Raw genomic sequence first — 71,450 nt, forward strand, 5'->3', positions numbered from 1 at the left:
CCCTTTGTCCAAGCCCAAGAAGGTCAAGGGATATCCAGGAAGGTGGGTACAAGGGCGCACAGAGGGATGGAGAGCCATCAGGTCCTGTTTGTTGGGCAGAAGATGAAGCATTAGTTTAATGTACAAGCAACCGAGCTTCTTTGTTCGAGCTTCCATGTCTCCTGTAGATTTTCCCCTGGATTTGTCACCAAAGAGCACCCACTTCCTGGAGGTAGAGCCACCTCAGTGCACCAGGTCCCTGATAGCCTGCTTGACCTGCTGGTTTCACAGGGTGTAAATGAAAGAGTTCAGCATGGGGGCCACGAAAGTGTTCAGCACGGCCACCCCCTTGGTCAGGTCTGCCTGTCCTTGGCGTCTGCCCAGGTTTGATGTACATAAAGATGCAGCTCCCATATGTGATGAAGACCATGACCATGTGGGAGGAGCAGGTGAAAAAGGCTTTTTTCTTCTGTTGAGAGGAGGGCAGTCTCAGGATGACATAAGCAATGGTCGTGTAGGACATGACCATTAATGCCAAGGTGACCAGTACTGTCCTCATGGCTACAGAAAAGGTCTTCAGCTCCAGGGGCCCAGTGTCTGAGCAGGAGAGCAGGAGCAGAGGGGAGACATCATAGAAGAAATGGTTAATGGCTACGGAACCACAGAAGTCCAGTTGGAGAGTAGGGGTGATCGGTGGAAAGATGATCAGGAACACGGCCAGCCAGGATCAGAAGACCAGCAGAGTACAGACTCTCTGGTTCATTACGGTTGTATAGTGCAGCAGCCGGCAGATGGCGACGTAGCGGTCATAGGACATGTTGGCCAGGAGGAAAATTAGGTCGCCCCTAGCAGGAAGAAGAGGAACTGTGTTATACAGCAGTTGTAGGAAATGGCCCTGTCCCCGGTGGCGATAGTGGGCCAGGAATCTGGGAATGCAGGCAGACGTGAAGCACATCTCCAGCAAGGAGAAGCTCTGCAGGAAGAAATACATGGGTTTGTGGAGACAGGAGTCCAGCAGGGTAAGGGTGATTATGGTCAGAATGCCGGTGACACTCATCACATAGGTGACAGACATGTAGAGGAGAATCACCACTTGTAAATGTGGGTTGTCTAGGGGGGCTAGGGGGATGAACTCAGTGTGGTTTCTCATGACTGATCTGTGATTTCTGTTGGGATAACAGCAGAGCATTGTCAGTCCAACTGATTGGAGGGGGATGGAGGATAGTGTCTCTTCTCACTCCAGTCTAGTTGGGCAGGGGAGACTCCGGATATGCCTAGAGTCCTCCATTCTGGGCAGGGTGTGTGAGACCACGGGCATGACAGCGTCAGGACCCAATCCTTGAGATGACTTCATGAGTTAATGGCTGACACTTTCCCGCAGGACCATGGAAGTGTGGTGGCCCCAGCCACGATCCTTAGGCCTCATTACCGAGAAACTGCATGACTGTTAGAGTACAGATTACATTTACTGACCACTCATTGGGAGCAGGCACTGCTCTAGTCACTCCAGAAAGTATGCAGCAAGCAAGTGACAAACTCCCTGCCCACATGGAGTTTCCATTTTCACAGGAAGACAAAAATAAACATATTTACAAATAACATGGTCAAAATGAGAAATTGAATGGTGTATATATATATATATATAATTGTCGAGAATGAGTGCAGAGTGCCTCCTGGAGCATGGGTGTGTAAATGCCTTGTGTACATGAGGCGGTGGGGCGGGGTGGAAGAGTGCCTTTGTCTGAGCCCATGAACGTCAATATTTCACCTGAATACATGCTCCTAGACCATCATCTGTCAACACCTGTATAATTGAGATTGTCAGGAGCCTTGAGGAAGAGTGTTTGGGACCATGAGCATAGGACCCAGTGAGTGTTAAGGAGCTCATGGCCCAGTCATTTCCTGGAGATACTGCCAGAAAAGGGAGAAGATCCTCAAGAGACAAGTTTGGGATTAGGTGCCTGGGTGAATAATAAATCTGTTTTTGTCCACTCATTACTCTCTACTAAATACTGTACTAAATGCTGGTTAGATACAAAGTAACCAGGTCTCATTTGGGGCTCACAATATTAGTAAGATGGAGACCAGGAATTGAACACCTATTTTGCAGATTAGGGAACTGAAAAACGGAGAAGTTAATTGATTAGTCCAAAATCACAAAGCAGGTGATTGTAGGAGCAGCGATTAGATTGCAAATCCTCTGACTACCAAGGCATGCCTTTTCCATTAGGCAACACAGCTTCTGAAGATTAGAGGATCTGGATACATGGTGCAGATGGGGAGCTCAGAGACTAACCAGCCATCAGGGAGCCTTCTTGGATCAAAAGGACCCTGCTTGGATCAGTAAGGATTACAAAGAGCATACTAGAGATTGAGTTCTGGTGTGTGTGAGTGTTATATTTGTCTCTCCCAGAGGTCTTTAAGGATGAAACCTCAGTTTTCCCTACTCTGTCTCCCTTTTAAGTAGCTTATTTAGCTGGATCTTTACCTTTTAAGCACTTGCTATTCACCCCAGCTTCAGTACTACAGCACTTACATTATATCTGTAATTCACACATAGATTCATATTTATGTCTTTCTCTCCCTCTATACTTCTAAGCTTGTTGTGCTCAGGGAACGGGTCTATCAACTTTATTGGATTCTCTTGTGTGTTTCGTAAAGTGGTCTGCGCACAATAAGCCCTAAATAACTATAGATGATTGATTGACTGGGAAGGGGGCTCCACTACAGGATCAAAGACTCTGGGAGCCCGAGACTGGAGTGAAGATGCCTGCGGTCGTCCATGGATTAAGTCTCTGAAATCCACAGTGGAAAGGAAATGGACCAAAGTGACCCTGAGAGGTCCTCACTTCCCGAGTACTCGGCCTTGATTCCTGGAGTCACCCCCAAATGCCCGTCGTAGTCTAGACCCTGGACAGAGACGCTGAGATAATGCCATGACTGTGTGGAATTTCCCACCTTTTAACCTGTTCCAGGCTTTCACGCACCTCCCCAAACGATGTTGTCTTCCTCACCTTCCCAACACCATTGAACACCCTACCCCATCAAATCTCCAACCAGGCCAAAGTTTTGGCATCCTCTGGAAAAGGGGAGGGAAGAAAGGCATCAGGAGTTTTCTCTGTTCATAGCAGGAGAGTCAGTCTGGATTCTTTAGACTTCTCATAACAACTGCAGGAGCAAGAGTGAGGGTTTTGTTTTCTTTGGTTCCCGAAGGGCACACAGGGACTAATTGCGAGAACAATAAAAGTCTCCCTAGGGGTAAATCGGGAGGCACTAATAAATGGAAAATGCTTTGGTGACTCTGGCTGCTAATGTTTAGTACCCGGATTGAGGATGTGTTCGGGCTCTGGTCATCTGCCATGTGGAGAAGGAAATCGAGCCTCGTTGTTGCCTCTGCAATGTGGACCCCGCAGCAAGGAGGAGGGATCCAAGCTGACACTGCTGTGGACCTCTCACCTCCCCTCCCCTCCACCCCCGCTCTCCCTACTCGCCTGTGGCACCCCCAGAGGGCTTGACTTGATGTGCTTCAGAATGCCTCCCTGGTCTTCGCCTTGCTCAGTGTCTTCAGGTGGCCTCCACCCGGTCCCCATGACCTCATCCCAGGTCCAGGCTCTACTATTGGAGCTGCTCCAGCTGCCCAGTACCGCGGTCCCCTTCACACACACTATCCCTTACTCCTAGGCGCTATGGCGTGTCTCCCAGATCCAGCCCCTGTCTTCTGGAGTCACTGCCATTACAGGATAACTCTAAACCCCATGCCATCGCAATTTAGGATTGACCATAGCGGCCCGTGTTTCCTTAATGCCTTGCAATTTCGGGCCCTAACATGGCGAATCGGGCCACAAGGTGGAGTTCAATCGCCACAGACCTCTTGCCCACATCCTGCCTCTGGCCTGGAATGCCCTCCCTCTTTGTATCTGACAATCGCCCACTTCTCTCCCCACAACACCTTCAAAGCCTTAGTGAAGGCACATCTCCTCCAAGAGGCCTTTTCTATCTGAACCCTCATTTCCTCTTCTCCTTCTCGTTTCTGCTTCATTCTTGCACTTATATTTGCACCCTTTTGTACTCCTCCTCAGCCCCACAGAACTTATGTACATATATGTAATTTACCGATTTATATGAATGTCTGTCTTCCCTTCTAGACTGTAAGCTCGTTGTGGGCAGTGACCATATCTGTCTACTCTCCAATCACCTAGTACAGTGCTCTGAACACAGTAAGTGCTCAATAGATACGGTTGATCGATTGACTGATTGATTAACCGTTGGAAAAGAGACTAAGATGGTGAACAGGTACCAGTGGAGATCGAGGAGAGTTCTTGCTCAACTACCAGTGAGAAGCCAGAGAAAGGCCTACCTTTTAGGGGACTAAAGACGGTTTGTGATGGGGGAACCATCCTCTGGAGGGCCTAAGGGAACTGAGTAGGTCAGATTGGGGTTGGTTTATGAAAATGAAAGTATGTATTAAAACCTCATCCGAGTACCTGTACAGGCGGCCATGTGCTGAGACCTCCTGGGAAGGTGTGGGATTACATGTCCCTGACTAGGAGCTATATTCAGCCTGCCGGGAATTTAGGATGACCAGAGACCTGCTGGAGAGATGCCACGGGAGTTTCCAGTGTCTTGTCCATCGAATGCAGCTCCCCTAGCAACATGAAAACATGTACATCTTCCGTAGTAACATGAGAAGCAGTGTGGCTTAGTGGAAAGAGCAGAGGATGTGGGTTCTAATCCTGCCTCCACCATTCTTCTGCTGTGTGACCTTGAGCAAGCCAATTAACTTCTCTGTGCTCAGTAACCTCCTCTGTAAAATGGGGATTAAGACTGTGAGCCCCACGTGGGACAACCTGCTTATCTTGTATCTACCCCAGTGCTTAGAACAGTGCTTGGCACCTAGTAAGTGCTTAACAAATACTATTATTATTATTATTATTATGTTCTTCCCACTCAAAGACTGACCCTTGGCTCCAGGTCTGGCCAAGTCCCCATGGCCGACCTGACCTGTCCCTTCCTGTGGGTATCTAGGGTCACGGGCTGACCTAAATCCTAGGTACTATACTAAGTGCTTGGGCAAGGACAACTGATGAAACTCACATGGTTTCTGCCATCCAGTAATTTCCAGTGAAATGGAGGATATAGAGATGATTTCCAAAGAGCAGGAGCCAGAGTAAAAACAGGGATCAGCAAGGGAGCAGAACAGATAGGACAGATTAGAATGTCTGCCCAAATCAGATTAAATCAGTGCAATTACAGTATAACAGAGACATATGTAAATATGCTGAGGTTAGATGTGCGAGTGAGAGGTTGGGAGTGAGAGAGGAGAGTGAGAGGATCAGAGTAAAAGGTGGTGAGCCTTTGGCTTCCCCTCCCCATAATGACCACTGATGTCACTCTTCCAGCTGCAGGCCCTCACTTAGCTGGGAACAGAGGAGAATTGCAAAAAGCACATTGCACCTAGGGATTTCAATTGACTTCAGCCCAGCCTCGCTGAGCAAACCTCAGAATGTCTCCGAGTGAAAAGACTTGACTCTTTCCTGAGTGGATGAGGGGAAAGGGTCGAGGAAACAGATGGACCTGGCCAGGGGAGGGATTTCCAGAAGCCGGGGTGCAGGGGTGCACAGAAGAATGGAAAACAGTTAGCTCCTCTTTGTTGGGCAGCAGATAAAGTATTAGGCTAATGTACGGAGAAGCAGCGTGGCTTAGTGGAAAGGGCACGGAGTTGGGAGTCAGAGGACATGGGTTCTAATTCAGAATCCAGCACGTGTCTGCTGTGGGACCCTGTGGGACCCTGGGCAAGCTATTTAACTTCTCTGTGCCTCAGTTACCTCATCTGTAAAATGGGGATTAAGACTGAGAGCCCCACGTAGGAAAATCTGCTTAACTTGTATCTATCCCAGCGCTTAGAACAGTGCTTGGCACACAGTAAGAGCTTAACAAAAACCATAGTTTTTTTTTTTTTAATTTTACAGGCACCGAGTCTCTGTGGTCGAGCCTCTGTGTCTCCTGCACATTTTCCTGCTGCATTTTGTTGCCAAGGGGTCCTCACCTCCTGGAGGAAAATCCAACCCAGTGCACCACGCCCAGGAAGGCCTGCTTGACCTGCTGGGTCTGCAGGGTGCAGATAAAAGAGTTCAGCATGGGAGCTGAATGTGTAGAGCACTGTTACACCCTTGGTCAGTTCCAGCCTTTCCTTAGCAGATGGCTTGATATACATAAAGATGCAGCTGCCATTTGTGATGGTGACCACAACTATATGGGAGGAGCAGGTAGAAAAGGCCTTTCTCCTCTGCTGTGTGGAGGGCAGTCTCAGGATGGCACGGACAATGGCCATGTAGGACGCGGTCATTAATGCCAGGGTGAGCAGGAGAGCCCCCACGGCCAAGACAAGAGCCATCAGCTCCAGGAACCAAGTGTCCAAGCATGAGAGCAGGAGCAGAGGGGAGATGTTGGTATTTAATGTTGGTATCTGTTAAGCGCTTACTATGTGCCAAGCACTGTTCTAAGCGTTGGGGTAGACACAGGGGAATCAGGTTGTCCCACGTGGGGCTCACAATCTTAGTCCCCATTTTACAGATGAGGTAACTGAGGCACCGAGAAGTTAAGTGACTTGCCCAAAGTCACACAGCTGACAAGTGGCCGAGTGGAGATGTCACAGAAGAAGTGGTCAGTGGCTACGGAGTCACAGAAGTCCAGTTGGAGACCAAGGATGACCAGAGGAAAGATGACTAGGAAGGTCCAGCAAAGGACCAGCAGAATACATACTCTCTGGCTCATGACAGTTGTGTATTGCAGCGGCGGGAAGATGGCGACATAGTGGTCATAGGACATGGCTGCCAGGAGAAAGAATTTGGTCGCTCCCAGCAGGATGAAGACGAATAGCTGGTTACACAACAGCTGTAAGAAATGGTCCTGTCCCCTGTGGTGATGGTGGCCAGGAATCTGGGAATGCAGGTGGACGTGAAGCAGGTCTCCAGGAAGGAGAAGCAGTGCAGGAAGACTTACATGGAGTTGCAGAAGTAGGAGTCCATTAGGGTGGGTGTGACGATGGTCAGGTTGCTGGTGACGCTCAGTACATAAGTGACAGACTTGTAGAGAAGAATCACCGCCCATAAATCTGGGTCGTCTGTGAGCCCTAGGAGGATGAAGTCAGTTACTGGCGAGTAGTTCCTCATGGTTGACCGGTGACTCCTGTTGGATAACGCCAGGAGGACCATCAGTCTGACCTAATGGTGGGCTGTTTCTCCTTTCCCTCAAGACTAAGTAGGTAGGGACAGCTCCAGATATACCCAGTGTCCTCCACTCCAGGGCGGGTGCATGAGATCTTGGGCATGGCCGGGTCAGGACCCATTCCTTGAGATGACTTCATGGGTTGATGGCTGACACTTCCCCGCAGGACAACAGAAGAATGGTGGTTCCAACAGCGATTTTTAGGCTTTAGCACCCGAAACCTGCATGAAGGTCGGAATAGAGATAATATTTGGAATGAAGATTATATTTACTGAGCACCCACGGAATCAGGGCGCTGCTCTAAACTCTCATGAAAGTACACACAAGCATGTGACAAATATCCTACCCACATGGAGCTTTCATTGTCATGGGCATGCAAACGTAGTGTGGTCAAAATAAGAAATTGAATAGCATGTATACGTGACTAATAATGTTAATGTTGGTATTTGTTGAGCGCTTACTATGTGCCAAGCACTGTTCTAAGCGCTGGGGTAGACACAGGGGAATCAGGTTGTCCCACGTGGGGCTCACAGTCTGCAACCCCATTTTACAGATGAGGTAACTGAGGCACTGAGAAGTTAAGTGACTTGCCCAAAGTCACACAGCTGACAAGTGACCGAGCCGGGATTCGAACCCATGACCTCTGACTCCAAAACCCATGCTCTTTCCACTGAGCCACGCTGTGACTGTCAAGGATGGGTGCAGATTGCCCCCTGGAGAATGGATGTGTAAATGCCTCGTGTATATGTGACTGAGGGGGAAAAGTGCCTTTCGAACGATCCTTGAATTTCAAGGTTTCATCGCAGTATATGCATTCAGTTTATCAACTGCCAGTGCGTGGGGAACTGAGTTCATCAGGAGCCTTGAGGAAGAAAGGGAGTTTGGGACCGTAAACATAGGACCCAGTGAGTGTTAAGGAGTTCATAGCCCAGCCATTCCCTGGACATGCTGCCAGAAAAAGAGGACCCTCAGGAGACAAGTCCGGAATGTCTGTCCTGACATTCCAATTATGGTTTTTGTCAATCCATCAGTAGTATATACTGAGCTCTTATTGTGTGCAGGGCTCTGTACTAAGCCCTTGGTAGAGTACAACACAACAGTATAACAGACACATTCCCTGTCCACAATGAGCTTACAGTCTAGAAGTAGAAACAGACATTAATATAAATAAATAAATAAATAAATAAATAAATAAATAAATAAATAAATAAATTATGGATATGTACATAGGTGTTGTGGGGCTGGGGCTGGGACTAGGGGGGTGGGGGGTGGGGGGAAGGGAAGGGGGGTTGTGGTGCTGAATATAGGGAACCAGTCAGGGCGATGCAAAAAAGAATGGGAAGAGAGGAAGTCAAGCCCTAGTGATGTGCCAAGCACTTTATCTTGATGATGTTGTCTTGCTTTGTTTTGTTCTGTTTTTCTTTTCTGTCTGTCTCTCCGGTTTAGACTGTGAGCCCGTCACTGGGCAGGGATTGTCTCTATCTGTTGCCGAATTGTGCATTCCAAGTACTTAGTACAGTGCTCTGCACATAGTAAGTGCTCAGTAAATACTATTGAATGAATGAATGAACTTTATAAAGTGCTGGGGATAGATAGAAGATAATTAGGTCCCAAATGGGACCCATAATCTAAGTAGGAGGGAGAACAAGTATTGAATCCTCAGTTTCCAAATGAGGGAATTTACACCGAGAATTTAAGTGACTGGACCAAGGTTACAAAGCAGGTGAGTGGGGAAGCCGGGATTAGAAGCCAGGTATTCTGAATGCCCGGCCATCCTTTTTCGGTAGGTAACATTGCTTCTGAAGATTAAAGGATCTGGACACTGGAAGCTGGTGGGATGCTCAGAGACTAACCAGCCACGAGGTAGCCTCCCTGGATCAAAGGGAATCCTACTTTGTCAGTAAGGATAACAAAGGGCAGACTTGGGAGAAGGTTCTGGTGTGTGTGTGTACGTGTGTGTGTGTGTGTGTGTGTGTGTATGTGTGCATGTGCATTTGTTTCTCCCGGAGGTCTTTCCCTATTAAGCCCTCTTTTCCCAAGCTCCCTCTCCCTCCTGCATGACTTATACACCTGAATCTTTACCTTTTAAGCAATTGCTATTCACCCCAGCTTCAGTACTAGTTACATACATATCTGTCATTTACGTATGGATTTATATTTATGTCTGTTTCTCCCTTTATATTACAAGGTTCTTGTGGTTAGGGAACATGTCTACTAACTCTTTTGTACTCTCCCAACTGTTAGTAAAGTGCTCTGCACACAGTTAGCCCTCAATAAATACCACTGATAGATTGATTAATTGATTTTCTGATAATTACCAGTTCTAAACGGAGACTTCAGGACAGGGTCTCAGGCTCCAGGAATCCAGGATTGGAGGGAAAGTGGACGCATCCACGGATTGAGGCTTTGAAATGCACAACGGGAAAGGAAAGGACCAAAGTGACCCTGAGAAATCCTCACTTCCTAAGGACTTTGCCCTGATTCTGGGGGTCACCCCAAACACCTGTCGTGGCCTAGGATCAGGGTAGTGGTGCTGAGATAGCGACAGGCCTGAAGAAATTTCCTACCTGTTCCATTGCTCTGTGCTGATTGGCACCTGCTCAGACCCTATTCCCTTCCTCGCCCTCCCATCACCATTGGACACATGACTCCCACCATTCTCAAAGAGGTCAAGGTTTCTGCGACCTCTAGGAAGCAGGAGGAAAGGAAGGCAACCAGTTTTCTCTGTTCCCAGCAGTGGAGACAATCTGGCCCCCTGGTTCAGGAGAGGGGCTTCTCTAGCTACTTACTGCAAGAGCAAGAGTGGGGTTTTGTACTCTTCGGTTCCCGATGGGCCCATGGGTAAAGTCTCTCCCAGGGTAAATCAGGAGACACAAATGGATTGAGGTTGCATTGTTGGCTTTGGCTGTGAAACTTTAATACCCGGATTGGGGCTATAGATTTGGGGTGGGGCACAGCCACAGTCATTCCAAATCATCAATCCCTGTCCGGGTGATCAAGCGGAGAGCAAGTGAGGTGGATCTCTTTTCTGCAAAAAATGGTTAGGCCCAAGGTGGTTGAGTCTCTTTTGGGGATGGAACCTACTCTCAATTAATCCATTAATCGTATATCTTGAGCCAATAGCTGGGAAGCATCGTGGTCTAGTAGAAAAAACTTGGAAGTCAGAGAACCTGGGTTCTAATCCTGGATCTGCCACTTGCCTGCTACCTGACCATAACTTCTCTGAGCATCAGTTCTCCTGTTCTCCCTCCTACTTAGAGTGTGAACCCCATGCAGGACAAGGATTGGGTCCAACATGATTATTTTGTATCCACCCCAGCACTTAGAACAGTGTTGGCCACATAGTAAATGCTTAACAAATTTCATAAAAATGGGGATTAATATGGATGCCTCCCTCCTACTTAGACTGTTCTCCATGTCCATCCTGATTATTTTGAATCTGTCCCAGTGCTGAAACAGTGTCCTATTATGGTACATAATAGGAATGCACCATAAAATTATAGGCATGATCCCTGCCTTCAAAAAGCTTACCATCCATTGGGCGATTTCCTGCTTTGATCCCCAAGGGTCCTGCCTCTCCTCCTATGCTAACGGAACTCAGGGCAGGCTCATGAAAATGAAAGGATGCTTTGAAACTCCGCCCGTGTAAGCGGCCCGCTCTTGGTACCTGGACGGTCTGCCATGTGCTGGGGCTGCTTGGGAAGGTGTGGGATAAGGTCCCTGACTAAGGGGCTAAAGGTTGAATCTGTGTTAATAATAGTAATGATGGTGTTCTCTACATAACACCCCTCTGGGACAGATAGCATCCTTCAGTTCCTCTCTCCTTCCCTCCCCCGTCCCTTCCCATACGGATCCTCCATTGCCTACCACCTGGAATGAAGCTCTTCCTTCCCAGGCTCTAGGTCTATTTTCCCTCCTCAGCTCTCCCTTCCTTAACCTCTATGCTCTTCCCGATTACTTGAGGAGGAAACAGAAAGAAGTTAAGGCTTCTCTGTCCATCAAGTAGAAAGGAAGTGGGATCCCCTTTCTGTCTTCCCTGTGGAGGAGGGGACCCAGGAAACACCTTTGGCTATGATGACATCTGGGGGGAGGGGGTTCTGCTCCAAAATGGGGACACTCTAGCCAAGGCATATCTAGCTCTGAGTCTCCCACTTCCCAGAGAAGCTGCTGCTCGACAGTCTCTGGATTGAATTTCTGGCACTCAGATCCTCTGCTCCTCCCCTTCCTTCTGCACGGGGAGCCACAGGTCTCCTTTCAGTCAGGTCCAGGCAGGGACAGGGCACCCACCCGAGAGATTCAGACACACCCCTCTCCTCCTAACGGGGGTTCCCAAGAGCAACGCCTCCAGGTCCATTCCTTCCCAGAATACCCGTTCACTGGTTGTGGGCTGGAGGTGGTAGCTGGCACTTTTATTCAGTTTTCCGAGAGCTCTGGATGACCAGAGCTTTGTTGGAGAATCGCCACAGAGGTTACCAGTGTCCTGTCTCCTGGCTGCAGCTTGTGTGGTCACATATATTCCTCACGGAAACACAGACTGACCTTCGGCCCCAGGTCTGGCTGAGTACCTGTGGCAGCCCAGCTGTCCCTTCTTGTGGTAGTCTGGGTGACGGGCTGACCAAGTAGTCAATCAAAAGTAGTCAATCAATAAAACTAGGCCCGTCCGTCTAGGACCTCCAGGAGTGAGCTGGGATCCACCTCTCTACTTGGTATCATTTTTCCAGAACAATGGCAAGGATGGCAGACCAGCTTCCCTCTGCTGGGCATTTGGTAATGTTTCCCTGAGTCCCACACTTCTTGTGGTCTATCCGAAAGCTCAACCTCCTTTTAGGACCTCTGCTCTTGTATGGAAATACTCCCCTCCTCCAATACTAATAATGTCGGTATTTGTTAAGCGCTTACTATGTGCAGAGCACTGTTCTAAGCGCTGGGGTAGACAGGGGAATCACGTTGTCCCACTTGGGGCTCACAGTCTTCATCCTCATTTTACAGATGAGGGAACTGAGGCACAGAGAAGTGAAGTGACTTGCCCACAGTCACACAGCTGAGAAGTGGCAGAGCTGGGATTCGAACCCATGACCCCTGACTCCAAAGCCCGTGCTCTTTCCACTGAGCCACGCTGCTTCTCAATACTAAATGGGATGCTAAGCTTATCATTTATTCAGTCAATCAATCAAGTCAATCAGTCACTCCATTAGTCAATCAATGGTGTTATTGAACAGCTAAGGAATGCAAAGCAATCTGATAGCATTTTGAAAAATGTTTTTAATGGTATTTGCTAAGCATTTATTAGGTGATAGGCACTATTCTAAGTGCTTGAGTATATTCAGGCTAATCAGCCCCACACAGGGCTGACAGTCTTAATCCCCAATTTACAGATGAGGTAACTGAGGCACAGAGAAATTAAGTGATTTGCCCAACGTTACACTGTCTACAGGTGTCCAAACTGGGATTAAAGCCGAAGTCCTCTGACTCCCAGACCCTGTACTTTCCACTAGGCCATGCTTACTGAGTGTTAATCCATCCATCAATCAAATGGAATCTATAGACAGCCTTCTAAATCTTAGACACTGTATAGAGTGCTTGGGAGAAGACAAGTGGGGAAGGACAAATGGTTTCTGCCATCTTTATGTTTCGAATGGAATGGGGGAGACAGAGAGGGATTTTTCCAAAGAGCAGGAGCCACTGTAAGAACAAGGATCAGATAAGGAACAGAACAAATGGGACAGATTGAAATGTCAGCACGAACCATATGAAATCAACAAAATTACACTTTAACTTATTCATATATGTAAATGCTGAGGATAGATGTTAGAAGGTGGGAAAGAGAGGGGGAGCGTGGGAGGGTGGAGGTGAGGGGGGGAGTGGGAGTGGGAAGTGGGAGCTAGAGGATGGGATTGAACCTTTGGTTTGCCCTCCCCCTGAAGACCAGTGACCTCACTGCTACAGGAGCAAGGACTAATAAAAATAGTAATAATTATGGTACTTGTTAAGTGTTTCTTATGTGCCAAACACTGCTCTAAACGCTGCTGGGGTAGGTAAAAGTTAATCAGGTTGGACACAGTAATTAACCTCAGACACGGAGGGATATTTGCAAAAAAACACTTTGCACTTGGGGTTGGTTATTGGTTTTGACACCGACCCGTTGAGTCAACCTCAGAATGATCTTATTATGCAGAGGAAAATGCAAAACTCTCCTCTGAGTGGACCAGGGAGGAGGGCTGAGGTAGCAGGAGGACCTGGCCAGGGGAGGGATTTCCAAGAGGGTGGGTGTGGGGGTGCATAGAGGGATGGAGAGAGAATTGCCAGGTCCTGTTTCTCGGGCAGTAGATGAAGCATTAGGCTAATGTGGAGGTGCCACGTCTCTGTGGTTGACCTTTTGCGACTCCTGCAGATTTTCCTGTGGCATTTTATCACAGATGAGCCCTCACTTCCTGGAGGAAAACCCAATCCGGCGCACCAGGACCCTGAAGGCCTGCTTGACCTGCTCATTCCGCAGGGTGTAAATGAAGGGGTTCAGCATGGGGGCAACAGAAGTGTTGAGGACCCCCCAACCCCTTGCTCAGTTCTACCCTGTCCTTGGCGGACAGTTTGATGTACATAAAAATGCAACTGCCATATGTGATGGAGAACACGACCCTGTGGGAGGAACAGATGGAAAAGACCTTTCTCCTTTGCTGAGCGTAGGGCAGTCTCAGGATGGCGCAGATGATGGCTGTGTAGGATGCAGTCATTAGCACCAAGGACAAGGGGAAAGTCATAAGCTCCAGGAAGCGTGTGTCTGTGCACAAGAGCTCCATCACTGAGGAAGAATCACAGATGAAGTGTTTGAGGATGTTGGGGTCGCAGCAGTCTAGCCAGAAGTCCATCACAACCGGTGGGAACAGGTTCAGATAAGTGGAGAGAAAAGAGCTGAGGACAAGTAGGGTGCAGACGCCCCGGGTCATGACTGTCGAGTGGTGCAGAGGCCTGCAGATGGCGACGTAGCAGTCGTAGGACGTGGGGGCCAGAAGGAAGAACTCCATCACCCCCAAGAATATGAAGAACAGCTGGAAGAAGAAGCAGTTGGAAAAGGAAATGGTTCTGTCTCCGGTGACGATGGTGACTGGGAATCTGAGAATGCAAGCGGGTGTGAAGGCGAACTCCAGAAAGGAGAAGCTGCAGAGGAAGAAGTACATGGGAGTGCGGACGTGGGAGTCCAGCAAGGTCAGAGTGACAAAGGTCAGATTCCCGGTGACGCTTAATATGCAGGTGAAGAAGAGGAGGAAGAAGAGCAGAGCCTGCAGGTGGGGGTCACTGGTGAGCCCCACGAGGATGAACTCTGTCACTCCCTTGCTGTTTCCCATGGTTGGTTGGTGGTGTCAGCCGAACCTGCAGGAGCAACAGGAGAGATGGGGTAGCTGAGGGCAGATGCAGAAGCAGCCTAAGACAGGGACAAGAGCCCATGGACCAACCAATGAGCAAATCCCCCTCCGCTGGACAGTCAGTGGTTCAGGCTCTGGTTGCCAAACAACCCAACCTTGCATACTGGAGTGAGAAGAAGTTTGGTAGGACAATGTCCCTAGTTCCACTCCCTCTGATCCACTGGAGTATTCCTTAACTCCCATTCTCTCCTAGACCCCCTCCAATCTGGCTTCCGTCCCCTCCACTCTACCGAGACTGCTCTCTCTAAGGTCACCCATGACCTCCTTCTTGCCAAATCCAATGGCTCCTACTCCATTCTGATCCTCCTTGACCTCTCTGCTGCCTTTGACACTGTTGACCATCCCCTCCTCCTCCATACCTTATCTCACCTTGGCTTCACGGACTCTGTCCTCTCCTGGTTCTCCTCTTACCTCTCTGGCCGATCATTCTCGGTCTCCTACGCTGGAGCCTCCTCCCCCTCCCATCCTTTAACTGTTGGAGTTCCTCAAGGGTCAGTTCTTGGCCCTCTTCTGTTCTCCATTTACACTCACTCTCTCGGTGAACTCATCCGCTCTCACGGCTTTGACTACCATCTCTACGCAGATGACACGCAGATCTACATCTCCGCCCCTGTCCTCTCCCCCTCCCTTCAGGCTCGCATCTCCTCCTGCCTCCGGGACGTCTCCACCTGGATGTCGGCCCACCACCTAAAACTCAACATGAGCAAGACTGAGCTCCTCATCTTCCCTCCCAAACCCGGTCCGCTCCCAGACTTCTCTATCACCGTGGATGGTACGACCATCCTTCCCGTCCCGCAGGCCCGCAATCTCGGTGTCATCCTTGACTCGTCCCTCTCGTTCACCCCACACATCCTATCCGTTACCAAGACCTGCCGGTTTCACCTCTACAATATCGCCAAGATCCGCCCTTTCCTCTCCACCCAAACGGCTACCTTACTATTACGGGCTCTCGTTATATTCCGGCTAGACTACTGTGTCAGCCTTCTCTCTGACCTCCCTTCCTCCTCTCTCGCCCCGCTCCGGTCTATTCTTCACTCCGCTGCCCGGCTCATCTTCCTGCAGAAACGATCTGGGCATGTCACTCCCCTTCTTAAACAACTCCAGTGGTTGCCTATCGACCTCCGCTCCAAACAAAAACTCCTCACTCTAGGCTTCGAGGCTCTCCATCACCTTGCCCCTTCCTACCTCTCCTCCCTTCTCTCTTTCTACCGCCCACCCCGCACGCTCCGCTCCTCTGCCGCCCACCTCCTCACCGTCCCTCGGTCTCGCCTATCCCGCCGTCGACCCCTGGGTCACGTCCTCCCGCGGTCCTGGAACGCCCTCCCTCCTCACCTCCGCCAAACTGATTCTCTTTCCCTCTTCAAAACCTTACTTAAAAATCACCTCCTCCAAGAGGCGTTCCCAGACTGAGCTCCTCTTCCCCCTCTACTCCCTCTGCCATCCCCCCTTTACCTCTCCGCAGTTAAAGCCTCATTTTCCCCTTTTCCCTCTGCTCCTCCACCTCTCCCTTCCCATCCCCACAGCACTGTACTCGTCCGCTCAACTGTATATATTTTCGTTACCCTATTTATTTTGTTAATGAATTGTACATCGCCTTGATTCTATTTAGTTGCCATTGTTTTTACGAGATGTTCTTCCCCTTGACGCTGTTTAGTGCCATTGTTCTTGTCTGTCCGTCTCCCCCGATTAGACTGTAAGCCCGTCAAACGGCAGGGACTGTCTCTATCTGTTGCCGACTTGTTCATCCCAAGCGCTTAGTACAGTGCTCTGCACATAGTAAGCGCTCAATAAATACTATTGAATGAATGAATGAATGAATGAATGAATGAATGGAGTCTCCCGGGCACCCGTTTGACCTCTCTATCTTCTAGTTCAGCCCTCCACCTCTGGCCCTTTCCCTGCCCATGGTACGAATCAGCCCACCATCCCCTGAAAGCTCCTGGTTCCTATGGAAGCCTGGTCCTCTCCGGCTCCCACCTCTCGGTTTAATGTCTCTCTCTACAGTCTGCTTCTGCCAGGATCCGGTAGTCACTGTCAATGACCCTGATTCATGCAGCCTGAGGGGGTGTGCCTCTGGGAAACAGGGCCAGAGATGTAGTCCATTACCTGCCATTGTCTCCTTCCTCCACCTTCCTCCTCCTCTTTCTCCTCCTTCTCTTCCTCTCTTTCTCCTTTTCCTCCCCTCATTACGCTTTTACCTCCTCTTCCCCTTTCTTCCACCTTCTCCTCATGCTGTTCCTCATCTTCTTTCCTTCTCGTTTTCTTCCCTCTTGCCATCTTCCTCTCATCATGCTTCATCCTCCTCTTCCTCCCTTCTTCTCCATTCATTCATTCAGTAGCATTTATTGAGCGCTTACTATGTGCATAGCACTGTACTAAGTGCTTGGAATGTACACATCGGTAACAGATAGAGACAGTCCCTGCCCTTTGACGGGTTTACAGTCTAATCAGGCGAGACAGACAGTCAAGAACAATAGCAAAAAATAGAATCAAGGGGATGAACATCTCATTAAAACAATAGCAAATAAATAGAATCAAGGTGATGTACATCTCATTAACAAAATAAATCGGGTAATGAAAATGGATACAGTTGAGCGGCGAGTAGAGTGCTGAGGGGAGGGGAAGGGAGAGTGGGAAGAGCAGAGGGAAAGGGGGGAAAAGAGGGCTTAGCTGAAGAGAGGTGAAAGGGGTTAGAGGGGGAGCAGAGGGAGCAGAGGGAAAAGGGTAGCTCAGTCTGGGAAGGCCTCTTGGAGGAGGTGAGCTTTAAGTAGGGTTTTGAAGAGGGGAAGAGAATTAGTTTGGCGGAGGTGAGGAGGGAGGGCATTCCAGGACCGCAGGAGGACGTGGCCCAGGGGTCGACAGCGAGATAGGCGAGAATGGGGGATGGTGAGGAGATGGGCGGCAGAGGAATGGAGGGTGCAGGTTGGGCAGTGGAAAGAGAGAAGGGAGGAGAGGTAGAGGGGGCAAGGTGATGGAGAGTCTTGAAGCCTAGAGTGAGAAGTTTTTGTTTCATGCGGAGGTTGATAGGCAACCACTGGAGATTTTTAAGAAGGGGAGTGACATGCCCAAATCGTTTCTGCAGGAAGATGAGCCGGGCAGTGGAATAAAGAATAGACTGGAGCGGGAAGAGACAGGAGGAAGGGCTATCAGAGAGAAGGCTGACACAATAATCCAGCCGGGATATTATGAGAGCCTGTACCAGTAAGATGGCCATTTGGGTGGAGAGGAAAGGACGGATCTTGGCGATATTACAAAGGTGGGACTGGCAGGTTTTGGTGACGGATTGGATGTGTGGGTGAACGAGAGAGACGAGTCAAAGATGACACCGAAGTTGCAGGTCTGAGAGACGGGAAGGATGGCTGTACCATCCACAGTGATAGGGAAGTCAGGAAGAGGACAGGGCTTGGGAGGGAAGATGAGGAGCTCAATTTTGGCCATGCTGAGATTTAGGTGGTTGGCAGACATCCAGGTAGAGACGTCTTGGAGGCAGGAGGAGATATGAGCCTGAAGGGAGGGGGAGAGGACCGGGGCAGAGATGTAGATCTCTGTGTCATCTGCATAGAGATGATAGTTGAAGCCGTGAGAGCGATTGAGTTCACCGAGGGAGTGAGTGTATATGGAAAAGAGAAGAGGGCCAAGAACTGACCCCTGAGGAACCCCAACGGTTAGAGGATTCATTCACTCATTCAAAAGTATTTATTGAGAGCTTACTATGTGCAGAGCACTGTACTAAGAGCTTGGAATGTACAAGTCGGCAACAGATAGAGACAGTCCCTGCCCTTTGACCGGCTTACAGTCTAATTGGGGGAGACAGGCAGACAAGAACAATGGCAATAAATAGAGTCAAGGAGAAGAACATCTCATAAAAACAATGGCAAATAAATAGAATCAGGGTGGTGTACATCTCATTAAACGAAATAAATAGGGTGATGAAGATATATACATTTGAGCGGACGAGTACAGTGCTGAGGGGGTGGGATGGGAGAGGGGGAGGAGGAGAGGGAAAGGGGGCAGAAGAGGGTTTAGCTGGGGAGAGGTGAAGGGGGGGTAGACGGAGCAGAGGGAAAAAGCGGGGAGTTCAGTCTGGGAAGGCCTCTTGGAGGAGGTGAGCTTTAAGTAGGGATTTGAAGAGGGGAAGAGAATTAGATTGTCGGAGGTGAGGAGGGAGGGCATTCCAGGACCGCAGGAGAACTTGGCCCAGGGGTCGACGGCGGGATAGGCGAGACCGAGGGACGGTGAGGAGGTGGGCGGCAGAGGAGCAGAGCGTGCGAGGTGGGCAGTAGAAAGAGAAGTGAGGAGAGGTATGAAGGGGCAAGGTGATGGAGAGCCTTGAAGCCTAGAGTGAGGAGGTTTTTGTTTTGAGCAGAGGTTGATAGGCAACCACTGGAGGTTTTTAAGAAGGGGAGTGACATACCCAGAACGTTTCTGCAGGAAGATGAGCCGGGCAGTGGAGTGAAGAATAGACTGGAGCGGGGCGAGAGAGGAGGAAGGGAGATCAGAGAGAAGGCTGACATCTAGCCGGGATATTACGAGAGCCTGTAGCAGTAAGGTAGCCGTTTGGGTGTAGAGGAAAGGGCAGATCTTGGCGTTATTATAAAGGTGAGACCGCCAGGTCTTGGTAACGGATCGGATGTGTGGGGTGAATGAGAGAGACGAGTCAAAGATGACACCGAGGTTGCAGGCCCGAGAGACGGGAAGGATGGTCGTACCATCCACGGTGATAGGGAAGTCTGGGAGAGGACCGGGCTTGGGAGGGTAGATGAGGAGCTCAGTTTTGCTCATGTTGAGTTTTAGGTGGCAGGCAGACATCCAGGTGGAGACGTCCTGGAGGCAGGAGGAGATGCGAGTCTGAAGGGAGGGGAAGAGGACGGGGCGGAGATGTAGATCTGCGTGTCATCTGCGGAGAGATGGTAGTCGAAGCCGTGAGAGAGAATGAGTTCACCAAGGGAGTGAGTGTAAATGGAGAACAGAAGAGGGCCAAGAACTGACCCTTGAGGAACTCCATCAGTTAAAGGATGGGAGAGGAAAGAGGCGCCTGCGAAGGAGACCGAGAATGACCGGCCAGAGAGATAAGAAGAGAACTGGGAGAGGACGGAGTCCGTGAAGCCAAGGTGAGATAAGGTGTGGAGGAGAAGGGGATGGTCGACAGTGTCAAAGGCAGCAGAGAGGTCAAGGAGGATTAGAATGGAGTAGGAGCCATTGGGTTTGGCAAAAAGGAGGTCATGGGTGACCTTTGAGAGAGCAGTCTCGGTAGAGTGGAGGGGACGGAAGCCAGATTGGAGGGGGTCCAGGAGAGAATGGGAGTTAAGGAATTCTAAACAGCGAGTGCAGGCGACTCGTTCTAGGAGCTTGGAAAGGAAGGGTAGTAGGGAGATAGGGGGATAACTGGAAGGGGAAGTGGGGTCGAGAGAGGGTGTTTTTAGGGTGGGGGAGACATGGGCATGTTTGAAGGCAGAGGGGAAGAAGCCACTGGAGAGTGAGCAGTTCAAGATAGAAGTTAAAGAGGGGAGAAGGGCAGGGGCGATGGTTTTTATAAGGTGAGCGGGAATGGGGTCCGAGGCACAGGTGGAGGGGGTGGCACTTACGAGGAGGGAGGAGATATCCCCTGAGGATACTGCAGGGAATGATGGGAAAGTAGGGGAGAGGGTTGGGTAGGAGAGGAAAAAGGGGGAGGGGTGACTTTGGGGAGCTCAGACCTGATTGCGTTAATTTTCGTGATGAAATAGGTGGCCAGATCATTGAGGGTGAGGGATGGGGGAGGGGGAGGAACAGGGGGACTAAGGAGAAAATTAAAGGTCCGGAACAATTGGCGGGGGTGACGGGCATGGGTGTCAATGAGGGAAGAAGAGAGGTTTTGCTTGGCGGAGGAGAGGGCAGAGTTAAGGCAGGAAAGGATAAAGTTGAAATGGATAAGGTTGGCTTGGTGCTTCGACCTTCGCCAGCAGCGCTCCGCAGCTCGAGCATAGGAGCGTAGGAGGCAGACAGAGGCAGTGACCCAGGGCTGTGGGTTAATGGAGTGAGAGCGGCGGAGGGAAAGGGGGCGAGAGATTTGAGATGAGTAGAGAGGGTGGAGTTGAGAGCGGTGACCTGGTCATCGAGAGTGGGAAGAGAGGACATGGGGGCAAGATGGGGAGAGATGCTTTTGGAGAGATGGATGGGATCAAGAGAGCAGAGGTCTCTGTGGGGGAGTAGTACAGATTCGCAGGGGGAGAGAGTGTGAGAGAGGAGGCAGGTGAGAAGGTTATGGTCAGAGAGAGGGATTTCAGAGTTGATGAGGGAGGAGATAATGCAGTGGTAGGAGATGACGAGACCGAGGGTGTGACCGACGCGGTGAGTGGGTGAGGTACGGTGGAGCAGGAGGTTGGCAGAGTCGAGGAGTGATAGCAGGCGGGAGGCAGAGGAGTCACCAGGTACATCCATGTGGATGTTGAAGTCTCTGGGGATCAGAGTGGGCAGAGAAAAGGAGAGAAGGAAGGTGCGAAAGGGGTCTAAGTGGTTGAAGAAGTCAGTGGTGGGACGGTAGATGACGACTACAAGTATCTGGAGGGGGTGGTAGAGGCGAATGATATGGGCTTCAAAGGAGGGGAAGGAGAGGGAAAGGGGAGGAGGGATAGTGTGGAAGCGGCATTGGGGTGAGAGGAGGAAGCCGACGCCTCCTCCCTTTCCGGTGAGTCTGGGGGAGTTGGAGGAGAGACCTCCGCTGGAGAGAGCAGGGGTGGAGACCGTGTCTTCAGGAGTGAGCCAGGTCTCCATAAGGGCGAGGAAGAGGAGAGCGGGAAAGGAAAAGGTCAAGCATGAAAGGTAGTTTACCTGCAATGGAGTGGCGGTTCCAGAGGCCACACTTGAAAGTAACTGTGGGTGCAAGGGGTGGGGGAGGGGAGGAAAGCGGGGAGAGGGAAGGGTTTGGAAGGGAATGAGGTGGTGGGGCCTTGGATGGGGAGAGGGGGAGAAGGGGTGGCGGTGGGACAGGAGGACAGGGATGGGGCGTGGGTGGGGATGAGGGAATGGGGGAGGGTGGGAGGAGGGGGTTTGGTGGAGAGGAGCGTAGGGGGAGGGGGTAGAGGGGTGGCGCTGGTAAAGTGAGATTCTAGGGCGGGGGAGGGGAGGAGGGGAAGAGGCAGAGGAGAGAGTGGGTAAGAGCTGGGCGAGAGAGGGGAAGGGGAAGGAGAGGATTGGGAGTGGCAGATCGGGGGGGTGGGGGAGTGGAAGGACATGGTGAGGCCAAAGAGGTAGGTGGCAGCACTGAGAACAATTAACGATAACATGCAAAAGCGTTAATATGGTAACATGTTACAATATGATCCTTATCCCATCCTTATTTTCCTCCTGGTCATATCCCTCTTCTCCACTTCTCTGGTGTTCTTTCCTATTGGGCGAGGTTATACACCGTTCATCAATTATCCTAGGTAATTTATGAATCAATTACAGCATTAACAAAGAACACACTATGTGCTAAGCACTGTTTGAAGTGCTTAGCACAATTTCTGTCCCTTAGGGTGCTCACAGTCAATCATATCCTCATTTTATAGAGGAGGAGCTGAATCTCAGAATGATGAAGTGTTTGCCCAGGGTTAGCCAGAGGGAGTTTTGGGACTATAAACCAGATTTCCAGCCTCCCAGTACCATGTTCTTTTCATTAGTTCACTCTGCCTCCTTCCAAAAAGTGATGAGAGGCCCATCAAAGGCAAGAACTGATGACTGACTTGACTGGACACTTACTAAATTCCAGAACAACAACAATAACAACAACAGCCACTGAATAAAAATAATAATGAAGATAAAAATAATAATGATGATTAATGTCCAGTGTCATCTTAACTAAAGGATAAAACTCATGTGAGGGTCCCAGAGCAGAGGAGGCCACACAAGTCAGCCCCCATGAGCTCTACATATGCTTTCGGTGGGGTGGATGGTGAAAGGAGAAGGAGCAGGGGGGAGAGCAGGGACAGACTTACTTTCTCGATGATCAGGTCTCTGAAGATGACCCTCAGGAAATGAACTCGGAAGGCCATGCTCGGTCTCCCTCGAAACCTGTGTATTGGTGCTTCATCGAAGGAGGAGAGGATCCGGACCAAGGAACTCTGCCCAACCTCTTCACACCCTGGTCTCCCCACCTCCTGCCAGCCTCCTCCCTGTGGCTCCTCGACAAGCAGACCCTCTCTCAGAGTGCCCGACCCAGGCCAGTCAAAGGTCAGCTCCTCTCCCTTTGTCCCCACAGCACTTCCGAGACCAGATCAGATTCAGAACCCAGGAGACCTTCCCATGCTCCAGACCTTTGGGGAGAGGGAAAAGCTCTCAGGGAGCACAGAGAGATGCTCCTCTCCCTCCTCCAGTACCAGAGTAAGGCGTGGCAGTGGGGTCTAGCACTGCACTAAACACTGGGAAAATTACCTTAGGGAGAAATAGACATGGTCTCTGGAAACTTCCCCATCTACGCATAATTGGGCAGAAGGCTGCCTACAGAAATATAAGGGTAATGACAAATAAGGCAAGAGCAATAGGAGTCGGTGGCCAGAGGAGAGGCTCCAGGCTCCTCGTGGCCCGGATTCCAACAGCTACAGCCACGGACCTGGTTCTCTGAGCGGGGAGATTGGTAACTTTGAAGACCAGCGTGGAAGGAGGCAGACTGGTTTTATCCGCTGCGTTTGCAACGAGCTCCATGGACCATTGCCAGGAGTTTCAGCCCGGCCACGGGGAGTAGCGCACAGAAGCAGTAATGACTCTACATCATTATTCATGGTGGTAGCCAGTGGAGACGGGGGCCTGTGGAGAACGGGGCCGGGGGGATCTCGGAGGGCAGTGCTGGGCGTTCAACGCCTAGCGATGAAGTGGGGAATGCAGGGACCCAGCCCATGGCTGAGTTTTTCCCTACCCCCATCCTTAGCCTTAGCTACCCCATCCTTAGCCTTAGGGAGGGGAGAGGCTCATTCACCTACCCGGTGCTGTCCCACAGGTCCTTTTGGCTGGGTTTTGTCTTTAGCCATTTACACCTCAAGCTAATATCATCACTGGCCCCACCCAGGAACTGCCCTCAGGAATTCACAGCCACCAGTTCTTTCCCAAACCTTTCCCAGTAGAGAAACACACAAATTTAATCCATCAGTAGCATTTACTGTGTGCAGACCTCCATCTCAAGCCCTGAGAAAAAAACTGGTAGAGGTAGAAGGCATGGAACCTGCCCCCAAGGAGCTTGCATTCTAATGGGTAAACAGACAGAAAATGAATTACAGATAAAATAGGAAGATAGAATTATGGGCAAACTAGGGCTTAAATAGAAGAGCACATATTGTACAAGTACCAGGTATGAGCACTTCCTGTGTGCAGAGAACTGTACTATTTCTTGCCCAATTAATCAATCAACCTGTCAATGGTATTTACTGAATGGTTAATGAGAGGTACTAAATTCTTGAGAGAGTACAATAGAATCAATAGACACATTCCCTGCTCTCAAGTGTCTTAAACAAGGAAGGAAGGTTTGAGAAGGAAAAATAGCATGACCTAGTGGGAAAAGCACGGGCCAAGGAGACAGAGGACCTGGGTTATAATTTCATCTCTTCCACTTGCCTGCCTTGTGACCTTGGGCAAGTAAACTAATTTCTCTTTGCATCAGTTTCTTCAACTGTAAAATGGGCATTCATTTCTCCCTCCAGTTTAGGCTGACAACAGTCATGATGATGATGATAATTTACCACTAGAGAGGTCAGATTAAATAATTGAATTTCCAGTTGAATAAAGATGAATACACAAGTACAGAAGATGGGTTTAATTAAGGTCATATGTGCTAAAGTTAGCTCATGGGTTAAGATACTGGGAGATTAATTGGGAGAAGTTAAATTGATAGGAACAGAAGTTCTATGTGTAGTAGGGAGTGCTTAAGTACTAAGGAGGTAGTTGAAGAGGAAACCTGGGTAAAAGAAAAATTAAGTAGGGAAGAACTCCTGGAGAAAGAGGGATTTCAGAAGGGCTTTTAAGAAAGAGAACCGTGGTCTGGCATATGTGAAATGCGAGGGAGTTCAAGATAGGAGAAAAGACGTAGAGCAAGGGTTCGGCAATGATACACCATTGGGGTGTAGCGGGATGCCAGACGGCATAAGCAGGAGAGAGAAAATGCTGAAAGACAGCCTTGAAACTCATGGTCAGGAGTATCTGCTTGATGTGGACAGGAATGGGCAACCGTCAGAAGGATTTGACTAGTGACGGGACGTGGAAGTCCCTTCTTTCTCACACCAGACAAACCCCAGATTTCCCCACGTTGACAGCCCTCCTAAAATCTCACCTCCTCCAACAAGCTTTCTCCAATTAATTCCTCACTCCCCAGAGCCATATCATTCCTTCAGCCGACTCTAGAGCATATGGAAGTACTTATTCCCTCCTTAGTACTCATTTATATATGTTCGATTAATTCAGTTGTTTTTGACCTCTCTAGTTGTAAATATTTTTACTTTGGGTAAGCTCTTTGTAGGCAGAAAATATGTCATTTCACTATTCTGTGCTTCCTAAGCACTTATTACAGTGCTTGGCACCAGGTGAGCACTCTATAAATGCTAGTATTATTACTATTCTTATGACTACTACTATTATTAATCAGTCAATCGTATTTGTTAAGTACTTACTGTGCACAGAGCACTGTACTGAGCTCTTGGGAAAGTACAATAAAACAGAGTTGGTAGACACATTCCCTGCCCACAATGAGCTTACAGTCTAGAGGGGGAGACAGACATTAATATAAAGGAATAAATTATGGATATGTTCATGAGTGCTGCAGGGCTGAAGAAAGGGTGAATAAAAAATGCAAATCCAAGTGTGAGAGCGATGCAGGTTTAGAACCCACGTTCTCTGAATTGCAGGCCTGTGTTCTTTCCACTAAGCCATGCTGCTTCTCAGAAATATAAGGCAATGTTTCCCCTTGACAGAATGATTTCTCTTAAGGTCATAAAGAATGAATGATTAGGTGTGAATCAGTGGTATTTATTGAGCAGGTAGAAATGATTTAGGCTCTATTTTAGGCACTGTAGGGAATATACAGTGATTGAGTCATTGAGGACTGCTTCCCTCTCCCCCATGAGAGTGGTGGTGGGCAGGGAATATGCCCTGTACTTCTGTTGTATTTTCCCACATGCCTAGTACAATGCACCACATTTAGGAAGCAATCAATAAATATCATCACTGTTATTTCTGCATAGCTCTCCTTTGTCAACTCCCACTTACACTGCCCTCCCTCCCTCTTTAAGAAACACCAAACCTGGAACACCAGGTTCCTTAGGGCCTGCTTAACCTGCTCATTCCTCAAAGTGTAGATGAAGGGGTTCAGCATGGGAGCCACGGAGGTGTTGAGCACTGCCACCCCTTTGTTGAAGGAGATCCCTGTCTTGGGGGATGGGTTGACGTAATAATAATAATAATGTTGATATTTGTTAAGCTATTACTATGTGCAAAGCACTGTTCTAAGCGCTGGGGGGATGCAAGGTGATCAGGTTGTCCCTCATAGGGCTCACAGTCTTCATCCCCATTTTACAGATGAGGTAACTGAGGCCCAGAGAAGTTAAGTGACTTGCCCAAAGTCACACAGCTGACAAGTGGCAGAGCCAAGATTAGAACCCATGACCTCTGACTCCCAAGCCCGTGCTCTTTCCACTGAGCCACGCTAGACACAGCTGCCGTAGGAGATGGAGACCATGACCACGATGGAGGAGCAGGTGTAAAAGGTCTTTCACCTCTACTTGGAGGAAGAAGTTCTTAGGATGGTGCGGGTGATGGATGTGAAGGACACGGTCACTAGAGCCAGGGTGAACAGGAGAGTCCCGAAGGCCAAGAGGAAAGCCATTAGCTCCAAGAATCAGGTGTCTGAACAGGAAAGCATGGGAGAAGAGTCACAGATGAAGTGGTTGATGATATTGGAGGGGCATAAATTATGACGGAGGAGAACGATGACTGACGGAAAGACGACTAGGATCCCAGCCAGCCAGGAGCAGAGGACCAGCAGGGGGCAGAAGGCCCCACTCATGACTGTCGTGTAGTGCAGTTGCCGGCAGATGGCAATGTAGCGGTCGTAGGACATGGCGGCCAGGAGAAAGGACTCCATCACCACCAGGGAGATGAAGAAGAACAGCTGAGTGAAGCAGTGGAAAAGGAATTGGTTCTGTCTCCGATGATGATCGTGACCAGGAATCTGGAAATGCAGGCGGACGTGAAGGCTATCTCCAGCAAGGAGAAACTGCGCAGAAAGAAGTACATGGGGGTGAGGAGGCGGGAGTCCAGCAAGGTGAGAGTGGATGATGGTCAGATTCCCGGTGACGCTTAATGCGTAGGTGAGGAAGAGAATGAAGAAGAGCAGAGCATGCAGCTGCGGTCATCGTGAGCCCCACGAGGATGAACTGTGTCACCACCGTACCATTTCCCTTGGTTGCTTGTTCTCCTTGACTAGACCTGTTGATGCAGCAGAAGGGAGAGAGGAAGTGAGGGGTGGCTCAGAAGCAGCCTGTGTCCCAGATGGAGAGGCCAGGAGCAGTGAACCCCTGCTCTCTCCCTTCCTTCATTTAGTCGTTCATTTATTCAGTCGTATTTATTGAGGACTTATTGTGTGCAGAGTACTGCACTAAGCGCTTGGGACAGTACAATATAACAAAAGCAGACACATTCCCTGCCCTTAACGAGGCTACTGTCATTTGTCAACACTAGCTGCAATGCACAAGTACTGTGTCTCTCCCGTTCTAAACTGTGAGCTCATTGTTTGGTAGGGATTGTCTCTATTTGTTGCCAAATTGTACTTTCCAAGCGCTTAGTACAGTGCTCTGTACACAGCAAGAGCTCAATAAATATGACTGAATGAATGAAGTGTCCAAACAAGAGGAGGAGGCAGTGTCTTTGAACTATCGACTCCATCAGCCTCTTTTCTGATCTTAGTGTCCTTGGTTTCAATCTCGCCTTTACCAACACTTTTCTCTGAATTAATCCCTCTCCTCTATAATCTCCCCCACTACACTGTTAACTCCGTGAAGACAGGGATTTTTTATGGTATTTCATAAACACTTACCATGAGTCAGGCACTGTGATAAGTGCCGGGTAGATTCAAGCCAATCAGGTTGGACACAGCCCATGTCCCAATGAAGCTCATAGTCTTAACCCCCATTTTACAGATGATGTACCTGTGGCACAGAAAAGTTAAATGACTTGCCCAAGGTCACACAACAAAGACGTGGCCTAGCTGGGTAGGACCCAGGTCCTTCAGACACCCAAGTCCGGACTCTAATAACTCTGATTTACTCTCCTAAGAGCTCAAAATCGTGCTCTGCACCAATCAAGTCTGTGCTTAGTCAATTCTATGGATTGATTGTTTGACTAAGAGTGGGTTCTAAATTAGTGATATTGATTAATTAATTTACTGTTTGGCAGATGAGTGCGCCGACAGAACATTCAGATCTATTACCTGCAGAACAGCAGATGGAGGAAAGGGAAAATGTTTCTCATGTCAAACAAAGACCACACAATTTTCCCACTCTCTCTGATGGCTTTCTCAGGACTTTGACTCAGCATGCACAGACAGAAGAGACTTTTGTGTTAAAGTCTAGTTCCACCTCTTGGGCACACGGAAGCAGTCTCTACCTCACCCAACTAAAATCTCAGCAGAGGACATTCCAGGCCAGAGGCAGGATGCGGACCAGAGGTCAGCAGTGAGACAGGCAAAATCGAAGTAGAGTGAGTACGTTGCCATTAATAATAATAATAATGTTGGTATTTGTTAAGCGCTTACTATGTGCCGAGCACTGTTCTAAGCGCTGGGGTAGACATAGGGGAATCAGGTTGTCCCACGTGGGGCTCACAGTCTTAATCCCCATTTTACAGATGAGGGAACTGAGGCACAGAGAAGTTAAGTGACTTGCCCACAGTCACACAGCCGACAAGTGGCAGAGCTGGGATTCGAACTCATGAGCCCTGACTCCAAAGCCCATGCTCTTTCCACTTAGCCACGCTGCATTAGAGGAGCAAAGTATGCGGGCTGGATAGTAGTAAAAGTAATGAAGTGAGGCATACATTCATACATACGTACACAGACATACATTCTTTTCTTTTCCTTCCTCACTCCATACTGCTTTTTCCATGGCCTCTTGGTGACTCGAGAAAGAGAGATTCATCACTGCCCAGGATCGTTCATTAAATAGGATCAGCTCTGATCACTCCCAGCAGCCCTCAAGTTTGAAGACAGGAAGGAGATATTAAAAGCAGATACAGTAAGATACAGTAATTACAAGTGTTTTCTTTCAAAGTTGATTTCACTTTTCCTGTGAAGAGCAGTGATATCATCATTCTCTTCGCAGAGCAGTTACTCTTTCCTGTTACAGAAATGAAGAAGGAAGCAGTATTCCACCAAGGCAGAATCACGAATTCTGCTAACATCACCTGAGATCATCACTTGGCACTGATCAGGATTAACCTCTTCCCTCCAATTTAGCTTGTGAACCCCATTTGGGACAGGGACCTGATAAACTTGAATCTGCTCCAGTGCTTAGAACAGTGCTTTTTTTAATTTATTAATGACTCTCTCCCCCTCCAGACTGTAAGCTCATAGTGGGCAGGGAATGTGTCTATTGTTGTATGGTACTCTCCTAAGCGCTTAGTACAGTGCTCTGCACACAGTAAGTGCTCAATAAATATGATTAACCGACTGACTGACTACTTAAAACGTAGTGATTATCAAATGCCATAAGAAAACAGATAGATTACATTCCGAGGGCCCTAAAGGTTACTTAACCCATTTTACCTTTATCTGGGATCCATCATGGTGGAGGTGGAGATGGAAAAATGATTTGGAGGAGAGTTATCTTGGCTGACACAGATGGAGAAGACAGTCGATTATCCAGGTTTTTTTCCCAGCTCTGTCTCGGGTCTTTTGATCACCTTGGGCAAGTCATTCAAATACGAATCACAATCACACTCACAAAACTTACAAGTACATGACTATAAAAGAAGAAATGAACAAGGTAGTGAAAGTGGCTGAGGGGACACCCCAACCAGGAAAGGGAGCTATCAATCCAGGAAGGTTTCCTGGAGGAAGTAGCATTTGGCTCTGAAGAAGAGTTCCAATGTGTTCTGGCTGAGGGAAGAGAGCAGGGCGTCTCCTGGAGCGGGAAGGGAGTAGTATATGGAATACTGCAGGATTGCCAGCATGGTACATTTGAAAGGTTTGCTTGGGAGGAGGAAAGGCCACAGTCTGGGTAGGAGGCTTGGGAGAAGAGATTAAATTGGTATCAAAGAGATAGCAGGGTGACAGTCCTAAAGCAAACAGAAAGGAGTTTTCATTTGATGTGAGTAGAAATGGGTTAGTGAGAAACATGTGACACATTCTCAGCCACTCTAATGGGTGAGAGAAATAAACTATATTGATAAATAGAGTGAACAGAATTAGTTACTGAGTGTTCAGTGAGATTCCCTGCTCCATCACTTCCCTGCTATGTGGCCTTGGGCAAGTCACTTCACTTCTCTGTGCCTCAGTTCCCTCATATGTAAAATGTGAATCCTATGTAGGACAAGGGACTATGTCCAACCCGATTTGCTTGTATCTACCCCAGCACTTAGAACAGTGCCTGGCATATAGTAAGCACTTAACAAATACCATAATAATAATTAATTTTTATGCTCTCATTAAATATGATTTACTCTCGTGAGTAAGCTCTCATTAAATACGATTGAATGAATGAATGAATTATGTGGGGTTAGTGGTGGCCTGTCAAATATGAACGAAGCGGGATTTCCAAGCCAGAGGGAGGACGAGGATGAGGAGTCTGTGGTGAGAAAGAAGGGTTTGAGATGCAATGAGTAGACTGGTATTAAAGAAGCTAAGTTGTGTGGGTTGGGTTGTAGTAGGAGATGAGGGAGGTAAGGTAGAAAGGAGAGAGCTGATTAAGTGCCTTAAAGCCTATAGTTAGGTTTTTCTATTTGATTCACAGATAGATGGGCAACAATTGGAGATTTTTGAGGAGAGGGGAGATATGGACTGAGCCTTTTCTTAAGAAAAATGATCCGGGCAGCAGAGTGAAATATGGACTGCAGTTGGGAGAGACATAGAATTACTACTACTACTACTACTACTACTACCATTTATTCATTCATTCATTCAATCATACTTATTGAGCGCTTTCTGTGCACAGAGAACTGTACTAAGCGCTTGTGAAAGTACACTACAATATTCATTCAATCTTTCTTTCAGTCATATTTATTAAGTGCTTACTGTGTGCAGAGCTCTGTACTAAGAGCTTTGGGAAGTATAGTACAACAGTAAAGACTGACAATCCCTGTCCACAATGAACTCAGAGTCTGGGGTGGGGGGAAAAGATATCAGTACAAATAAACGGGCATCAATACAAGAAAATTAAATTACAGGTATATACATAAGTGTTGTGGGGCTGGGAGGTGGGGAAGAGCAAAGGGAAGAAGTCATGGCAATGTAAAAGGAAATGAAAGATGAAGAAAAGTGGGACTTAGTCCGGGATGGCCTCTTGGAGGAGATGTGCCTTCAGTAAGATTTTGAAGAGGTTGGGGGAGAATAATTGTCTGGCAGATTTGAGGAGGAAGGGCATTCCAGGCCAGAGGCAGGATGTGGGCTAGGGGTTGGCAATGAGACAGGCGAGATCAAGGCACATTGAGAAGACTAGCACTAGAGGAGTGAAGTGTGCTGACTGGATTGTAGAAGGAGAGAAACAAGGTGAGGTAGGAGGGGGCAAGGTAATGGATTGCTTTAAAGTCAATGGAGAGGAATTTTTGTTTGATACAGAGGTGGATGAGCAAGCACTGGAGTTTTTTGAGGAGAGAGGTGATGTGTCCAGAACGTTTTAAAAGAAAAATGATCTGAGCAGCAGAGTGAAGTATGGACTGAAGTGGGGAGACATAGAAGGCTGGGAAGTCAGAATGGATAGACTGATGCAGAAATCCAGGCAGGATAGGATGAATGATTGTATTAACATGGTAGCAGTGTATTAACATGGTAGCAGTGTGGATGGAGAGGAAAGTGTGGATTTTAGTGATGTTGTGAAGGTGGGATCTCAGGATTTGGTGACAGATTGAATATGTGGATTGAATGAGAGGATTCAAAGATAACGCCAAGGTAACAGGCTTGTGAGACAGGAAGGATGGTGGTTCTGTCTATAGTGATGGGAAAGTACTACTTGTACTATTCCGAACCCCATGCAGGATAGAGACTCTGTCCAACCCGATTTGCTTGTATCCACCCCAGCGCTTAGTACAGTACCTGACAGTAAGCACTTAACAAATACCAGTTATTATTCTACTACTCTTACAATACAACTAGTTCTAAAGTTGTTGCAGGAAAAGATGGGGCAGGTCTAGTGGTCAAAGTGATGAGTGACTCAGACCTGGGAGTGGAAACAGAAAAAGAGGATGAGGAAGGAAGATCTGAAGGGGGAGCTGTAAATTTGTCCTCACTGAGGAAAGCTTTGGCCATTCAGTTTCATTTTCTGTTACAGAATTACAAACAAGTGTCCAAAGAATCTTATTTCTTCTTAGAGAAAATCACCCTCTTGGTTAAGTCCTTGATGGCTTGCTTCACCTGCTGGTTTCGTAGGGTGTAGATAAAGGGGTTCAGCATGGGGGCCACGGAGGTGTTTAGCACTGCCACCTTCTTGTTGAAGTCTAAACCTTCCTTGGGGGATGGCTTGATGTACATGAATATGCAACTGCCATAAGAGAGTAAGATGACGATCATGTGGGAGCAGCAGGAGGAAAAAGCTCTTTTTCTTTGCTGGGTGGAGGGCAGTTTCAGGATGGTGCAGGTGATGGCCGTGTAGGACATGGTGACTAGTGCCAGAGTGACCAGGAGTGTCCCCACTGCTAATATAAAATTCATCTGCTCAAATAATTGCGTGTCAGAACACGAGATTTCCAGCATGGGCACAGTGTCACAGGTGAAATGGTTGATGACGTTCAAGTCACAGAAGTCCAGCTGGAGACTCAGGATGAGGCCCGGAAAGATGATCAGGAAGCTGATCATCCAGGAGCAGAGGACCAGCAGAGTGCAGACGCTCTGGCTCATGATGGTCAAGTAGTGTAGCGGCTGGCAAATAGCGACATAGCGGTCGTAGGACATGGCGGCCAGGAGGAAGAACTCCATCGCCCCCAGGAGGATGTAAAAGAACAACTGAGTGACACAAGCATTATAGGAAATGGTTCTGTCCCCGGTCGAAATAGCCACCAACAGTTTGGGAATGGTGACGGGCGTAAATGAAATTTCTAGGAAGGAAAAGTTCTGGAGGAAGAAATACACTGGGGGTGTGGAGGTGGGAGTCCAGTAGGGTGAGGGTGAGGATGGTCAAGTTCCCAGTGATGCTTAACAGGTAACTGAGTAGCAGGAATAGGAAGATGACAATTTTCAAGTCTGGATTGTCTGTCAGCCCTAGGAGGATGAACTCGGTCACTGAGGTCTGATTTCTCATTGCTGATTGTATTTTCTTCAGGGTCACACCTAAGGATGAGAGAGGAAGCAGAACTGAAGTTGGTCAAGTAATTTTTCTGTTTATTGTTATATTATACTCTCCCAAGCGCTTAGTACAGGGCTTTGCAAACAGTAAGCGCTCAATAAATATGATTAAATGAGGAAAGAGGATGAAAAGGGAAACTCAAAGAAACCAGTTGGAATGCTTCTCCTTCTCCCATTGGAATGAATCATTATCATCACTGGCTGAAACCAATCCTCATCAGTGTTTATTGGGCAACTCTTCTGTACACAACACTCTCATAGGCTCTTAGGGAAGTAAAATCAATCAAATCAGTGGTATTTATTGAGTGCTTACTGCATACAGAGCACAACAATAGACTACACACCCCGCCTGTGGGGAGTTTACAGTCTGAAGGAAGAGATCAGCAGTAAAAATTAGTTATCGAGGAATTCATCCCGATTTTTGAACCCAGGGGCCTGCCAGGGGAGGTCATCAGTCTCACCACCCACCGCCAGGCAGAGCTGGGGCTAGAACCCCAGGTATCCCAGAGCTGAGGGCTATCAAATGGACCCCTAGCAGGGCTCCCGGCCACAATCTGCCTGGTGAAAAGGTGACAGTTGCCAGGGACAACAGATCACCTGAAGCATGGGCCAATCCCAACCCCTCAGAGATCGATCCAACCAGCAAAAAGACCAGTCCAGCTGATTCCTTTCCAATTGCCACTATCTCCTTCCCTGCCCAAATCAGAAAGGTCAGATATGGGACAGAAAAAAACAGCAGAGATCAGATTGGGGAGGACTGAGATACTTAAGGAGGAGCATGTACTTACTTTTCTGAAGCTCTTGATGGTTTCGGTCAGAGTTTTCACCCTAAATATTCAGTTTGTGTGTTTGAAAATCCAAATTGATCCTGTCCCTGTTCTCAGGAAGAATTTCATAACTTTTAGGCAGCACAAATCTCTCCCCATTTTCGTGGTGTCCTACCAGGCATGACGGATTTTCCCTTATCCTCCTACTTCTGCTGCTGCTACTTCCATTGGTATGCACAGGGGAGAGGAGTTGGGGTCCTGGGCGACACCCTTCTTGCCAGCCTACCAGCGGAGATGGAGAAAACTCTGTTTTAGAGGGAAGGAAAGACAGGATAGCTGAGACTACAGAAAGCAAGCTGTTTCCTAACAGTGACAGAAAGGAGATTTGACATTATTCCTCTCTCCCCCAGCCCTTATTTTATGGGGACAAAATTCAGCCCCTTTTATGAGTTCTTCTCAATATAGATGGGGAGGGCTCTTTAGATAACAAAGGAGACATTCCCTGGAGATGCTTATTGCAAGGCACTAATGAACTCAGCTCTCAATCCCCCCGAGCAAAGACTTTTAAATTGGGTGGGAAGGAGGCAGTGCCAGGAAAAACCCAGAAGGAGGGGTGATGGGGATCTTCAAGGGATCTTTCCTGCAGCTGGGGCTGGCTTCTCTAATCTGTTCATCACCCAGTGGTCCCTGGTCCCTGGGCTACTCCTGGTGGATAAGTGGCCATTTTACCCCTAGCCGTACAGGGGCACTGCTGTAGCAGCTGCTTCTGTTGCTGTTTTGTTTTTCTTCTCCTGCTGTCCTCAAGAAAGTGGAAAATATCCCTCCGGCCCTTGGTCCCACTTCATTCATTCAATCGTATTTCATTCGACCATATTCATTGAATACAGAGCACTGTGCTAAGCATTTGGGAGAGTACAATATAACAATAAACAGACATATTCCCTGCCCACAGTGAGCTTACAGTCTAAAGGTGAGAGAGTGGCATTAATATACATAAATAAAATGAGAGATATGTACATAATAGCTGTGGGGCTAGGAGGTGGGTAATGAATAAAGGAAGCAAGTCAGGGCGATGCAGAAGGAAGTAGGAGAAGAGGAAATGAGGGCTTAGTCAGGAAAGGCCACCTTGTGACGTATTCAGCGATGCCTGACCACATCGGAAAAGCTCAGGGGTGTCTGCAGAGGATGAGATCTTGGACATCTGTAGTTTACTGAGCAATGTGTCTGTAATTTATTTATATTAATGTCTGTCACCCCTTCTAATGTTGGTATTTATTAAGTGCTTACTATGTGCAGAGCACTGTTCTAAGCGCTGGGGTATACAGGGTAATTAGGTTGTCCCACATGAGGCTCACAGTCTTCATCCCCATTTTACAGATGAGGGAACTGAGGCAGAGAGAAGTTAAGTGACTTGCCCACAGTCACACAGCTGACAAGTGGCAGAGCTGTGATTCTCTGGACCAAGATCTGCCCTTTCCTCTCCATCCAAACGGCTATCTTACTGTTTCAGGCTCTCATAATATCCCGGCTGGATTATTGTCAGCCTTATCTCTGATCTCCCTTCCTCCTGCCTCTCCCCGCTCCAGTCTATTCTTCATTCCGCTGTTTGGATCATCTTCCTGCAGAAACGCTTTGGGCATGTCACTCCCCTCCTTAAAATCCTCCAGTGGTTGCCTATCAACCTCCGCACGAAACAGAAACTTCTCACCTTAGGCTTCAAGGCTTTCCATCACCTTGCCCCCTCCTACCTCTCCTTCCTTCTCTCTTTCTACTGCCCACCCCGCACGCACCGCTCCTCTGCCGCTCACCTCCTCACCGTCGACCCCTGGCCCACGTCCTCCCGCTGTCCTGGAATGCCCTCCCTCCTCACATCCACAAAACTAACTTTCTTCCCCTCTTCAAATCCTTACTGAGAGCTCACCTCCTCCAGGAGACCTTCCCAGACTGAGCCCAATATGTATATATTTATAGCTCTATTTATTTTATTAATGATGTGCATTTATCTATAGTTCTATTTATCCATTTTGATGGTAGTGATGCCTTTCTACTTGTTTAGTTTTGTTTTCTGTGCCTTCTAGACTGTGAGCCCGTTGTTCGGTAGGGATTGTCTCTGTTGCCTAATTGTACTTTCCAAGTGCTTAGTACAGTGTTCTGGACACAGTAAGCGCTCAATAAATACGATTGAATGAATGAATGACACTTCCCCCTACTCCTCTGGGGGATGGACCAACCAACCAACCAACCAATCAATCAATTTATTGAGCACCTACAACATGCAGAGTACTGTACTTGGAAAGAGAGAATTAGTAGAATGAGCAGATATGATCCCTGCCCTTAAGTAGCTTAGTGTGGGAGAATAAACTCTGTCATCAGTTAGACAGGAGGAAGTAGGAAAGAAGATTTGTGCATGAGTTACAAACACTTAATAGAGTGCATGAGATATGCACAGAGAAGCAGCATAGCTTACTGGATAGAGCATGAGCATGGGAGTCAGAAGGTCATGGGTTCTAATCCTGGATCTGCCACTTACCTTCTGTATGAGCCTGGGCAAGCCACTTAACTTCTCTGTGCCTCAGTTACCTCATCTGTAAAATGGGGAGTGAGACTGTGAGCCCCACATGAGACAGGGACTGTGTCCAACCCAATTTGCTTGTATCCACCCCAGAGCTTAGCATAGTGCCTGGCATATAGTAATCACTTAACAAATACCATTATTATCATTAGTATTATTATTATCATTATTACCAAATGGCGGGTACCCAAATGTTTAGGTGAGGCAGAAGTGCTGAAATGGTGGTTGTGGGGATATAAAGTGGGGAAATCAGTGATCAATCAGGAAAGACTTCCTGGAGGAGATGTGATTTCAGAAGGGTTTTAATGATGGGGAGAGTAGTGGTGTGCCAGATGTGGAAAGGGAGAGTTCCAGTATGAAGGAAGTGTGTTGGCGGCAGGAGAGATGAGGACAAGGTGAAGGGTGTAGAATGACCTGGATAAAAGCTGTAAAAATCACAATCCTTTTCCTACAAGGAATATTCAGATGGTTAAACACAGGGTTGTGAACTATGGTTTCTCTGTAGATCTATGCTGTATTCTCTCAGGAAAGCCTTATCCAGACAAAGGAATCCCCCAGAGGCTGAAGATCCTCAGTCTGAGTTTACAACAGAAAATATGAATTAGGATTGTTGGACGCTCTTGTTCTCTGGGTAGCTCTGGGGCTGGCTCGAGGGTAACTCTAGTTTCCAGGCTCTGAGAAACCTCGTCCCCAGCCCATCCCCACAGATACTTATGTTCCAAGCATATTAATCATTCCCTTAGTGCCTCATTAGTCAGTTCTCAAGGTTTATGCCTCAGGAAAGGACTCGATTTGCCTACCTCTGACACAACAATGGAATGATGAACTGTTCCTGAGTGGGTTTGTTCACTCTAGAGGGATTGCTTTTGAGAAGCATCAAGACCTACATCAAAGAGCACGAGCTTCAGAGTCAGAGGATCTGGGTTTTAAACTTTTGTCTGCTGGGTGACACTGGGCAAGTCACTTAACTTCTTGGTGCCTTAGTCCCTCATCTGCAAAGTGGGTATTCAATACCTGTTCTTCCCCCTATTTAGACTGTGAGTCCCATACTTGATTATCTTGTATCTACACCTGCACTTAGTATAGTACTTGGCTGGTACTAATGGCTTAATAATAACAATAATAATAATAATAATGGTATTCGTTGAGCACTTACTCTATGTCAGGGTCTGCACTAAGTGCTGGAGTGGATACAAGCAAATTGAGTTGAACAAAGTCCCTGTCCCACGTGGGGCTCACAGTCTCAATCCCCATTTTACAAATGAGGTAACTGAGACTCAAAGAAGTGAAGTGATTTGCCCAAGGTCACACAGCAAACAAGTGGTGGATCGAGGACTAGAACCCAGGTCCTTCTTACTCCCAGACCAGTGCTTTATCCATTATGCCATGCTGCTTCTCACTACCAAATACTTAACAATCAAATACCAAATTACAAATACTACTATTGCTATTACTATTGTTGTTGTTGTTGTTATTAATAATATTTCACTGTTAGAGAGTTGTAAAGAATCTGGTGCTAGGTCACTCAGAACTCTTTTACATCCAATCTCCCCACAGGGTAGCAGCAATTTGCAATTAGTCAATAAATGGAATGTACTGAACTCTTACTGTATAGAGAGAGCTGTAGTGAGCACTTAGGAGACTGCAATAGATGTAGAATAATAATAATAATAATAATGGCATTTGTTAAGTGCTTACTATGTGCAAAGCACTGTTCTAAGTGCTGGGGAGGATACAAGATGATAAAGTTGTCCAATGTGGGGCTCACAGTCTTAATCTCCATTTTACAGATGAGGTCACTGAGGCCCAGAGAAGTGAAGTGACTTGCCCAGAGTCACACGGCTGACAAGCGGAGAAGCTGGGATTTGAACTCATAATCTCTGACTTCCAAGCCCAGGCTCTTTCAACTGAGCCCCGCTGCTTCTCAAAACATGATTCCCCACCCTCAAATAGATTACAGTCTATCAAAGTTGTGACTGAGCGTTTATTGTGTTTGCAGCACTCTACTGAATGCTTGGGAGCATATAACAGAAGAAACCACAATCCTTGAAAGAAGGAGCTTACAGTCTAGCAAGGGAGTTAGGCGCCTAAAGTAATTTATAAACGAAGAAAGTGCCCTTACAGTAGAGTAGGTAATGTGGTATGTACTAAAGTGTAAAGAGAGGAAATGAGTACAAAACTGCTGAAAAGAAAGTAGGGATGATATGACCTAGGAAAAAGAAAATTAATCGGGATAGGCATCCTGGAATTTAAATAATAATAATAGTAGTATTTGTTAAGCACTTACTATGCACCTGACACTGTATCAAACGCAGGGTTGATACAAGCAAATCGGTTGGACACAGTCCCTGACCCACGTGGGGCTCACAGTCTTAATCCCCATTTAACAAATGAGGTAAATGGAGCACAGAGAAGTGAAGTGACTTGCCCAAGGTCCAAGAGCAGACACGTGGCAGAGCTGGGATTAGAACCCAGCGCTCCTTCTGACTCCCAGGCCCATGCTCTATCCACTAGGCCATACTGCTTCTCTCAAAAGGCTTGGAATATGGGGAGAGCTGTGGATGGGTGGATTTGAAGTGGGAGGGGGTTCCAGGCAGGAGGAAAGTTCATGGGACAGAGACTGGAGACAAGAGAGTTGGGAACATATCACGTGAGAAGGTGTGCTTGTGAGGGTAAGGAGAGTGCAAGCTGAAGTGTAGTAGGAGAATGGAGTGGATATATAATAATAATGATAATAATGACAACTATGGCTTTCATTAAGCACTTATATGTCAAGTACTATTCTAAGCACGAGGATGAAAGAAAATTAATCAGATCAGAAAAGGTAGCTGTCCCGCATAGGGTTCACAGCTTAAGTATTGAACTCCCATTTTTCAGATGAAGAAACTGAAGCACAGAGAAGTTAAGTGGCTTGTCCAAGGTCTCACAGCAACAGGTGCCAGAGCTGGGTTTAGAACCCAGGTTCTCTGACTCCCAGGCACATGCTCTTTCCACTAGGCCAAGCTCCAACAAGGTGTGTATGTGTGTGTGTATATGTGTGTGTGTTTGCCTGTGTATGTGTATCGGAAGGGTCTGTTCTTAGATTCGGAGTCCCATGGGACAGGAACTGTTTTATCTACTTATGAGATATCTACCTTAGCAGTCAGTACAGCACTGACACAAAGTAAATGCTTAGTAAATAACCTTATTATCATTTTGGGATGTTTTGTTGAGAATCAGCATGGCCTAGTAGATACAGAACAGACCTGAGAGTCAGAGGGACCTGGGTTCTAATCCCACCTCTGCCACTTGTCTGCTGTGTGGCCTTGGTTGGGCAAGTCACTTAACTTCTCTGTGGTACCTCAGCTGTAAAATGGGGATTAAGACTGTGAGCCCCATGTCGAACAAGACTGTGTCCAACCAGATTTGCTCGTATCCACTCCAGGACTTAAAACAGTGCCTGGCACATAGTAAGCACTTAACAAATGCCACAGTTATTGTCATTATTATTATTAGAAACTAGGTTGAGAAGTTCTGAAATTAGATTGCAATAATTCTAGTGTTTACTAAGCAATTATTTTGATTGATTGATTGATTATGGTATTTGTTAAGCACTTACTTTTGTCAACACTGTTCTAAGCACTGGGGAAGGTACAAGTTAATGGAGTTGGACACAGTCCCTGTCCCTCATGGGGTTCAGAAGTCTAAATAGGAGGAAGAACAGGTATCCTCATTGTGGAGGAAAGTGAAGCAGAGAGAAGTTAAGTGACTTGCCCAAGGTCACACAGCAAGCAATTTGGCAGAGCAGGGGTTACAATCTAGGTCCTTCTGACTCCCAGACCCATGCTTTCTCCATTAGGCCATGCTGCTATTTTGGGCTAAGAGTTGGTAACAAATGATCTTTCTTGCTAAAACCAATAGACTCTATTCCATGCTAATCCTTCTCAACCTCTCAGTCATCTTCAACATTGTCGACTAACTCTATCTCCTAGAAACATGATTCAGCCTTGGCTTCACTGACACCACCGTCTCCTGGTTCTCCTATCTTTCTAGTCACTTATTCACAGTGTCTTTTGTGGGGTCCTCTGCCATGCACCCCCTAAATGTGGGTGTCCCTCAAGGTTCAGTTATGAGACCCCTTCTATTCTCTAACTACACCCACTCCCTGAGAGAACTCATTTGCTAACTGCCATCTCTATCAATCCCAACTCTACATCCAGCTCTGATCTCTCTTCTTCTCTGTATTCTCCTATTTCCTCTTGCTCATTCAAGACATCTGTATCTTGATGTCAATCTCAACATGTCAGAAGCAGAACTCCCTATCTGCCCACCCAAACCCTGTCCTCGCCCAACTTTCTCATCACAGCACCACCCATAATCTTCTTGTTACTCAAAAAAAGACAAAAAATGACTCAGCTCTCTCATTCAAACCATATATTCAATCTATCACCAAATCCTGTCAGCTCAACCTTCATAACACTGCTAAAATCCACCCTATGTGCTCCATTCAAATGACTACCATGCTAATCCAAGCATTTATAATGATAATAATAATGATGGTAATTGTTAAGCATTTACTATGTGCCAAACACTGTTCTAACCGCTGGGGTAGATACAGGGTAATCAGGTTGTCCCACGTGGGGCTCACAGTCCTAATCCCCATTTTGCAGATGACATAACTGAGGCACAGAGAAGTTAAGTGGCTTGTCCAAAGTCACACTGCTGACAAGTGGTGGAGCCGGGGTTAGAACCCACGACCTCTGACTCCCAAGCCCATGCTCTTTCCACTAAGCCACACTGCTTCTCTATCCCACCTTAATTACTGCATCAGCCTCCTTGTAGAGCTCCCTGTCTCCTGTCTCTCCCCACTTCAGTCCATAGTTCATTCTGCTAACAGGTACTCAGCATATTGTATGGGGAGCTATTATCAGAGTCTCTAGTGAGCTATCCACTACAAAGTATCGCGGGGTCTCTCTCATTTGAAGATGACACAGGTGACAAAAAAGTTTATCTAATTATTCCGCTTTCTTCAGGTTAAGTGAATCCATGTCCCCGAGGCCACATGAGTCCTTAAATACTGGGAATCAGATGAGGGGCCCCAAGGAACTAGGGCCACCTTCCACCCAGGTGAGGTAGGGGAAAGGGAGACAAGCAAGACATTCATCCTGGTAAGATTTCTCGGGCTCCCATATCCTTCAGGTCTCTGCTCCACCTGGAATACAACCATTGTCTCTGGACATTTTGCAGAGAGACCATAGCTCTTCTAACCAGGACCAGTTTACCTCACCTCAAACTTCTAATCCAAGCTTTGCACCTTTAGCAACGCCTTTCAGCGATGCCCGGTTTGCGTGAAGATGCAGAACGAGATGGATCTGATGGGCAAGCGTTCTGAGTGGGGAGGGAAGGGTTGTGTTCCCAAAGAAGGGTTTGATTTCCTTCACTGTTCATTAGAAAATCAGTAGACCCAAGTTTGAGTCCCACTCGGCCACTGCCCTGCTGGGTGAACTTAGGCAAAACATTTCACATCCCCCAAATCAGTTTCCTCCCCATTACATGGAGATTAGCTAGATTGTGATCTCTGTGGGAAAGAGGGACTATGTCCAGTATGTTAATCATGTATCCACTGCAGCTCTTTGGGCATAGTGAGCATAGTGAGCACTTAATAATTACCACAAAGGTTATGAATGCTGTGAAAGTACTTTGGAAATTTTATTATAGTGCTAAACAAAAAATAAGGCACTACTACCTCTTCTTTCTCCTCTCTTCTTTCCTCCTCCTCCTCCTCCTCCTTGACCTCCTCCTCTTCTTTCTCCTTCTTCTCTCCTTCTGACAGCAGCTCTCATAAGGTAAGCAGCCAGAAGGGTTGGTGTGATAGTGTCATTTAGAAAGCTGTGAATTATGTTAAGTTGAAAACATGAGCCAAGCAGACCAAGCTAACAAATTCCAGCAGAAAAAAAACAATGAAATGATAGATTAGTCTCTTTCATTCATTCAATAGTATTTATTGAGCGCTTACTATGTGCAGAGCACTGTACTAAGCACTTGGAATGTACAAATCAGCAACAGATAGAGACAATCCCTGCCCGTTGATGGGCTTACAGTCTAACTGGGGGAGACAAAAACAATAGCAATAAATAAAATCAAGGGGATGAACATCTCATTAAAACAATAGCAATAAATAGAATCAAGATGATGTACATCTCATTAACAAAATAAATAGGGTAATAAAAATAAATACAATTGAGTGGATGCGCACAGTGCTGCGAGGAGGGGAAGGGAGAGGGGGAGGAGCATAGGAAAAGGGAGGGAAAGAGGGCTTAGCTGAGGGGAGGTGAAAGGGTAGAGGGGGAGAAGAGGGAGCAGAGGGAAAAGGGGAAGCTCAGTCTGGGAAGGCCTCTTGGAGGAGGTGAGCTCTAAGTAGGGCTTTGAAGAGGGGAAGAGAATTAGTTTGGCGGAGGTGTCCTCCAGGACAGCGGGAGCACGTGGCCCAGGGGTCGACGGTGGGATAGGCAAGAACAGGGGACGGTGAGGAGGTGGGTGGCAGAGGAGCGGAGCGTGCGGGGTGGGCAGTGGAAAGAGAGAAGGGAGGAGAGGTAGGAGGGGGCAAGGTGATGGAGAGTCTTGAAGCCTAGAGTGAGAAGTTTTTGTTTTGTGCGGAGGATGATAGGCAACCACTGGAAATTTTTAAGAAGGGGAGTGACAGTCCCAGAGCGTTTCTGCAGGAAGATGAGCCGGGCAGCAGAATGAAGAATAGACTGGATCGGGGAGAGACAGGGGGAAGGGAGATCAGAGAGAAGGCTAACACAATAATCCAGCCGGGATATTATGAGAGCCTGTACCATTCATTCATTCATTCAATAGTATTTATTGAGCGCTTACTATGTGCAGAGCACTGTACTAAGCGCTTGGGATGAACAAGTCGGCAACAGATAGAGACAGTCCCTGCCGTTTGACGGGCTTACAGTCTAATCGGGGGAGACGGACAGACAAGAACAATGGCACTAAACAGCGTCAAGGGGAAGAACATCTCGTAAAAACAATGGCAACTAAATAGAATCAAGACGATGTACAATTCATTAACAAAATAAATAGGGTAACGAAAATATATACAGTTGAGCGGACGAGTACAGTGCTGTGGGGATGGGAAGGGAGAGGTGGAGGAGCAGAGGGAAAAGGGGAAAATGAGGCTTTAACTGCGGAGAGGTAAAGGGGGGATGGCAGAGGGAGTAGAGGGGGAAGAGGAGCTCAGTCTGGGAACGCCTCTTGGAGGAGGTGATTTTTAAGTAAGGTTTTGAAGAGGGAAAGAGAATCAGTTTGGCGGAGGTGAGGAGGGAGGGCGTTCCAGGACCGCGGGAGGACGTGACCCAGGGGTCGACAGCGGGATAGGCGAGACCGAGGGACGGCGAGGAGGTGGGCGGCAGAGGAGCGGAGCGTGCGGGGTGGGTGGTAGAAAGAGAGAAGGGAGGAGAGGTAGGAAGGGGCAAGGTGATGGAGAGCCTTGAAGCCTAGAGTGAGGAGTTTTTGTTTGGAGCGGAGGTCGATAGGCAACCACTGGAGTTGTTTAAGAAGGGGAGTGACATGCCCAGATCGTTTCTGCAGGAAGATGAGCCGGGCAGCGGAGTGAAGAATAGACCGGAGCGGGGCGAGAGAGGAGGAAGGGAGGTCAGAGAGAAGGCTGACACAGTAGTCTAGCCGGGATATAACGAGAGCCCGTAATAGTAAGGTAGCCGTTTGGGTGGAGAGGAAAGGGCGGATCTTGGCGATATTGTAGAGGTGAAACCGGCAGGTCTTGGTAACGGATAGGATGTGTGGGGTGAACGAGAGGGACGAGTCAAGGATGACACCGAGATTGCGGGCCTGCGGGACGGGAAGGATGGTCGTGCCATCCACGGTGACGGAGAAGTCTGGGAGCGGACCGGGCTTGGGAGGGAAGATGAGGAGCTCAGTCTTGCTCATGTTGAGTTTTAGGTGGCGGGCCGACATCCAGGTGGAGACGTCCCGGAGGCAGGAGGAGATGCGAGCCTGAAGGGAGGGGGAGAGGACAGGGGCGGAGATGTAGATCTGCGTGTCATCTGCGTAGAGATGGTAGTCAAAGCCGTGAGAGCGGATGAGTTCACCGAGGGAGTGAGTGTAAATGGAGAACAGAAGAGGGCCAAGAACTGACCCTTGAGGAACTCCAACAGTTAAAGGATGGGAGGGGGAGGAGGCTCCAGCGTAGGAGACCGAGAATGATCGGCCAGAGAGGTAAGAGGAGAACCAGGAGAGGACAGAGTCCGTGAAGCCAAGGTGAGATAAGGTATGGAGGAGGAGGGGATGGTCGACAGTGTCAAAGGCAGCAGAGTGGTCAAGGAGGATCAGAATGGAGTAGGAGCCATTGGATTTGGCAAGAAGGAGGTCATGGGTGACCTTAGAGAGAGCAGTCTCGGTAGAGTGGAGGGGACGGAAGCCAGATTGGAGGGGGTCTAGGAGAGAATGGGAGTTAAGGAATTCTAGGCATCGATTGTAGACGACTCGTTCTAAGATTTTGGAAAGGAAGGGTAGTAGGGAGATAGGACGATAACTGGAGGGGGAAGTGGGGTCAAGAGCGGGTTTTTTTAGGATGGGGGAGACGTGGGGACCAGTAAGATAGCCGTTTGGGTGGAGAGGAAAGGGCAGATCTTGGAGATATTATGAAGGTGAGACAGGCAGGTTTGGGTGACAGATTGGATGTGTGGGGTGAATGAGAGAGCCGAGTCAAAGATGACACTAAGGTTGCGGGCTTGAGAGACGGGAAGGATGGTCGTTCCATCCACAGTGATAGGGAAGTCAAGAAGAGGACAGGGCTTGGAAGGGAAGATAAGGAGCTCAGTTTTGTACATGTTGATTTTTAGGTGGTGGGCAGACATCCAGGTAGAGACGTCTTGGAGGCAGGAGGAGATACGAGCCTGAAGGGAGGGGGAAAGGACAGGGGCAGAGATGTAGATCTATGTGTCATCTGCATAGAGATAATAGTTGAAGCCGTGAGAGCGAATGAGTTCACCGAGGGAGTGAGTGTAGATGGAAAATAGAAGAGTGCCAAGAACTGACTCTTGAGGAACCCCACCCCAACAGTTAGAGAATGGGAGGGGGAGGAGGAGCCTGCGAAGGAGACCGAGAATGAACAGCCAGAGAGATAAGAGGGGAACCAAGAGAGGACGGAGTCCGTGAAGTCAAGGTAAGATAAAATGTGGAGGAGAAGGAGATGGTCAACAGTGTCAATGGCAGCTGAGAGGTAAAGAAGGATTAGGATAGAGTATGAGCCATTGGATTTGGCAAGAAGGAGGTCGGGTGTGACCTTAGAGAGAGCAGTCTTGGTAGAGTGGAGGGGACGGAAGCCAGACTGGAGGGGGTCCAGGAGAGAATGGGAGTTAAGGAATTCTAGGCAGCGAGTGTAGATGACTCATTCTAGGAGCTTGGAAAGGAAGGGTAGTAGGAAGATAGGGCGATAAGTGGAAGGGGAAGTGGGGTCGAGAGAGAGTTTTTTTAGGATGGAGGAGACATGGGCATGTTTGAAGGCAGAGGGGAAGAAGCCATTGGAGAGTGAGCGGTTAAAAATAGAAGTTAAGTAGGGGAGGAGGGAAGGGGTGATGGTTTTTATAAGGTGAGCGGGAATGGGGTCCGAGGCACAGGTGGAGGGGGTGGCACTTGCGAGGAGGGAGGAGATCTCCTCTGAGGTTACTGCAGGGAAAGATGGGAAAGTAGGGGAAAGGGTTGGGCTTGGGGGGGGAGGCAGGAGGGGGAGGGGTGACTTTGGGGACCTCAGACCTGATTGTGCTAATTTTCGTGATGAAGTAGGTGGCCAGATCGTTGGGGGTGAGGGATGGGGGAGGGGGAGCAACAGGGGGCCTGAGGAGAGAATTAAAGGTCCGGAACAATTGGCGGGGGTGACAGGCATGGGTGTCGATGAGGGAAGAAAAGAAGTTTTGCCTGGCGGAGGAGAGAGCAGAGTTAGGCAGGAAAGGATAAAGCTGAAATGGATAAGGTCGGCTTGGTGCTTGGACCTTCGCCAGCAGCGCTCAGCAGCTCGAGCATAGGAGCGTAGGAGGCGGACAGAGGCAGTGACCCAGGGCTGTGGGTTAGGGGAGCAACAGCAGCGGAGGGAGGGGGGGCGAGAGAGTTGAGATGAGTAGAGAGGGTGGAGTTGAGAAGGGTAACCTGATCATCGAGAGTGGGAAGAGAGGACGGGGGGCAAAGTGGGGAAAGATGCTTTTGGAGAGACGGATGGGATCAAGAGAGCAGAGGTCTCTGTGGGGGAGTAGTACAGATTCGCAGGGGGAGAGAGTGTGAGAGAGGAGGTAGGTGAGAAGGTTATGGTCAGAGAGAGGGATTTCAGAGTTGGTGAGGGAGGAGATAGTGCAGCGGTAGTAGATTATGAGATCGAGGGTGTGACCGAGTTGGTAAGTGGGCGAGGTATGGTGGAGCAGGAGGTTGGCAGAGTCGAGGAGCGATAGCAGGCGGGCGGCAGAGGAGTCACTAGGTACATCCATGTGGATGTTGAAGTCTCTGAGGATCAGAGTGGGCAGAGAGAAGGAGAGAAGGAAGGTGAGAAAGGGGTCTAAGTGGTTGAAGAAGTCGGTGGTGGAACCAGGAGGGCGGCAGATGACAGCAACAAGTATCTGGAGGGGGTGGTAGAGGCGAATGATATGGGCTTCAAAGGAGGGGAAGGAGAGGGAAGGGGGAGGAGGGATAGTGTGGAAGCGGCAATGGGATGAGAGAAGGAAGCCGATGCCTCCTCCCTTTCCGATGAGTCTGGGGGAGTGGGAGGAGAGGCCTCCACTGGAGAGAGCAGCGGTGGAGACCATGTCTTCAGGAGTGAGCCAGGTCTCCGTAAGGGCAAGAAGGAGGAGAGAGCGGGAAAGGAAAAGGTCAAGCATGAAAGGTAGTTTACCTGTAATGGAGTGGGGATTCCAGAGCCCACACTTGAAAGTAGCTGTGGGTGCGGGGGGGGGGAGGGGAAGGACAGCAGGGGGGAGGGTTTAGGTGGGAACAAGGTGGTGGGGCCCTGGATGGGAAGAGGGGGAGGAGGGGTGGCGGTGGGACAGGAGGACTTAGATGGCGTGAGGGTGAGGAGGGGGGGAGGAGGGGGTTTGGTGGGGAGGAGCATAGGCGGAGGGGAAAGAGAGGTGGAGCTGGTAAAGTGGGGTTCTAGGGTGGGGTAGAGGAGGTGAGGAGGAGAAGGAGGAGAGAGCTGGAAAGAGCTGGGCGGGAGAGGGGAAGAGGAAAGGAGAGGACTGGGAGGGGCAGATGGGAGGAGGGGGGGTGGAGGGTCATGGTGAGGCCAGCGAGGTAGGTGGCAGCACTGAGAACAATTAATGATAACATGTGAAAGCGGTAGTATAGTAACATGATACAATAAAATAGTGTTAATAGCGGGCGATGACCAGAGTCGGGTGTTGCCTTGACTAAGGGTCGACCTGATCAAAATCAAAGTCAAAAGGCCAGCGGCAAGAGGAGTCCTGGGGCTCATGTCCAAATGTCTCTGAGGCGGCGGCAGGAGCCCTGAAGATGTCTGGGGTGGGTTGCGGGTGTAGGTGGCGGATAAGTTAAGTGAGACACAGTGAGAACAAGGATATTGTTGCCCAGGGCGGGGGAAATAAATCAGCTCACGGGGGAAGAGGGAGTGAGGGCTTCCCAAAATGGCTGCTTCCGGGCAGAGTTGGGGGAGAGCGGTTGGAGTGCGCAATGTCCCAAGGCCCGGGGTGGGAGGAGCAGGGGAGCACAATGTCCTCAGGCCCGAACAGGTGAGCACAATGTCCTCAGGTCCGAACAGGGTAGCACAATGTCCCCAAGCCCGAGCAGGGGAGCACAATGGGAGCTGGTGGCTGGGGGTCTGCGAGGGCGGTGGGGGTGGGGAGAACCTTAGTGGCGGAGTCCTTGAGCGGGGGTGCAGACGTCCGGGTTGCAGGGCTGACTATAAGCCCAGGGGCAGGTCATCGAGGACTGATAGCGCGGCTCCAAGGAAGCGGAGGTCTCGAGTCGACGGGGCGGCGATGACTGGAGGAGAAAGGTTCAGCCGGAAATGGGGCCGGACGGTCCAAGGCTCAGCTCACCAGATGCGGATGAGTCGGCGAGCGGCAGCCGAAGGGCTTACCGGGAATAGGGGACGGGCGCTCCAAGGCTCCGCTGCAAGGGAGAGGAGCTCCCGAGTCCATGTGGCGGCGGATTCAGCCGGGAATAAGGGGACCGGCGGTCCAATGCTCAGCCCCAAAGGAGCGGAGATCCCGAGCCCACGTGGTGGTGGATCCAGCCGGGGAGAGGGGGACAAGCCTTAGGGTGCTGGGTTGTTAAGGCTAAGGGGGAGGTGGGCTAGGGTGTAATGACCCTTAAACAATGAGCCCCGGTTGGGTCAGGGACTCTCTCCAGTCTGATATCCTGCATTTACCCCCAGCACTTAGTACTGTACTTGGATAGTAATAATAATGATAATATTAATAAAGATAATAATAAAGGTATTTGTTAAGTGCTTATGGTGTGCCAAGCACTGTCCTAAGTGCTGGGGTAGATACAAAATCATGATATGCCACATGGGGTTCACAGTCTAAGTTGGAGGGGGAGCAGGGGTTGAGTCCCTACTTTACAGAGGAGGGAACTGAGGCACACAGAGGTTAAGTGACTTGCCCCATTTCACACAGCAGGCAAATGGCAAAGGCGGGGTTAAAGCTCAGGTCCTCTGACTCCTAGGTCCAGGTTTTTTCCAGTAGGCCATACTAAACAATTATTTTAGTAGTAGTAGTAGAAGTAGTCGTACTAGTAGTAGTAGTCATAGTGAAGACTGAGACTTCTCAACAGAAATACGAAATAGCAGCAGCTGCAAGATTCTGATAGGCTGCAGGGAGACCATCCAGGCTGCGGGCTGGGTTTAAAACAGCGAAGATGTGGTAGGTGTGGCACTGCCTGGGAGTAGTGGACTGAACTAGATGATATCTCAGGGAAGCTATGATTCTATGAGTCACTTCACCCCAGAACAAAATCCCTCATCACTGCGAGTTGGTGATCTGCGAGGAGAGCAGAGGGCACGCAAGGCCCAGAACGGATGGCTGGCCACAGAGCTTGGCTCCACTGACTTCCCTCGGGAGGTGGAGGGGGCGCTTTTCGGCCCTTTTCCCTACCCCCATCCGGTCGGGGTTCCCTAGAGGCTCTTTCTGGAAGCTGGAAATGTTTACAATCTAGAATGGCCCTCTAGCTCCAGGAGGGTGGAGAGAAAATCAATTCAGCTCCAATTGAGAGAGAGTGAGATAGAGGGTGGATGTTGGAGGAGAGAGGAAGACCCTCTCCATCACAAACTAGCTGGCAGATCAATGACTTTTCATCTCTGCCTAGGGCAGATTGCCTCCCACCATGAAAAACAGCCTTTCTGTGGGGGGGGGGGGTGGGAGCTGCACTAACTGACCCCTGAGGTCCTCTTGAAGGGTTGAGTCAAACTGAATAGAAAATGTAGGAAGGGCTAGCAAGAATGGGAATTAGATAGGTTGTGAGCTCGGTGTGGGAGAGGGACTCTGCCCAATATGTTAATCATGTATCCACTGCAGCTCTTAGAACATTCTAAGCACTTAATAAATGCTGTAATTAATATTTTGGGGCTCCTTAAGAACTCTCCCCTCCTCCATACAGATGTCTTATGGATATAATCCCTTAATATGAACACCTTGTAGCTGTTCCCACTCCTTCAGGAAAGACTGAAACAATTTAGTTTCTCAAAGAGGCATCTGCCTTCTGATTTGGTAGTTTGCTGAAATTCCAGCTCTGTTGAATGCCTTCTGAATTATCTCAGTAAGTTATATCTTCAGGTTGATTTTGAGATGGCATGTGCATGAAAAACCCTGAGTAGGATAATATAGATGAAATTCCTTTTTTCAGAATGTTGTAAAGTTTTTGATTGAGAAAAAACTCCTCCCTCTCCCACAGGGTGCCAACTTTGCCTGTAACTGCTTTGAGGGACTGGAGGAAGGAATAGGAGTCACATTTTTAGGTACAGGGATCAGGGGCGATGAAGACCTTGGGGGAAAGGCTTCAATCAATCAAACAATTGTAATTATTGAGTGCTTAGTATGTGTGGAGCACTAAATTTAGATCTTGAGAGAGCACAATACACTAGAATTGGTAGACACAGACACAGACACAGGAGCTTACTGTCTACTCTGTGCAGAGCACTGTACTAATAATAATGTTGGTATTTGTTAAGTGCTTACTATGTGCCAAGCACTGTTCTAAGCACTGGGGTAGATACAGGGTAATCAGGTTGTCCCATGTGAGGCTCACAGTCTTAATCCCCATTTTACAGATGAGGTAACTGAGGCACTGAGAAGTTAAGTGACTTGCCCCAAGTCACACAGTTGACAGGTGGCGGAGCCGGGATTAGAATCCATGACCTCTGACTCCTAAGCCTGTGCTCTTTCCACTGAACCCGCTGAGAACTTGGGAGTGTACATTAGAGTTAGCAGGCATGATTTCTGCCCTCCATGAGCTTACAGTCTCCTGGAAGAAGCAGACATGGAAAAAAATAGATAGATTTCTGATAGAAAAATAGAAAGAAAAACTGCCTGTTGTCAAAAAGTCAGTGCTGAAAGAATAAGTTATGTAAGTTGGCATGTATAGAAGTGAATAGTTGGTGCAGAAGGTTTGTTGTTGTAGTTGAGAGGATGTGATCTAGAAAGAAGAAAAATTAGGGTAGGGCTCTTGGAAGAGTTAGGATTTCAGGAAGGCTTTGTTGATAGGAAGACCTGTGGATGGACTGATGTGGACAGAGAGGGAGTCCGAGCCAGGGGGAACGGCGTGAGTCAGGGGTTGGAGTCGGAAGAGCGGAGAACAGATCTAAGAGAGAAGGTGAGCCTGAGATGAGAATCCGCAGTAGAAGGGAATACGCCAAAGAGGAATGAAAAGCAGAAGATTAATATTCCTGGCTAAGAAAGTAGATGGAATCTTTTTCAGAGGAAAGTTTTGGCAAGAATGAAGATTTGGAAAGCGGGAGTGGCTTCATGAGAGCCAACAGAGCTAGTAGACATGAGGGAACCCAGAAGACAAAGACCAGAGAAGAGAGTATTTAAAGGAATGAAGAGTTCAGGTAAACGGATGAAGACATTATCCCCTTTTTCATGATTCCATTAAAAATGTTTTCCTTTGGCCCTGTCCAGCTGCAATTTTTCAGCCCTCTCTTTCCAACTAAACGCTTGGGAACTCACCCCTCCCCTTTTCCTGTAGCACTTATGTACAGATCTTTACCTTCTACTATTTCCTCCTGTTAATTATAATAATAATAATAATTCATTCAATAGTATTTATTGAGCGCTTACTATGTGCAGAGCACTGTACTAAGCGCTTGGAATGAACAAGTCGGCAACAGATACAGACAGTCCCTGCCGTTTGATGGGCTTACAGTCTAATCGGGGGAGACGGACAGACAAGAACAATGGCAATAAATAGAGTCAAGGGGAAGAACATCTCGTAAAAACAATGGCAACTAAATAGAATCAAGGCGATGTACATTTCATTAACAAAATAAATAGGGTAATGAAAATATATACAGTTGAGCGGACGAGTACAGTGCTGAGGGGATTAATAATGGCATTTGTTAAGTGCTTACTAGATGACAAACACCGTTCTAAGCGCTGGGGTAGATACAAGATAATCAGGTTGGATATTAGTAATTGATTTTTGTGTCTGTCTCCCAGGAGAGACTGTAAGTTCCTAGAAGGCAGGGATCATATCTACTAATTCTGTTATACTCTCCCAAGTGCTTGGTTTTGTGCCCTACATATATTAGTATGACTGATTGATTTCTTGTAAATCTTGTCAGCGTCTGGGTCCCCTACTAGACTTCACAGGAGAACAGGGATCACATTTTCTAACTTTACTGTACTCTCCTGAGTGCTCAACACAGTGCTCCACACACAATAAAACTCAATAAATACGACTGATTTATTGAGAGAATGATTGAGTGATTAGTCTTCCAACTCTTCTCCCACCAGAGTTCACCCTACTCTTTCAATGCCCAAAGGAGTCAATGATGAGAAACCAAAAAACAGTGATAGAGTTCATTCTCCTCGGCTTGACAGACAATCCAGAGCTTCAGGCTCTGCTTTTCCTTTTCCTCTTTGCCACCTATGTGCTGAGTGTCGCTGGACTTCACGTCCTTCTTTGTCCCCATAATGCTGGTCAGCATCGGAACTGGGAACAAGACTGTTAGCTTTGATGCCTGTTTTGCACAGTTCTTCTACACCATCCTGCTGAGTGTGACAGAGTTCTTCCTATTGCCCATCATATCCTACAACTGCTATGTCATCATCTGCCACACCTTGCACTACACGACCATCATGAGTGGCAGAATCTCCATCCTGCTGGTTCTCGGTTCCTGGATGTGCAGGCGGCTTACTGTTTTAGTGCCAAACATCATGATCAGCCAGCTACCTTTCTGTGGTCCCAACGTTATCAACCATTTCTGCTGTGACTACATAATATTACTGCAGTTGGCCTGCTTAGACAACCAGCCCCATAGAGGTGATAGTCCTTGTCTTGGCGGTGGTGACACTCCTGGTCACCCTGGCGCTAGTGACCATATCCTATATGGCCACTGACCCTGCCATTCTGAGACTGTCCTCCACCCAGCAGAGGAAAAAGGCCTTTTTCCACCTGCTCTTCCCTCATGGTCGTGATCTCCATTTCCTATGTCAGCTGCATGTTCATGTATGTCAATCCATTCCCCAAGGAGGGCTTAGATTACAATAATGGAGTGGCTATGCACCACACCTCTGTGGTTCTATTGCTCAATACATTCATCTACACCCTGTGGAACCAGCAGGTCAAGCAGGCCTTCAGGGATGTGGTAGGAAAAGTAAACATTTTTCACAGGAAGTGAGAGTCTTGCTGGACATCAGGCGGTTAAATCCTAGTAAGGAGGGATCCACAAAGATAATAATAATAATAATAATGTTGGTATTTGTTAAGCGCTTACTATGCACCGAGCACTGTTCTAAGCGCTGGGGTAGACAGTGGGGAAACAGGTTGTCCCACGTGGGGCTCACAGTCTTAATCCCCATTTTACAGATGAGGTAACTGAGGCACAGAGAAGTTAAGTGACTTGCCCACAGTCACACAGCTGACAAGTGGCAGAGCTGGGATTCAAACTCATGAGTCCTGACTCCAAAGCCCGTGCTCTTTCCACTGAGCCACGCTGCTTCTCTAGATGGAGACCACTGATCCACCCAGCCCAGAACTCTGTGACTGTCAGTGCCAACAGGACGATATGGAGAGATAAGGATATGAATACCCTGGATGGGGTTACAGTGCAAGCTCCTTCAAGCCTGCCTTCTCCCACTATTCTATGCTCTCTTCAGGGCTTAGTGTAGGACTGTGCAAGCAGTAGGCTTTCATTTGATATTTTTGATAGATTCATGGCGAGGGGCTGACCACCTAATACCCCCAGTTTCTCCCTAGTAATAGACCCATCCATATATTACACAAATCCTGGACCACAGTCACACTCCCTTTAGATACAAATGAGAGATTTATAACTCTTCCATAGGTAAATGGAGAACCTGACACAGTATGGAACGTCTTAGAGCTTTGGGTGCTTTAGGTTCTTGGGTTTCTGTAACCAAGTCATGCGCTTAGGTGTATTTTTATCCATTTTCTCCTTAGGATCCCACTTGTACCCAGACCTCCCCGGTGTGCTTACATATTGATTGATTTATTCTCTCCCTCAGCACATATGCATATATGTATCATTGATTGTACAGTTAACTTATTTATTCTGATTACCCTGTTGATAATGTTTTAGATTTTTATGTCTGTTTTTAGTAGAGTGGAAGTTCCTTGTGGGAAAGAAACCTGTCTTGTAGATCTACTGTACTTTCCCAACGTTTACAACTGTGTGTTATGCCCAGTGGGGCTCAGCAAATGCCACCATGCTGGTCCAAATCTTTCTTGTATCCCTACTCGATTACTACTTCCTGGTCCTTGCAGACCTCTCTGTCACCAGCCTCTCCCCTCCCTTGCTCACACTTCACGCTGCTCTCTAGATCATTTTTTCTAAAACATCATGATATCTCAGCTTCTTCATCTCTAAAATAGGGATTCAATTACTCTTCTCCCTCCTACTTAGACTGTGAGCCCCATCTGGAACCATGACTGTGTCTGACCCAACAACCATGTACTTACGCCAGTGCTTAGTACAGTGCTTGTCCCATAGTAAGTGTAAAAGAAATACTTCTAGCTTAGTCTAGTGGAATTTTTATTATCCTATTTATTTTATTACCTTATTTATTTTGTTAATGAGGTATACATCCCCTTGATTCTATTTATTGCGATTAAGTTGTCTTGTTTTTGTCTGTCTCCCCCGATTAGACTGTAAGCCCATCGATGGGCAGGGATTGTCTCTATCTGTTACCGAATTATACATTCCAAGTGGTTAGTTCGCTGCTCTGCACATAGTAAGCGCTCAATAAATACTATTGAATGAATGAATGAAAGAGCATGGGCCTGGAAGTCAGAGAAGTCAGAGAACCTGGGTTCTAATCCTGTCTCCACCACTTATCTGCTGGATGACCTTGGGCAAGTCACTTAACTTCTCTGTGCCTCAGTTATCTCATCTGAAAAATGAGGATGAATCTGTGAGCCCCATATGGACAGGGATTGGGTCTGACCCGATAATCTTGTATCTACCCAGCACTCAGTACAGTGCCTGGCACATAGTAAGCACTTAACAAATACCACAATGACTGTTATTATTATTATTGTACACTGGACCAAACCACTTCATTCTCCCTTTACACTACCTTGGGATGTACCTTTTCTTCTCTGAGTGGTGAGAGGGCCAGAGAAGGGGATTTACTGGAGCTGCATCAAGAGGGATTAGGCTAGACAACAGGGAGCACTTTTCAACAGAATCAGGGCTAGGGAATCCCTCTTAAAACCATCTGTAGGAGCTGGTCACTTTATGTGCCAGGGGGTGCATGCAGTGACCTCTCCTCCAGTCTGAACACCGTAAAGGTAAACTACAGAAACAGAGGTGGCCGCATGGGAGTCAGAGAGCCAGAGGGGCATAGTACAAAGAACTGGGGGCCAAGAATCTGGAGACCTGGCTTAAATCCCATCATCATCATTCAATAGTATTTATTGAGCACTTACTATGCACAGAGCACTGTACTAAGTGCTTGGAATGTACAATTCAGCAACAGAGACAATCCCTGCCCAATAATGGGCTCACAGTCATCAATGGCATGTAGTGATCATTTACGGTGTGCAGAGCACTGTATTAAGGACTTGGGAGAGTACAGTTCTGTTCTGTTCCTGCTATGGGACCCTGAGCAAGTCATTTCATTTCTCTGTGTCTTTTTCTTCATCTCCGTCATAGATCATGAGCCTGGGGTGGAATAAGGGCTGGATTTAATATGACCATCTTGCATCTACCTTAGCGTTTAGCAGAGTACTTTGCACATAATAATGCTTAATAATACCATAATTATGTAATTATTAACCTTGGATTCTGGCGACCTTGATGTAGAAGTAGTGATTTCTCAGGAATCACATCTTCTACCTCTGTGTACTCTACCAAGCTGTACACAAGGGAGTACAGTTCTATCAATGGTACTCAGTCCTTTTCTCCTAAGAGCCGCCAGTGGGCGCGCTGTGGAGCCCGAGTTCTTGTTCTCTCTGCCAGGGAAGTGCAAGACTCGGTGCTGACTCAGCAGCCTTGCTGAGGACGAATATCCTCTGAACGGAGTTTTACACTTGAGTCCAGGAAGATCCAGTGTTTCCTATACCCGGAGTGGGACCTCTTTCTCCACCAGCCTGTTCTCCCTCTGATCCCCTCCCCCTTTCCCTTTCTCGAGGCCTCAGCAGCTGACCACTCCAAGGGAATATCTCTGTCCCACGGGCGCCAGAACCGGATTCTAGCCCCGGCACCGCCACTGGCCTGCTGTGTGACCTTGGTCAAGTCACGTCACCTCTCTGGGCCTCAGTTTCCTCATCTGTAAAATAATGCCTGCTTTCTCTTCCCTTGCAGCAGTGTCGTAAGGATGAAAAATAAGCACTTTACAATTTTTTTAAAAATGCTTAGCAAAAACACTAAGGCACGACTTCCTCCTCTTTCTCATCCTCCTCCTCCTCTCCCTCCTTCTCCTCCTCTTGCTTCTCCTCCTCTTTCTCCTCTCCTCCTGATAGTAGCTTCCCTAAGATGAGCAGTGTAGTAAGATCAGTATTGTTAGTGTCATTGAGAAATCCGTGAATTCTGATAAATTAAAAACATGAGCCAGGCAGACCAAGCCAACAAAGCCAAGTAGACAAGGCCAATGAAATGATAGAATAGTCTCTTCTGGAAAGCCCTGGTAACGCTGGGGTGTTTAGTCCAGAGAAGAGACGGCTTAGAGTGGGGGTTGGGGGAAGAGCTGGAAAATGTTAATAATAATAATGATAATAATAATAATGGTATTTTTAACCACTTATTATGTGCCAAGCACTGTTCTAAGCACTGGGGTAGATACAAGGTAATCAGGTTGTTCCACGTGGTGCTCACAGTCTTCATACCCATTTTCCAGATGAGGTAACTGAGGCACAGAGAAGTTAAATGATTTGCCCAAAGTCACACAGCTGATCAGTGACAGAGCCAGGATGAGAACCCACAACCTCTGAGCCCCAAGCCCATGCTCTTTTCATTAAGCCACGCTTCTTCTCCGAGGGTTAATATCCCTTACACGATGAACCCAGGTTGGGTCAGGAATTCTGTCCAGTCTCATTATCCTGTGTTTACTCCAGTGTTTAGCACAGTACCTGGTCCCATAGTAAGTGCTAAATAAGTAGCAGTAGTAGTAGTAGTAGTGAAGACCAGGACTTCTTATCTTCCCTGCAGTAGCAGCAACAGAAGTAGTAGTAGCAGTAGCAGTAGCAATTTTCTGATAGGCTTGTGGGGAGATCATCCGGACTCCAGGGTTTGGGTTTAAAACCTGTCTCCTCCTCTAGACTGTGAGCTCAGTATGGGCAGGGAATGTGTCTGTTTGTTGTTATATTGTACTCTCCCAAGCACTTAGTACAGTGTTTTGCTTGGAGGTTTTGTGGAGGGAGAGCATTCCAGGACAGAGGTAGGACATGGGCCAGGGGTAGACGGTGGGGCAGGCGAGAACGCTCAATAAATGTCAATGAATGAATAATTAATGAATGGAGAAATAATTTTGCCAAGATGAAGAGAGGGCAGAGTTAAAACAGTAAGACAAAACAGAGATGTGACACTTTCTTTGCCCAAAGGACCTCCCACTCTAATGGAGAGATACAGACAAACATCCCTTGATGGTTTATTTAATAGTAACAGGGGTAGTTGATAAACTCTGTGCCAAGCGCTGGGATAGGTACAAGACAATCAGGTCATACACAATTCCTATCTCACACGACGCTCCCAGGTTAAATGGGAGTGAGAACATGTATTTAATTCCCGTTTTGAAAATGAGGAAAGTAAAGCTCAGAGAAGTTAAATGACTTGCTCAACCTCACAGCAGCCTGGTGGCACTGACAGGATTAGAACCCAGGTACTCTGATAACTTGTTTTGATGTCTGTCTCCACCCTTCCGGAGTGTAGGCTCGTCGTGGCAGAGATTGTCTCTTGCTGAATTATACAGTGCTCTGCACAGAGTAAGTGCTCAATAAATACGATTGAATGAATGATTCCCTGGCCCGTGCTCCTTCCATTAAACCACTGTACTTTCTACCTAAATCGATGCTGAAGTTGGAAGGGAATTGTAAACAGGCTGGATGGGGTTAGACACAGAGTTAGATTTCTTTCTCTCACCCCTCTCCTTCCTTCTGGAGCTGTGATATCCCAGAATTTTCCCCGACATTTAGGGAGAAGTCAGAAAGAGGAGTTTCTGAGGGCCTCAGGGGCTCCTCGAGATAAAGACTAGCTCTGCACTTGCCCCGGGGTGTTGGCGGTGAAGGGCCTGTGGCCCAGGAAGAAGGTGTCTGTGATCAGACCTTGGGGAAAGGAAGGGATCTGTGTTCCAGAAGTGGGGGGTTGTCTCTGGGGTTCCAGGCTTAGCTATTCCAGTTAATGAATTAAGTGGTTTTAGAGAAGCAGCGTGACTCAGTGGAAAAGAGCATGGGGCTGGAAGTCAGAGAACATGGGTTCTAATTCCAGCTCCGCCACTTGCCTGCTGTGTGACCTTGTGTAAGTGACTTAAATTCTCTGTGACTAAATTTCCTCACTTGTAAAATGAGGATTCGACACGTGTTCTTTTCCTGTGATCACCATGGGGGTTCAGGAACTGTATCCGACTTGATTTTCCTGGTGCCACTTAGGTGTAAGTATCCCCAACTGCCCTCCCTCCACTCCGCCTGAATCGGCCATTTTGGTAAGCCCTCACTCCCTCTTCCCCCGTGAGGTGATTGATCTCCCCCGCCCCGGGCGACGATGTCCTTGTTCTCACTGTGTTACCTTACCTTAGCCACCGCCTATGCCCGCAACCACCCCCGGACAACCTCAGGGCCCCGGCCACAGCCTCAGAGACATTTGGTCATGAGCTCCGGGACTCTCCTTGCCGCTAGCCTTTTGACTTTGAGTTTGATCAGGTCGACCCTTAGTCAAGTCAACCCCCGACCCTGGTCATCGCCCGCTTATTAACACTATTTTGTCATACTGTATCATGTTACTATATTACCAATTTCGCTTGTTATTGTTTATTGTTGTCAGTGCTGCCACCTACCTCTCTGGCCTCACCATGTCCCTCCAACCCCCTCCCCCTTCCTGCCCCTTCCAGTCCTCCCCTTCCCCTCTCTCGCCCAGCTCTTTCCCGCTCTCTCCTCTGCCTCCTCCCCCTCTCCTCTCCCCGACCCTAGAACCCCACTTTACCAGCGCCACCCCTCTTCCCCCTCCCCCTACTCTCCCCCCCACCAAACCCCCTCCTCACCCCCTCCCCCTTCCCTCTTCCCCACCCACGCCCCATCCCAGTCCTCCTGTCCCACCGTCACCCCTCCTCCCCCTCTCCCCATCCAGGGCCCCGCCACCTCCTTCCCATCCAAACGCTCCCCTCCCCCCGCGCTCGCCCTCTCCCCCCTGTGCACCCACAGCTACTTTCAAGTTTGGCCTCTGGAACCCGCGCTCCATTACAGGTAAACTACCTTTCATCCATGACTTTTCCCTTCCCGCTCTCTCCTCCTCCTCGCCCTTTCGGAAATTTGGCTCACTCCCGAAGACACGGTCTCCGCCGCTGCTCACCTCAGCGGTGGCCTCTCCTTCTCCCACTCCATCAGACTCACCGGAAAGGGAGGAGGCGTCGGCTTCCTCCTCTCACCCCGTTGCCGCTTCCACACTATCCCTCCTTCCCCTCCTTCGAAGCCCATATCAATCGCCTCTACCAGCCCCTCCAGATACTCGTTGCTGTCATCTACCGCCCTCCTGGTCCCACCTCCGACTTCTTCAACCACCTAGACCCCTTTCTCACCTTCCTTCTCTCCTCTCTCTGCCCACTCTGATCCTCGGAGACTTCAACATCCACATAGATGTACCCGATGACTCCTCTGCCGCCCGCCTGCTATCCCTCCTCGACTCGGCCGAGCTCCTGCCCCACCATACCGTGCCCACTCACCGACTCGGTCACACCCTCGATCTCGTCATCTCCTAGCGCTGCACTACCTTCTCCCTCACCAACTCTGAAATCCCTCTCTCACACCATAACCTTCTCACCTGCCTCATCTCTCACGCTCCCTCCCCCTGCAAATCTTTGCTACTCCCCCACAGAGATCTCCTCTCTCTTGATCCCATTCATCTTTCCAAAAGCATCTCTCCCCACCTTGCCCCCCGTCCTCTCTTCCAACTCTCGATGATCAGGTCACCGCTCTCAACTCCACTCTCTCTACTCATCTCAACTCTCTCGCCCCTTTTCCCTCCGCTGCTCTCGCTCCACTAACCCACTGCCCTGGATCACCGCCTCTGTCCGCCTCCTACGCTCCTATGCTCTAGCTGCCGAGCGCTGCTGGCGAAAGTCCAAGCACCAAGCCGACCTCATACATTTCAAATTTTCCTTTCCTGCCTTAATTCTGCCCTCTCCTCCGCCAGGTAAAACTTCTTCTCCTCTCTCATCGACACCCCTGCCAATTGTTCCGGACCTTTAACTCTCTCCTTAGGCCCCCTGTTCCTCCCCCTCCCCCATCTCGCACCCCCAATGATCTGGCCACCTACTTCATCACAAAAATCAACACAATCAGGTCTGAGCTCCCCAGAGTCAACCCTCCCCCTCTTGCCTCCCCCCCCCCGAACCTTCTCCCCTACTTTCCCATCCTTCCCTGCAGTATCCTTAGAGGAGATCTCATCCCTCCTCGCTAATATCGCCAAGATCCGCCCTTTCCTCTCCACCCAAACGGCTACTTTACTGCTACAGGCTCTTGTAATATCCCAGCTAGACTGCTGTGTCAGCCTTCTCTCTGATCTCCCTTCCTCCTCTCTCTCTCCCCGCTCCAGTCTATTCTTCATTCTGCTGCCCGGCTCATCTTCCTGCAGAAACGCTCTGGGCATGCCACTCCCCTTCTTAAAAACCTCCAGTGGTTGCCTATCAACCTCGGCACGAAACCAAAACTTCTCACCTTAGGTTTCAAGGCTTTCCATCACCTTGCCCCCTCCTACCTCACCTCCCTTCTCTCTTTCTACTGCCCACCCCGCATGCTCTACTCCTATGCCGGTCACCTCCTCACCGTGCCCCGTTCACGCCTATTCCGCCGTCGACCCCTGGGCCACGTCCTCCCGCGGTCCTGGAATGCCCTCCCTCCTCACCTTCGCCAAACTAATTCTCTTCCTCTCTTCAAATCCCTACTTAAAGCTCACCTCCTCCAAGAGGCCTTCCCAGACTGAGCTCCCCCTTTTCCCTCTGCTCCCTCTACCCCCCCTTCACCTCTCCGCAGCTAAACCCTCTTCTCCTCCCTTTCCCTCTGCTCCTCCCCCTCTCCCGTCCCATCCCCTCAGCACTGTACTCGTCCGCTCAACTGTATGTATCATCACCCTATTTATTTTGTTTAATGAGATGTACATCACCCTGATTCTATTTATTTGCTATTGTTTTAATGAGATGTTCTTCCCCTTGATTCTATTGATTGCCATTGTTCTTGCCTGTATGTCTCCCCCGATTAGACTGTAAGCCCGTCAAAGGGCAGGGACTATATCTGTTTCCGATTTGTACATTCCAAGCGCTTAGTACAGTGCTCTGCACATAGTAAGCGCTCAATAAATACTATTGAATGAATGAATGAAAGGTGTAGGGAGCCCCTTCTGCCACCAGGTGGCATCGCCTTCCTACGTTGCCCTTTCGAACCAGGGGAGGGTCGCCGGCTGGAATCGGAGGCCGGGCAAAGGGAATAGAGTTTTGGGGAAAGAGAAGCCCGCTAGCCATCTGGCCCCTTGCCCCCATACTCCAGGACCTGGCCTTTTCCAGGACGGAAAGGCTTCCGTGCTGACTGCCTACCCCACCGAGACTCCCAGAAGCCTCCACAGCCACAGGGGCTTGGCTCACATCGTCTTTCCCAGTTGTGGCTTTATTTCCTCCGCGGGAAGAGCAGCTTCCAGGGTGGGGTGTCCCTTCTCAGGGCCGGCGGGGCCACATAGCCCTCGAGGGTCAGACGCTGGACTAAGCCATTGACGGCTAGGCCCCATATGTGCCTCCTGGTACTAAGAGCTCTTCTCAGAGCCCTCCTGTGTCCTCCTCATGCTCCCCATAATGCTTTCCTTGTGCTGTCAGTCTAACCCACATGTACCCTTATGAGAAGCAGCGTGGCTTACTGGAAAGAGTATGGACTTGGAAGTCAGAGGTCATGGGTTCTAATCCTCCTCCACCACTTAGCTGTGTGACCTTGAGCAAGTCACTTAACTTCTCTGTGCCTGTCTGTAAAATGGGGCTGAAGACTGTGAGCCCTACGTGGGACTACCTGATTACCTTGTATCTACCCCAGTGCTTAGAACAGTGCTTTGCACATAGTAAGCGTTTAACAAATACCAACATAATCATTATTAATACCCTCCCTCATCCTTCCACTCCCCTCTACCGTGTTTTTCTCATGGTTCGTACCTATCTCTCTCGTGTACCCCCTCATACTCTCCTTGAGTTCTTCTCGTGGCCTTCACATTCATGCCTCATCTCCTCCAAGAGGTCTTCCCCGACTAAGTCTCACTTTTCCTCATCTCCCACTCCCTTCTGTATCACCCTGACTCGGTCCCTTGGCTCTCCCCACCCCTCCCTGCCCCTCAGCACTTATGTATATGTCTGTAATTTTATTTATATTTCTTGCCCAAGGTCACACAAGCAGACAAGTGGCGGCTCGGTATTGGAACCCACGTCCTTTGACTCCCAAACCAATGCTCTTTCAACTAAGCCTCGCTGAGTACATTTCCGGCTGTCTTGCTCCTCTCCGCTGGCCTCCCTGAGTGGGTGGGATTCAGGCCAGCACCCCAGTCCGAACGGCTATCATGCTGGGTCCAGAGCTAATAAGGAGCCCGAGTTCGGCCAGAGAGTCCGGCCCCAACCCTGACAGCTCCAGCGGTTCTGCGGATGCTGTGATAGGGCCGCGTTGTCCTCCCTAGCCACCCAGACCACGCATCCTTCCTGGGCATACCTCTCCCCCAACCCCCATCCTCCACAAACTGTTGAAGCGGTGAAGCCATCTATCACCCCCTTTCCCGGCCTCCTCCCTTTCCTCCCCGCGGCGGGGAAAGATCCCCTGCAAACTGAGCCCTGCAAACGGAGGCGGTGCTCTGGCTTTTCCTCTGCGCAGCCGGGAAGGGGTGTTTCCCAGCTTCCCTTTGCGACCCCCACCTCACCAGAGGGCGAGGGAAGAGGGGGGCGGGGTGCTGCTGAGGGAAATAAAATTTCCTAAAGGTCCTGGGCGATGATGGCTTTAGCGGGAAGGACAGGGGATGGGGGAGCCGGGGGCGGGGGTGTCTCTTCATCCTCGGGAGTCCGACGCGGGTAGGGGGTGGGGAGCGGAAGGGAAAAATAGCCAGTTCAGGGCCTGGTGGTCCTAGCCTAGGAGTGTCCTCCAGCCGGCCCTGGCCTTTCTTCTCTGCCCCAGGCAGCTCTCTAAACCGCGCTTCTGGAGGCAGATAGTGGGGGGAAGGGAGGAGAGGATGGGGAGAGGGGGGACAGCCCCGCCTTCAGAACCCTATTTCCACAGGACACAAGTGTGAGAGGAGGGGACAGCTCGAGGGATTCCCTCTCTCGCAAACCCTGACATATGGGGGGGGGGGGGGGGGAGGGCGGTGAGTGTGTGCCTGCCCCGCAGCACTCTGAGAGAATCCTTTCCGGGCCAGCTGGGAGGTGCGAGGGGAGGAGGGCGGCAGACCTGAGGTTGCCCCGGGAAAGGAGGGCGGTGCTATGAGCTCCCTGTTGTCCCTCCGTGAATCTTGGGCTGCAGAGGGAGAAGAGGTTACCAAAGCAATGGGAAGGATAGAAGCCAGACTGTCTGCAGGCCCACAATGAGGGCAAAACCCTCCCGAATTGCCATTTCAGGCAAATCTCAGCGGTTCCAGGAAGAGCGAGAATGGGTCAGATCCTGGTGGCCCCAAAACCTGCGGCTTTAGGCTCTAATTCATGGCAGGGGAAAGCAGGAGCTCAACAAACTTGTAATCCCTGTCATGTCGCCCGTGGGGCCCAGCACGGCGCCACAGCTGCTCCGGGTAAGGCAGCGGTGGGGGGGGGGGGGGAGAAGGGGCAGTGCGCCCTCGTTCCCCATACCTTTGGCCTTGCCCTTTTACCTCCTGTCTCTAGGAAAGCACTTTTCAGTTCCTAGTCACTTTGCTCTCCGTCAAGGTAGAGTCTTTGACATCTGGGACTCAAAGAGACCTAAAAAGATCAATCAATCAATGCTATTTATTGAGCACTTACTATGTGCAGAGCACTATACTAAGAGTTTGGGAGAGTACAATAAAACAGAATTAGCAGACATGTTCCCTGCCCCTAGAGAGTTTACAGTCTACAGGGGGAGACAGACTAACATAAAGAAAATTTATAATACATAATTTAAAGATATGTACAGAAGTATTTTGGGGTTGGGGCAAATATTAAGTGCCCAAAGATCACAGATCCAAGTGCAAAGATGACCCAGAAGGGAGAATGAGCAGGGCAAGAGAAGGCCTTTTGCAGGAAATGTGGCCTTAAATCACCTAATCCACTTTAGGTCAACTAGTCCATCTCCCTGCATCTCGTCAGAAGGACCTGTTAACCTTTCCTGGGCTGACTCTGGAGCGAATCTCCAAACTACTATCACGTTACTTAAGGAACCAAGCCAGGCAGGGCAACCCGGCCCCCACCCTCCTTTAGGCCCCCTCTTCAGGTCCCAGCCCAGCCGGAGGTCAGAAAGGGGATGGAGAGGGCAGGAGTAGAAAACGCTAGTCGCTGACCCTCCCCTGTAACGACCCCCGGGACTGGCCAGCCAGAGAGGCCCAGGTGGACTCTTTCACCAGGTGGGCTGCCAATCATCTCTAATTGAAGCGTCACTTTCATAGTTCATTAGCGCTCCCTGTAGATTAGATTAGGCCGGAGCTGTGGCCCACCCCACAAGACCTCTTTCACACGCAGGGACAAGGTGGAAATAGTGAGGGTGTACCTCTGGTCCTTCCACGGATTTTTGCCTGAGGCCCCACTAACCATATGGGGAGATGAGAGAGGATTTCTGTTTCTGGTTTGAAGTTTAGAGAAAAGATGCCTTTCCTTTCAGTCAGAAGAATTCTGATTAGACCCTGGGATGGACACTGTCGCTGAGAGGAAGGTTGGACCCGCTGGAAAAATCTCTGTTCCTCGCCACATTCCCCTCAGCCCAGGGTGATTTCGAGGCAGACCTGTCTGAAGGCCTCTAAGATGGAGGAATGATCTCGAGCCTACAGGTGGTGGCGAGTCACTGAGTGCAGGGGCCAAAGAGGGAACGAAGCATTGAGATGAGGTGACTGAGGGGATCTGATGAAGCAGAAAGCGCTATTTCAGTCTTTTCCGCTCAAAAGAAGGGGAGTGAAATTGAGCCCAGACATCTTGTGGGAGAAAATGACTTCTCTTCCATAGCAGGAAACACGGGCTCCATCGCCCCCACTGAACTGGCTTCTGCTCAGCAGGGATTTCCAATCTCCCCAATTAATAATTGATTAAAGTACTTGTTAAGTGCTTATTATGTGCCAAGCAGTGTTCTAAGGGCTGGGTAGATACAAATCGGGTTGGGCACAGTCCCTGTCCCACATGGGACTCACAGTTTTAATCCCCATTTTACAGAGAAGAGAATGAAGGCAAAAAGAAGTGAAATGACTTCCCCAAGGTCACACAGCAGACAAGTGGCAGTGCAGGATTAACACCCAGATCTTTCTGACTCATAGGCCTTCGCCCCTCTTAACAATCCCTCCCTCCTCCTTTCTCCTTTTCCCTCAAGCGCCATTGCTCCCACCCTTCGTTTTAGCAATTTTCGGAGGGATTGGATGAGGAGCGAGTTTAAAGACCGGATTATTCCTGTCCAAACTCTGACTAAAGCGTGGCAGGGACTCGGCCGATAAGATTAAACCGTTGAGCCTCTAATCTCGCCGCTTCGCAGGGACCATCGGCCGCCGCTCGGGAGTGCTCTCGAATCCCTACTTCCCCTATCCCCACCCCGACTCTTTTCCTCTGCCTAAATTACCTGATCCTAAGGACTTCAGAGGCGCCTCAGACTTACTTTGTCTTACCTTCTGTCTCCTGACAAGGAGTCTCGGCTTCAGTAAGCCTCTGAAGTAGATTTAATGTGTGCTGGGAACCGTTTCTGCTCACAACACTCCCCTCCATTTAAGGCTACTTAGAATTTATCCTTAAAGCCTTCCAGCTGCGACCTCACCCTCGACCACAGATGCCACATGGAAAGATTCAGAGGGTCCGGCCATATAATAATGGTGACAATAGGTATAATAAACATAGGGACAAAAACAACAATAATAACAATAATAGCAATAATAATGACCTAGTGGAAAGAACTTGGGACTGGGAGTCAGGAGACCCAGGTTCGAATCTCAGCTCCTTCATCGGACTGCCAAGTGACCTTGGACAAATCATTTATTCTCTCAGGACTTCAGTTGCCTCATCTGTAAATGGAGGTAAAATACGTAGAGAGCCCTGAGTGGAGCTAAACTGTGTCCGATCTCATAATCTTTATTTTAGCTGAGTGCTTAACAGAGAGTAATCAGTTAATAATGATTATCATGACGGTAAGCATCATAATCACCGTAATACCGACGCGTGCCGCGGGCTGGATCCCCACCCCCACCCCCCGATAAGCAGGGGGGAGACAGGGGCCCCCTCGCTAAGTAGCCCAGGCTCCCGATCTCGCTGCCGGCCGAGCCCCGCTGACAATGCTGCAATGCGTCACCTCTCCCGCCCTCCCCGCCCCCTCCTCCCGCCATTTGCTCTGCTAATTGACACCAGCTGCCTGGCTCGGAGAGGAACCCCGCCGCCCCACCCCCTCCTCAGACTGGTCCGGATGGGGGAGGGAGCGGTATGAGGACGGGGAGGGCGGATCAGGTTTGGGGTCACCGCGTCCCGGTAGCTTTAGCGCCTTGGGGAACACAACTCTGCACGCCCCTCTGTCAGGTCGTGGGAGACGAACCCTGATCGGAGCTCTAAATTCCGGATCCGCCACTGCTGTGTGACCTTGGGTAATGCCACTTAACTTCTCTGTACCTCAATTACCTCATCTGCAAAATGGGGATTAAGACTGTATTCCCCACGTGGGACAACCTGATTACCTTGTATCTCCCCCAGTGCTTAGAACAGTGCTTGGCACATAGTAAGCTCTTTATAAATTCCAACATTATTATTATTAATAATATTAGGAGGAGACTGAGAGGAGAGAGTAGAACCAAACTGGTGGGGTTAGCCGGGGGGTCAATCTTCGAACTGAGAAAGAAATGCTTACTCCCTCCTCCCCCAAAATGACCCCACGGGTTTCTGGGGGCAAAAACATGACTCTCAACTTCTCTACTCCGCTGGTCTGGGCTAGGTACACTCTTGGCGCTGGAAAAGGCCCTAGGTTCTAATTCCGGCTTTGCCACTTGTCTGCTGTGTGACCTTGGGCAAATCACTTAACTTCTCTGTACCTCAGCTGCCTCATCTGTAAATGGTGATTGAGACTGTAAACCCCATGTTGGTGATGGACTGTGTCCAACCTAATTAGCTTGTCAGCGCTTAGTGCGGTGCCTGGCATATAATAAGCGCTTAACAAAAGGCCTTTATGACGGGGCAACAGGGCAGTTCTCTTATGCCCTACCCCCTTCCTCCTCTCTTTCCCATGCCTAGGTGCCCATGGGATTGGCCAGGAAACTTCACTTTCCAGAGCATTGACTGGCTAGATATCCAGGAATTAGGGTATCTGGAGGTTTCTTCATAAGGGAGGGTGAGGGTGACTTGCCGGGGAAACCCGATGGATGCCCAAAATGCAACAGGCCTAGGCCCAGAATGGGCGTGGTGTGGAGCTGGCATTGGTGGGTTGTTCTCCTGTTCCCAGTCGAGTTTCCTGGGAAGCCCTCTAGGGAAATCTCCAGGTGATGGGAAAGGACCGGGGCAGGGGAGATGACTCCATGAGAGAGCTGGAGGGAGAACTCTGGCTGAGTTGTGTCCAGCCCACGGTGTCCACCAAGCAGAGAAATGGGCAGATCTTAGTAGTCGCAGTGGAGACCCCACTCACCTCCATGGCCTTGCCCCCAGCCCCATCGCCCTCCATGGCCCCCTCTACACCCTTAGCTCCGTCCCCAGTCCACCACGGCAGGATTCCTCAGGAGAGGTGATTCAGGAAAATCCCCCAGGTGATGAACGGGTTGCTCTGCCTGGCTAAGCGAGGCGGGAGCGGCATCCAAGGTCACCAGCCCAGATTTTATGTGGGGACGGGGTGTCACATGCAAGAACAAACAAGGGGGCGGTGGTGGGGTGGAAAGAGCCACGACTGTGTGCCCACCTCCCCCAGCCTGATCTCCTTTGCCTACTGACCTCGAGCACTTAATAGGCTGTGACTTCTCACTGCCTCTGGGACACCTTGGCCTGGCACCCCCGGCCCCATCCGTTCCCCCCCTCATCCGTTCCCCCTAGTCCAGAGTATGGCCTCCCTCCTCATCCTTTCTCCTCTCTTTATTCCCTTCCCCCACCCACCTCTGACCTTTCCTTTCCTCTCCTGTCTTTGCAAACTGCCTCAAGATGTCTAGAGGATGGAGGCAGTGGAGACCTCATGAAATGGGCTCAGATCTAATAATAATTGCTATATTGATTATCGTGCTTACTAGTTAATTACTGTATTTGTTCAGCACTCACTATGTGCCAGGCACTGTGCTAAACATTGGGATAGATATGAGATTATCAAATGGGATCCAGTCCTTGTCCCATTCTGAGGTCAATCTAAGAGACAGAAGTGTCCCCATTTTATAGAGGAGGGAACCGAGGCCCACAGACATGAAGTAACTTAGCATAATGAAACTATTTAAGTGCTTGCTATGTGCCAGGCTCTGCATTAAGCACTGGGGTCAGTGCAAAATGATCAGCAGTGGATGGAAATGTTGATAGGCTCTTGCCCCAGAGCCAGGGCCCCCAGACCCTCAGGTAGACCAGTTCTCCCTTCCCTACCCCTTCTTCTTACCCCTTCCTCACTCTATTAAGTTCCATTGTTGAATTGTGTTGGATCACTAGCTTTTTCCTGAATCCTTAATTAATCAATCAATCAATGGTATTTAATGAGGTCTCTCTGTGTACAGAGTACTGAACTAAGCCCTTGGGAGAGTACAGTATAACAGAGTTGGTAGACACGTTCCCTTCCCATAACAAATTTAGAGTCCAGAGGGGGCCCTTGGACCCCTGGACCTTTCCCTACCCCGCTTGGACAAGATCGGCTCCAGCCGATCTGTTCCTCGCAGTCCCTTCAGCGGCACAATCAGAAATGGAGCAAGTCCCTCACCCAGGTCACAACCCCGGGCTTTGTGGGGTCGGGGGAAAGAACATTAATTGTGATATTTATTAAGCACTTACTAGGTACAAGGTACTGTACTAAACGCTAGGGTGGATACAAGCCAATCGTGTTGAACTCAATCACTGTCATGCTTGTGGCTCAAACTCTTAATCCCCATTTTACAGATGAGGTAATTGAAGCACAGAGAAGTGAAGTGACTTGTCCAAGGCCACACAGCAGACAAGTGGAGGATCCTGGATTAGAAACCCATGACCTTCTATCCACTATGTCATGGAGAGTAGGACTGGGGAGAGCCCTATCTCAAGCAGTTAGCACAGTGTTTTGCATATGGTAAGTTGGGGGAAGAACACTATCTAGGGTCCTGGAATGGAGGAAGGTGGGGAAGGGAGTGTGAGGGACCCTAAAGGTCACTGCAGAAACCAGAAACTCGGCAGCCCCCCATTGGTGTGAAATAGGTTCAATAATTCTCCTGTCTCCCAGCCCCAGAGGTTACAGGGTTACTGGATGTTGGTGGACGCTGATGAGAGGAACCCAAAGGAAGAGACTGATCTCAGGGGACAGCCGGACTAGATGACCTGAAGCCGGGGGACAGCTGGTGATCACCCCCAATCAGCTTCATTTTCTAACCAACTGCCTGCTCCCTGATGTCCAGAGGTTATCCTTTCCAACCCCCTGCCTCCAGCCCAAACAGAGGTGGGGATTATGGGGCTCTGAATGCCATCAGGGCAGAAACCTCATTCCATCACTCTTTCCATTGAACAAACCCAGATCACCAGGAAGTTCTTCCTGCTGTCTGTCCTCTGTTCCTCTTACTGTAACCGAATCTGTTTCCCCAGTAGTAATAGAGGAGGTTTTCATCACCAATCTCTTGGCCCATCATTTCTTTCCTTCCTTCTGCCTCTTTTCTTGAAACAAGGCCTTTGAAAACTAGTCCCCGCACCTTACTCTCCTCAGTGCCGCCACCCCAAAGCGGCCCCCACCCCCCAGAGCCCTCTCGGAGGCCTCTGTGCCCCTAGTTGCCTCAAACTCCGCTCAGCCATGTGGAAACTTCAATTCTTTCAATAGTATTTATTGAGCACTTACTGTGTTCACAGAACTGTACTAGGTGCTTAGGAGAGTACAATATGGGAAGCAGTGTGGTCCAGTGGAAAGAGCCTGAACGTGGGAGTCAGAAACCCTGGGTTCTAATCCCCACACTTCCAGTTGCCTGCTGTGTGACATTGGGCAAATAACTCAATTTCTCTGTGGCTCAGTTCCCTCCTCTCTAAAATGGGGATTTAATACCTATTTTCCCTCCTATTTTGTGAGTTCAAAGTGCACCTGACTATCCTGATACAACCCAGTACTTAGAAAGTACAGTGCTTGGCATATGGTAGGTGCTTAACAAATACCACAATTATGATGTGACAGAGTTGGTAGGCACATTCCCTGACCACAAGAGATTACAGTCTAGAGGGGGAGACAAACATTAATAATTGTAAATAAATAAATATAAATAAATTACAGACTTTGTGTCTTTGTGTCTTGTGTCTGCTGCCTGCGATCTGGGGGATTTAACCCTATATTGTGATCACTGAGGGACCAAAGAGGTTATATGATGGTGCCACAGAAACACAGCAGCAGTGGGGCTGAGTTTAGTGGATCAACCCCCGGACAACGGTTGTCTGCGTTCCTGGGGAGTCAGCGGGACTTTCTGGGTCCCCTCTCTGTCCTGGGGCTCCTGATGTTCATTCGTCTGTTGCCTTGAGTGCCCAGCCCGTCTGACCCGGATAGACTCTGCCAGTTCTGATCCGTCCCTAAGAACTCGGGGAATCCCTCCATATTGTCTAACCTGGAGCCGCTCCTTTCTCTGAAAATTCCCCACCACCTCCACCACCTTATATGTTACACTGCCTCCTGCACCCTGAGCACATGGGGATGGGGCCTGAGGCCTTGGGGAGGGGTTCATCCCCGGGAGCAGAGAAGCAGAGTCAGGCATCTGTCCGGACTAAGAGCCCGGCCCTCCCTCTGTGCTGCCATCTGACCCCCTTACGTCCTATCTGACCGGAGCGGCCAAGGCCCCCAGCACCTGCTCGGGGCATCTGGAG

General features: G+C 49.0%; 6 pseudogenes; 1 reads left to right on the forward strand and 5 right to left on the reverse strand.

Annotated features, from left to right (window-relative positions):
• Positions 1 to 222: 222 nt before the first annotated feature.
• LOC103164628 lies at positions 223 to 1,129 on the reverse strand (annotated as a pseudogene).
• Positions 1,130 to 6,021: 4,892 nt separating this feature from the next.
• On the reverse strand, positions 6,022 to 7,151 carry LOC100082259 (annotated as a pseudogene).
• Positions 7,152 to 13,630: 6,479 nt separating this feature from the next.
• Positions 13,631 to 14,549, reverse strand: LOC114814755 (annotated as a pseudogene).
• A 9,010-nt stretch (positions 14,550 to 23,559) lies between these two features.
• LOC100680808 lies at positions 23,560 to 28,726 on the reverse strand (annotated as a pseudogene).
• A 3,404-nt stretch (positions 28,727 to 32,130) lies between these two features.
• LOC100092118 lies at positions 32,131 to 33,073 on the reverse strand (annotated as a pseudogene).
• An 18,377-nt stretch (positions 33,074 to 51,450) lies between these two features.
• Positions 51,451 to 53,302, forward strand: LOC114814549 (annotated as a pseudogene).
• The last annotated feature ends 18,148 nt before the right edge of the window (positions 53,303 to 71,450 follow it).

This window comes from Ornithorhynchus anatinus, chromosome 10 (genome assembly GCF_004115215.2).
Source record: "Ornithorhynchus anatinus isolate Pmale09 chromosome 10, mOrnAna1.pri.v4, whole genome shotgun sequence".
Lineage (NCBI taxonomy): Eukaryota > Metazoa > Chordata > Mammalia > Monotremata > Ornithorhynchidae > Ornithorhynchus > Ornithorhynchus anatinus.